Consider the following 60,948-nt stretch of genomic DNA (forward strand, 5'->3'; position numbering starts at 1 on the left):
TCCAGGTTAGCCATGGGACCAGCTGAGGCCACAGAGATGTTAGCCGACACAGACAAGAACCACTTGGACAGCTCTTGGATGCCAGGAATGGCCTCTCTTGCCGTGTTTGGAAGCCTGGGGCCACTATGTAAACACTTCCCAGCCAGACTACCAGAAGACAAAAGCCCCATGGAGGAAAACTGAGGTGTCTTGCAGGCCTGGTGGCTAACTGCACAGGAATAAGCAAATCCAGTTGAGACCAGTCGATTCTGGTCTACTTCAGAAATGCCACCCAACTGAGGCCAGCCCAAACTGCCAAATCCTAAAATCAAGAGCTCATTAGAGATGCCAGTCTATTCCACCCTATTCTTCCTTACAGGGCCGATGTCTTTCATGAGTAGAGCTGTGATGTGGCTCCATTCAACAAATACTTATTAGAGCCCTCCCTACTTGTCCTAGGCATTGGAGAGCAGATGGAGAAATGTGCTGGGAATGGCTCTGAGTTAGGAAGTTTACTTTCTGGCCTAAGCAGCTTCTCTTTTCAGCCATAAAGTGCAATCACTTGTGGAAGCAAGAAAGGTAAGGACGGAGAAAAGAAATAGTAATGTGCCGGGCGGTGGTGGCGCATGCCTTTAATCCCAGCACTCGGAAAGCAGAGGCAGGAGGATCTCTGTGAGTTCGAGGCCAGTCTGGTCTACTCCAGGGAAGGCGAAAAGCTACACAGAGAAACTCTGTCTCGAAAAACCAAAAAAGAAAAAAAGAAAAAAAAAAGTAATGTATAGTTCCCTGCCCTGCTGCCTTTCAAATGAAGATGCAGAGAATTGAAAAGGGTTAATTTTGGGTGGCGGGGAATAAAGTTCAGACTTAAGGTCTGTGACTTAAGATCTCACACAGGTAAGGGAATGAGCCTCATGATATCTAAGGGAATAGTCTTCCAGTGTGAGAAAACCTCAAAGCAAAGCTCTCAGAGGTTGGCTGGAGCCCGTGGCGAATACAAGACTTTCTTCAGTCATAGAGGCGAAAGGGAAGCCGATTGTATGAGGACCTAGAGCCCCACGTGGAGTTTTATAGGTTCGGGTGGAGTTCTAATTTTCTGACTCTGTTGCTGTACAATCTTTCAAGAAGGTAATTTTAAGTCCACGGACCCCAAGTCAGCAGTGGTCCGGAGCTGCTCGCGCTGATTCTTTCTGTGCCTCGCAAATGTCCCTGGCGGCAGCAGCGTTGGTGGAGCCTTTTGGCGGGGAGGCGGGTGCTGCCATTTTTGAGCATAGGCTGCCCTCTGCTGTTAATTTTTGGATTAGCACCCACAGTCTCACTGTCCCAGTCAGTACGTGATCAGTTATCACATCAGTGTCTGGGGAAGGCCCAGGAACACAAAACACTGGGAGAAAGCATGTTCCAAACGGTCACAGATTCATTGCCATCTGAATGTTACCCTTTTAAATGTGTAAAGACTTTTTGTGGCTCTGGGGTTGAACCCAGGGCCTTCTGCATACTAAGCAAGTGCTCTACCTCTGAGCTGTATCCCCAGTCCTAAGGCTTTGTATTTTTAAGATCTCGCAACGATGTTGAGAAGTTATGGAGAATTTTTTTTTTCTTAACACCCCCCCTCCTACCCTGTGATAATCTTCATTGTCATCGTGTCTATGTTTAGTGTCAGATAACAGACACACCTCTGGGCACGTCTGGTTTAGCTGGAGAAAAGGCCCACTCTGGATGTGGTGGGCAGGGGTCACAGGCTGAGGAGGGGGGATCAGGAGGAAGCAGAGTACCACCGTTTGTCTCTCTGCCTCCTGACGACAGATGCAATGAAACCAACCTCACATTCCCACCTCCCTGCCCCCCTACTCACACTCCCTCCTCCCTGCCCCCCACTCACATTCCCACCTCCCTGCCCCCCCACCTCACACTCCCACCTCCCTGCCCCCCACTCACACTCCCACCTCCCTGCCCCCCCACTCACATTCCCACCTCCCTGCCCCCCCACCTCACACTCCCACCTCCCTGTGTAGCAGGAATCTTAAAAGTTCTTATTAATAAAATCAAACCCGAGGCGAGTTATTGGGGTCCATGCTGGTAGATCAGAGAGACAGAACAAGCCACAGCTATGTCATCTCACCTCGCCGGATCCTCAGCTGGTCTTGTCTCCTCAGACTGGAGGCCTCTGAGTCCTCATCCGGAATGGCTCTCAGCTGAATTGCTGCTAGAAGCCTGAATGCTTAACCAGCCAAATGCTTAACCAGCCGAATGCTTAACCAGCCAAATGCCTTCTAGTTTCTGGTTCTCACGCCTTATATATCTTTCTACTTTCTACCACCACTCCCTGGGATTAAAGGCTGGCTTTCTGGGATTAAAGGCGTGTCACCATGCTTGGCTATTTCCAATGTGGCCTTGAACTCACAGAGATCCAGAGGGATTTCTATCTCTGGAATGCTAGGATTAAAGGTGTGAGTGTCACCATTTTCTAGCCTTTGTATCTAGTGGCTGTCTGTTCTCTGACCCCAGATAAATTTATTAGAATACACAATACTTTGGAGAATACAATACCACCACATCCCTGCCCCCCACTCACACTCCCACCTCCCTGCCCCCCCACTCACACTCCCGCCTCCCTGCCTCCCACTCACACTCCCACCTCCCTGCCCCCCCACTCACATTCCCACCTCCCTGCCCCCCACCTCACACTCCCACCTCCCTGCCTCCCCACTCACACTCCCACCTCCCTGCCCCCCACTCACACTCCACCTCCCTGCCCCCCCACTCACACTCCGCCTCCCTGCCCCCCACTCACACTCCCACCTCCCTGCCCACTCACATTCCCACCTCCCTGTGTCCCACTCACATTCCCACCTCCCTGCCCCCCACCATGACGTCCTGAACCCCCAAGCTGTGAGCTAAAACTAACCCTCTGAGAGTAGCTTTGTCAGACATTTATTATAGCAACTAAAACAGTAAGTAACCTGTGTTCCCTGTCCCCACACACTCACAGCTTCGGGCATTACCCATAGCTCCCCCAACCACCCAGCAGTGCAGTTGTGATACCTGATAAGCTCACACTGATGAGCTCACACGGATGAGCTCACACGGATGAGCTCACACTGACTCGCTGTTAGCACTCAAAGTCTACAATTTCCATACGGGTTCATTTCTTGCTGCTGTACATTCTATAAGCTTAGACAAATGTGGAGTGTTGGAGTCACCTAGTCAGTATCATACAGAGTAGCTCCCCTCCCAAAGAAACCCTCTGCTTTCCACCTATTTATTCCTGCATGCCTGTACCTCCCAATCTTTGCCAAACATCCCCCCTTTTTTTCAGAACTCCCCATAGTGCTGAGGAAATAGCTCAGTCAGAAGTGCTTGCTACAGAAGCCTGATTTCAGATCACTAGCACCCATGGGAAAAAAAAAAAAAAAAAAAGACAACATGGTGTGTGCCTGCAATCCCAGTGCAGGGGAGGTGGAGACAGGAGGATTCCTGGAGCTTGCTGGCCAGGTGGACTTATCGATCGATTGGTGAGTTCCAAGTTCAATGAAACACCTCTCTCAAATAATAAGCTAGGCCTGGTGGTACATTCCCGTAATCCTGGCACTCGGGAGATGGAGACAGGAGGATCAAGGCCAGCTCCAGCTACATAAGGAATCTGAGGCCAGCTTTGGCTAGTAATGGCCTTGCTTCAAAAAACAACAAAAAGAAGGTGGAAAGTGACTAGACACCTGTACTGGTTATTTTTCTGTTGCTGTGAGAACAACACTGTCCAAAGGCAGCTTACTGAGGAACGTTCATCTTGGCTTACAGAGGGTTTGAGTCCTCTGGATTTGCTGACTGAAATCTGTGTCTCTCTGCACAGGTCATCTATTATCCTTGCAGTTGATGGACACTGGAGTAGCAGCGTGGGCAGTGGGCTGCAGGCACATCTGCAGGGACAGGAAGCTGAGAGCTCACATCTGGAACCACAGCTTGAAACAAAAACAAACTGGAAGGGACAAGACATCATCTCTTAAATCCCGCCCCCAGAGGCACACTTCCTTCACCAGGGCCACACCTCCTAAACATCTCTAACAACAGGAGGATCAAGTATTCTACTTATTCAAATCACTACAACACCACCAATCTCTGACCTGCACAAGCATGCTCACACCTGAGCGCTTGTACACACACACACACACACACACACACACACACACACACACACACACCTCCATAGTTGTGCCTGGAATCTGAGAAGAAATTATATATACTGTGTGTTGTTCCAGCTAAATGACATTCCAGAAAGGGCAAAGCATAGCATGCTGCTTTAAAGTCTCAGCTATTGGGCACAGTGTGATGGTACATTCCTGTAATCTTAGCATTTGGAAGGCTGAGGCAAGCAGATTACAAGTTTGAGGACAGCCTCAGCTACAGAAAGACTGGATCTCAAATAAGAAAAAAAAAGAAAGAAAGAAAACTCAAATATCCACCCATTTGCTCATTTGGCTTCTCCACAAGTACATGGAGGCAGGGCTGTGTTGGTATCACAGGCCCATTTTGCAGAGAAAAAAACTGAGCCTGAGGAATGCTACAAATCATGCACTTTGCCTCCTTGACCAGTGCATAGAAAGAAAAAGTAGGGGGTCAGACTCTTTAACCTCTTCTCAAATGCAATAAAACACAAGGAGAATGGATGGCTTGCTCCACAATTTAAAACGCCAAGTCCAGAATTAAAGGCCATAACTTAGCACGAGTCCATCAGAGGATCCTCATCGTTCCTCCTGCTGCCCTGAGTCTCCATGCAGCCCAGTCTTTGGTTCGGAATTCAAAAGTTTCACAGCCTTTGGCCATGGAGTGGAGAAGTGCAGGAAAGATTCTAGTCGGTGGGCAGATGTCACCCTGGGTAATATTCTTAACTTTGATTCACACTTCCCTCCTGGGTGTCTCCTGCTCTTCTTCCATCCTCTGCATTTTTCAGACACCAGAAATGTTCTACATCCATGGCTTAGGGTGGAGTTGTCAGAGCAGAAATGCAGGGGAAAGAACACTGACACCTCTCTGTAGCGGGAAACATATTCCTGAAACTCAAAGAGAATCACTTGAGAGAAAGCTCCTGAGCCAGCACAGGCTAGGCATGGGACAGTAACAAGGCAGACCTTGATGGACTTGAGCATCTGCCTTGGGCAGACCATAAAATCCATATAACCACTTGATGGTGACCCACACCGGTGAGGCACTGTGCCCTCCTACCTTTGGAGACAGTAGAGTCCCTGTGGACTCTGATGGACAGCACAGTAAGCATTAACTCTCACCCTTAAGGATCCACCTGCTATGATGCCCACCTGCCCCACTGGCCCCCGGCAGTCATGTGGGAGAGCCACATGAAAAACAGAACTCCCAGGTCAGTTTGGTAAACCAAAAGTAGATGGAACACGCACAGTGCTTATTACTAGTTGTGAAAAGTATGAGTAATTCAACAAGTAGGTTGGGAATGGGGTTCTAATAGTGCCTTTCACACAATGTGGAAGTGGCTTAAGACAAATGCCTTCACCTCCTTTAAGACAAATGAAACCTCTATGGGTTTTGCCAAGATCCATAAACCGAACCACAGCCTCTCTTAAAACTTTACACTGTAACAAGCCACCAAAGGGACAGGTGGACCCCTCTTTATTTGCAGCCCCATCCCCACTCTGAAGAAGGTGCGACTGAAGCACTTTTTACTTGACATTGCCCAGGCTGGCCTTGAACTTGTGGCAGGTTTTCTGCCTCCACCTCCCAAGTGCAGGAGACTACAGGCCAATGTCACTAAGCCCAGCAGTAAACTGCCTTTCTCCTTAATAAACTGGTTTCTAATAAATCTGAAAGCAATATTAAATGTTCACAATCCATAACTAAAAGCCAGAAATCTGAGACAGAGAAAGAAGACATCATTGGGGAGACAGGGGAGGGGAGGTGGCTGGAGCCCAGCACACTGGAGGCAAAGGAGGCGCCTTGAAGAAGACTTTGGAAGGTGGAGCCATGGTGGAGTAGTATAAAATCCCATTGCTTTCTATGTCAACCCACTTCCCATCGCTGAGACAAAATAACCGAGGAAATCAACCTGAAGGTTTAGTTTGGCTTATGGTTTTAATCCACAGCCACTTAGCCTGTGACTTTTGGGCTTCAGGAAGATGGAACATCTAGCGGGAACTCGTAGCCGAAGAAGCCTGTTGGCCTTGTGGGGGCTGAGAAGCAGAGGAGCGAAAGAAAAGACCAAACATTTGCTCACGGTGGCCCACTTCCCGCCATGAAGCCCTGCCTCTTATAGGGGGCCAGAGTGAGGACAAGCCATTAACCAAAGCTTTCAGTGGAGTCCACAGGCAAGTCAATATAAATGTTACAGAAAACTCTGTGGAGATACCTCAAAAATGAAAGTAGAAGTCCCCCACTACATCCTCACCCAAGGAAATGAAAAGGCCAGGACAAAGAGCCCCCACAGGCCTGTATTTATTACAGTAGCACTGCTCACAGTAGCCAGGATAGGGACCTAAGTGTCTGTCAACTCATGGATGATAAACACGATAACCGACTGCAGGAACATAGTGGGGGAGAGACTAACTTTACTTGAAAGTTTGAGAGGCATTTCACAAGATGAAATGGTCATTTGGAAAGTAGAGAAGAAAAGACAAACTCTTCCCCTTGTGGCTAACAGAAACCATCCCCAAATAGTCATGGATGCCGTGAGCCATAGCACAGAGGAGGGCCCAGTGAGTTCTAGAGAAACTTGTTGGCTGAAGTAAGAAAATATAAGCAATGAGCAAAAGAAGTGTGTGTGCGTGCATGTGTGTGTGCGCACATGCATGTGTACATGTGCATGTGTGTGCATATTGTGTGTATAGCAAAAATACAGCACAAGCCTGTTATTGTGAGATGAGGTTAACCAAAGGAAGAAAATACTTGAGCTATAGCTTATTGGTAAAGTGCTTATCTGGCATGAATGAGGCTCTGAGTTCGATTTCTGTCTGGCATGGGGGAAAAAAAAGAGGAGGAAGAACTATACTAAGAAAAGAGGTACTTCTGATCATGATGTCAAGGGTATAACCTCCATGAAGACCTGACGATCACACATGTGTACATACCAAACAGCATGTCCTCAAAATGCTGACAAGGTAAAAAGAAACCTTGGACTGCATTCCAGGGCAGAAAATGGCTGTTTCATTTTCTCAACCATGAAAGATCATGTTGGTAAACATAAGGAAGCAAAGTGTATAAATAACAAACTAACGGAGCTAAGGTTATGAACATGAGGCCAGTCCTAAAGCATGTGTGGAGCACCTGCCCTGTACCTGGTGTTCTTCGAGATGCTGAATGGCTGTTCAGATCACTGTCTGCCACAGTGAGTAAAACATACATCTCTGTGCTTGCACAACTCAGAGCACAAAAAGGCAGAGACGTTCATGGTTGCAGGCTGACATGATGCCGGCCAGCTTTCCAATGTAAAGCTTCTGTGTTTCCTCCTAGGAGATGCTCTGAGATCATGTAAATGTTCTGTTTGTTATATATTTACTTACTGACTTTAACATTCACTTAAGATTCTTGCCTGAAACAATCGTTACTATGGTGACTACCAAGTGTTGATTTTCTAATTCCTTGGTGGTTTCTGGATTTACTAATTGAGATTCTACTGTTAGCAAAATGTTTCCTTTCTCCCATTTGTTTATTTTATCCATGTATTTACTTACATCTATATGAATTATGTAATTATGGATTACTTTAGTCTCTAGATTATTAACCAATACTATCATTTATTTTAGTACTATATTGTCCCAGATTTGACTGTGGGTGTTAAAATAACTCCTGACTCATTCTGACCCATCCCCATCATTTGAGTAGTTTCCTTTCTTCCAAGGACAGGACAATTCAGACTCATACTACCTTTCCCCACGTCAGCCATTTCCCCCAGGAGACTTTGGCTCCTTTCATTAGGAGATGACACCAAGAAATACAGTGTATGCTCATTGTTATGGGAATGCTTCTTGACTTTCATGTTGCTATAGCAAAGTACCCAACAGAAAGAACTAGAGTAGGAAACTAGAGTTATCTTGCTCAGTTTCTCAGGCTGTCCATCACAGCAGGGGGACGTAGTGGACAAGTTCACATGATGGGAAGTCAGAGAACAGAGGAAGGGAAAATCCTCACTCTGTTGGCTTTCTCCTTTCACTCCACTCAGGCTCTTGTGTCATGAAGTGTTGCCATCCAAATTCAGGACATACCCCACCCCCACCTCGACTGATCCTTTCTGGAAATACTCCCACAGACTCATTAGCATAGCCAGTGTTCTTCTTACACCAGCTTATGAAATGTTTCATGAATGCTCTTCCAGGATTATTTGCATTTTTAGTGTTGGGGGTACAAGCCAGTGCTAGCGCATGCCAATCAAGTGTCCTCTTACTGAGGAATAGCCACACACCTCCAGGGATTCCCAAGAGAAAAGGTACTCTTACTTTAAAGTATTTTTCTGTATTTTCTATTTTCTTATGATTTGGGTATACTCTATTATCTACATCTTAATAATGTCATTTCTGTAGAGACCCACGGAAGTTTCCTAGTGAGAACTTACTGAAGGTCTGAGAATCTGAGCTTGCTTTACCCAGCAGGGCTGCATAAGGGGATGATTTGACCACAGGCATGGTTATCAGGTGTTTGGAAGGGTCTGCACTTGGCTGTATGGTGTGCTTTGATCTAGCAAGGGGGAGGTCTTTTGCCCCACCCCTTGGCATTGTTATAAAAAGCCCTTTTAAAGAGGCAGAAGGGGGCCGTTGGGTTTTGATCCAGGTCCTCCCAAAGCTCTCCTATGTTTCTGTCTTTCTCCTCTACACTATCTTTATATCTAATATTTTCTTATCTCTCTCTCCTCCTCATAGGAACCCTGGAAAAGGCGGGAGCTATCCTCCCACACATTTCCCAAATATTTGATGATGCTTATTAGAAAAAAAAAAAGCCTGGGGGTGGGAGAAATAGCTCAGTGGTTAAGAGCATTGACTGCTCTTCCTGGGGACCCGGGTTCGATTCCCAGCACCCACGTGGAAGCTAACAACTATCTGTAACTCCAAAATCTGACACCCTCACACAGGCATACATACAGGTAATACATCAATGAATAAAATGAAAATAAATAAGTTATAGAAAAAAAACAAAAAGCTAACAGAAAGAAAACCTAAGGCTGGGGAAGTAAGGAAGTGGGTAAAGTGTTTGCCTTGAAAGCACAAAGATCTGAGTTCAACCCCCAGAATCAATATAGGAAAAAAAAAAAGGATAGTCATAATACACATGCACACACAGCACACAGACCAAAAAAAAAAAACCTAAAATACCTAAAAAATAAAAATTGAAAATTCAGTCATCCATAGGGAAAAAAGCACAGCACAAGACATTTTTGTGAGTGTGTTTGCCTGCTTGTCTGTATGTACACCACTTGCATGCAGTGCAAGAGAACTCCAGGAACTGCAGTTGTGAACAGTTGTAAGATGCCTCGTATGAGTGCTGAGAACCAAACCTGGGTCCTCTGCAAGAGCAGCCACTGTTCTCAACCACTGAACCATTGCTCCTGGCCCTCATGAGACTTCTTAGCAGCACTGCACACCAGAAGATGGAGAAACAGTGTTGACGCAGACCTAAAGGGAGCTGTATGAGATCTGGACTTATAGCTCTCATTGTCCTACGAAGAAAACCATGAAGGAAGAGCACCAAGAAAATCAGTCTCTAAAAGGTATAGTTAGTGAGAAGACAGAAGAAAATGTCATAAGTAAGCTGTATTTTCAGATCTTCCATAAGATGTACACATAAAGCTTGAGCTATGGGAAATAAATACCTTATAGACACAGTCACTGTGATGTCATATCATCTCGATGCGTGGACCCCACACCAGATGGAGCTAAAGTTTGAATTTATGATTAAGGTAAGAGATTTCCAGAATAAGTCAAAAGGGGTGGGGGGCAAAAACATGGTATGTCTAGTGAATTGTTTGTCCAGTGCTATAGAGTGCTAGTCTAGGTAGCTGAGTAGTAGAGGGCTCACCTGATGTTACACAGTGCTAGTCTAGGTAGCTCAGTGGTAGAGGGCTCACCTGATGTTACACAGTGCTAGTCTAGGTGGCCCAGTGGTAGAGTGCTTGCCTGATGTTATAGAGTGCTAGTCTAGGTAGCTGAGTAGTAGAGGGCTCACCTGATGTTACACAGTGCTAGTCTAGGTAGCTCAGTGGCAAAGTGCTTGCTTGATGTTATAGAGTGTTATCCCCAAGTACCACTCACCCTCATCAGAGTGTCTGTGAATGCTTGCAAGAGACCCTCAGGTTTGGGTCTGTTAACTGTTGATGTCCCTTATAGAAAGAGGAGTGGGGGTGGGGGGTCACCAGACCATCACCTGAGATGTTCCTCTTTGCCCTAATTTACATGCCCTTGTGGTCCTAAGAGGTGCGAGAGTATATAGAGAGGGAAGGTTAGCTGAAGGGGTACTCTCTGCAACTATGTGAGGTCATCACCCATGCTGGGGTGAGACACTGTAGTGCTGTAGCCGCTTTGGGGTCACCCATGCTCCTGTAAGTAACTCCTCCCCCCTGCTCTGTAAGTAAGACCAATAAACTTATTAATTCCTCAAGCTAATCTCTAATGGACTTGTGCTTTGTTCTGCCATGGGTACCCTGTCTAGAGTGGTGTTGTCTCTCTGGGAAATGCTCTCACAAGGCCCAGCATGTACAATGCCCTGAGTTCAAGTCCCAGCACTGCAGAAAACCAAAAGCAAAGCCAACAACAAAAACAGATGGAACAACTGAGATGAAGTTAAGATGGACAGAAGATAAAAACGAAGGGTATTAGCTGTACACCTCCTAGCAGCTCCAGAAAAAGAGGAACAGAAGTCACACATGGGACAAACAATGCAGGAAACCATGGGGGAAGGGTTCACCCAATATAAACAAATATAAGCTCATAAATATCAAACTGTGATAAAGTAGACTTACAAGGACCCGGAAACAGATATCTTGTTCTATCATTTTTAATGACAAAAAAAAAGAGGAAAAGAAAAGGCATGAAATATGATGGAGGTCACTGAAGATATGAGGAAGGGAGACCCAGGGACACCTATGCAATGTGTCCAGGGGGCAGTTAGTGTATATCTAAGCAGGAAGTCAAGGGTTTGGGTCAAGCATCTTTAAATACAAAAGTATCCCCACTCAACGAAGACTAGTTAGAAATCATGGCACCTTTATGTTTTTTGTGGCACTATTCACAATATCTAAGATAGGGAATCGTCTGGATAACTAGAAAAGGGAAATGCATACTACAAACTGAATACTATCCACCCACAGAGACGAGTGGAGTCGTGAGATTTACAGTAAAGTGGATGGAACCAGAGGACACTGCGTCACATGAAATAAGCCAGACACAGAAATACAAATGCCAGGTGTCTTCTGTCACACATGGGGGAAAAAATACCAACCTGAATGCAGAATGCTGATTACTAAAAGTTAGAAAAGGGAGGAAAGTTAAAAAGGGAGATTAGACAAAACACTGCTGGAACGAATGAGTCCTGGTATTCCACAGCACAGTGGGCGACCAGCTCAGAAAAACCTAGGCTATGTCTTCTTATAGCAGAGAGAGCTGGCAATTACCAGCACATTCTGTGGGTATGAAAATATTGCTCCACATTCCACTAATGTGTATAATCAATGCACATTAATTAAAAAACTAAAGAAAACATACATAGGGCTAACCTTCAGTAAATTAATTATGGAGACACGCTTCTGGTGCTAAGAAGAAAAGAGGGGTAATATGAAATTCCAGAACCAAACAGAAAAAAAAATTCTACCATAAATCCAGGCTCCAAGCAAGCACACATAACCAGCCACAGCATGAATGGTTTTGACCAACTGATGGATTCTGGGGGAAGAAATCCTCTTCAAATTGATTCCCTGAAACATTTACCATCAGGCATGAGGGTTATCAACATAGATTAAATTTAATTTTCTACAGACATAATTATATTACTTAACTATGCAATGAAAGACATTTGTATTAACATAATATTTTATGTAGTGTGTGTTCATATTCAATTTCTATTTTAAGCCTATTAACAAAATGTAAATGTTATAAACCTTGCAGTGTGTGTAAGTCAGGAGCCAAAATAAAACAGGAACATGAAGAAAAATTGTAGGAATACTAATTTCCAAATTTCCACATTTGAAAATATTATACTGCTGGGCGGTGGTAGCACATGCCTTTAAATCCCAGCACTCAGGAGGCAGAGCCAGGCAGATCTCTGTGAGTTTGAGGCCAGCCTAGTCTACAGAGTAAGATCCAGGGCAGGCACCAAAACTACACAGAGAAACCCTGTCTCAAAAAAAAAAAAAAGAAAGAAGGAAGGAAGGAAGGAAGGAAGAAAAGAAAAGAAAATATTGTACCAAAAGATTTTGGCACACAGATGACAGCACAAGAAATCCCTATTTAAAGTCCTAGTTAATGTGTGAGAGTCATGAGAAGAACTACAAATGGCAGACTGGCCAGCTAAGTCTGGGAAGGGATTTCAAGTAAGACCATTCTGTAACTTCCAAATCCAACATCTGCAAAGATGGGGTGTATATGAGAAGTGACTACCAAGGTTTAGAAATACTGCTTACTTAAGCTGTGGAAGTAACAGCCAGAACCATCCACAAGAGAAATGGTTAAAACGTAGTTGTTCTGGAGAATGAAGCAGGAAAAGGAGGACCCAGCCTTTCTATATGACTTAGCTTTTTCATATTTGTGTTCTAATTTAGTAATGATTTTTTAATGTGTTAAAATATTAGAGCAACCACTGAAGAATAGAATAGGATCTATAATTTCCAAAACCCAATATAGAAAAAAATGAACCAAAGAAATGCAATCAACGCAACAACATGCAGGAGGAGGAGGAGGAAAGGGCAGACTGAACAAGGGAGTGTGGAAAGTAAGGGAAAGCAAATGCTATGATGGCCAAAAAAAAAAAAAAAAAAAAATAGACAAAACTCTTAGAAGTCAAACTGCCTGGGAAGTCAGCCTAATATACTGAAGACAAGAAATAGATTAAGAAACAGATTTACAAAGGATTTGGTAAAAGGTTTAGATATATTGTGTGTGTTCGTGGTAACAGGAATAAAATTGAGTTGTGAATTTAGGGAGGACTTTGAAATAAAAAGACATCGGAAGAAAGAGGGCTGAATATTCTAGGATGTTAGGGTACAAGGAGCCAAAGCCATACTAGACATCTGGCTGGTTACCATAGGGAGTCCAGCTGTGATCATTCCATTAGAAGATCCTGCAGGCTTAACTGACCCCATAAAATTCTCATTAATGTTCTAAGCCCTGGCACATCAGAATGTGCCTGTGTTTGAAGATAAGGTCTCTGAAGAGGTAAATTAAAATGGGGTCATCGGGGTTGACCCCCACCAGTATGACTGATCTCCTAAGAATGCAAAATTTGGACAGAGGTGTTTATGGAAAGAAAACATGTTAGAGAGCTCTCTGTTGTGAGGAAATGCCTGAGATATCCACCTTAGAGTTTATGGAATGTTTATGGACAGTTTCATGGTCACTTGGCATCTTTGCTGCAGAACTTTGGGGCAGAAATCATGAATGAGAGTCTCTGCATCAAAGCTACCCATCTCCATATGGTGAGAAAAGCAGAGAGGGAGGGGAGCCAGGATACCAGCATCTCCTTCAAGAGCACACCACTAATGACCTAACTTCTGCTCACCAGGCAACACTTTGCTGAGGCTTCACCCTCTCCTAATACCACTGCAGTTTGCCAACCAAAGTTTCATCCTGTGGACCTTTGGGAATACTAAAAGCCTAACCTACGAATAGGCCATGCAAGGAGCTTACAGCCACCTGCATGTCAACAAGAGCAGCCTTGGTGGAAGCCAGGCCTAAAAACACCCTGGTCTTGGGCTTCTGACCTCCCATCTTGGACTTAAGCCTCCTGCTGTATAAGCCAGCTATCTCTTACAATAGCCCTGGAAGACTAGTACAGAAGGTCTTGATTAAGAAAGTGCATGGTCTCACCAGACCTACTCTAGCAGTGTGTGGTCTCACCAGACCTTCCCTGGCAGTGTGTGGTCTCACCAGACCTACCCTAGCAGTGTGTGATCTCACCAGACCTACCCTGGCAATGTGTGGTCTCAGCAGATCTTCCCTGGCAGTGTGTGGTCTCACCAGATCTACCCTGGCAATGTGTGGTCTCAGCAGATCTTCCCTGGCAGTGTGTGGTCTCACCAAATCTACCCTGGCAGTGTGTGGTCTCACCAGATCTACCCTGGCAGTGTGTGGTCTCACCAGATCTACCCTGGCAGTATAGGATCTCACCACATCTCCCCCAGAAGTGTGTGCCCTCACCAGATCTTCCTCGGCATGGCTGGAGTCATGGGAGCTTTAAACAATGGACAGTGAGAGCAGGCCATGGGTTGGGGAATAAATTCAAGTCACTGGGCTGAAACAGAAGCTTGGGAAATTCTTGACCACTGTGGCCCTGTTTTACCTTTCACTGGCACCACCATAACCTGGTGGACGTGGTGATTCAATGGCTGTTGCTCTGTTGTCTAACTGTGGCCCGCCCGGGATCAGTGCAAGGGCAGAGCGGCACACACAAGCAGGGCAGCTTCTCCCACTGCCTCGGGAACTGTCTTCCTGCTGTCAGACAGTCCGCTGCCTTGTTTGCTTTCCTCCTCCCCTGCTGCTCCTGGAAAAGATGGCTCCTGTTTAAGGAAATCGGGATATATAGAAAGAGTCAACAAAGGATACTGATAATCTCCAGCTGAATGACAGACTCCAAGGATGGGCAAATAGATCAAGAGAACAGAACAGGGATAGAATTCAATCCCGGCACACTTTGTGATTCATTTGTTTTCAACAAAGGTGTCAAGTCTGTGCAGTGCAGAAAGAGAAGACATTTTAACAAATGATGCTGGAACTATTCAATATCCTATAGAAAAAAATCTTAAAAGAATCTCTACCTCACCAAACATGGCTGCATATGCCACAGACCCAGTACGTGGAAAGCTGAGGCAGGAAGTTCATGACTTCAAGGTCAGCCTGAGCTACACAACAAGGCTGAAAAAAAAAAAGAAAGAAAGAACCTTTACCTCTATCTTAGCACATACCCAGAAAACAACTTAAAATGAGTCATAGACCAAAAAACAAAAGGCACCAAGCCATGTTTTTTAATTTTTTTTTCAGAATTTCATACATAAGTGCTATGTTTACATCATTTTTACCCCCTCCTCTCCCCACTCCAACTCTTCCCCTGCCCCTCACTCCTTCTCAAATTCATGACCTCTTCTTCCTTATTATTGTTACATAAATATGCACATGTGTATGTGTATAAATATAGCCTTCTAGGTCTACTTAGTGTTGTTAGTATGTATACATATTTAGGGATGACCACTTGGTGCTATTTGTATGTCTACATGTGTAGGGCTGACCACTCGGTGCTGTTTGTATGTCTACATGTGTAGGGATGACCGCTTGGAGCTGGATAACCTGTCAAAAGACTCATCTGGAGAAGACTGATTCTCTCAAGCACTCTCATAAGTTATAATTGCCTGTAGTTATGGATAGTACCTTGTGATGTTTTCCCCATCGATATTGTCCTGTGACCGAAGTGTCTTTCCACGTTGTTTTTGAAACAGGGTCTCTCTTGAAACTGCACTTAGTTGATGTATTTATCTAAGTTATTCTAATATCAATAAAAACTCAGGAGTCAGCTATTTGGGGAGGGTCTGATAGATCCAAAGAGTGGCAGAGAAACAATCAGCTGACCCTAACTCTCCACGCTTCCCAAATCAAAAAGACCACCAATCTGTCTAAGTCCCTAACTATCTCTTCCTGGGTCCCCCTATCTGGGTCCTCCAAAATCTCTATGGCTAATTCCAGTCAGCTAATCAATGACTCCACCCTTGATTTCAAGGTGGACTTTATTAGCATTCTCGGAGTGTCGGTGCAAACAAATATCCCACAACACTTAGCTTCGGCTAGAGTGGCTGTCTAGGGAGCCCCCAGAATCGGCCTGCCTCCACCCCACCACAGCTGGTATGACACATATGTGCTGTCATGGCTAGCTTTCACATAGGTACCTGAGACCAGAACTCAGACATTGAGCCATCTCCCCAACCTCCTTGTTTGTATACCTTGTTTGTATACCATAAATGCACACCTAAAACAAAAACTATTCCCAGAAAATGTAAGAAATAAAAAAAGCTGGAAAAACAGGCAGTTTCATTCATTATTGTTTAAAAGTGAAAATGAGCACAGACCTTTTTTTTTTCCTGAAAAATCAATGTAGTCAGAATTTATTCTTTTACATGCAATGATGTCTGGTCCAGAGATAGAAATCTTAGGACTAACCTAAAGAAAAAACTCACCCATGTCCATAGAGATGGACACACAAAACCATTCATTGCAGACTTGCTTGGAAGACTAAACACTTGGAAACTTTCTAAACACTAGCTGGCCGCGTTGTTCATGAAACAGAAGCAGTTATTTAGACCACAAGGCAGACGTGTGCTTACTGGTGTGAAGAAGAGCTACTGTTAGGCCAAATGCAGAGGGAGATCACAGAACACTATAAATTATCCTACTCATATTATTAGACACTTAAGATGTGAATGCAGGCAAAGGTATTTCTGGAGGAACTCACATGGAAGCCTAGCAGTGTTTACCTCTGAGCCAAAGAGCTGGAGGTTCTTGTCATTGCTTTTTACTTGATGTCTGTGCCGCTTGAACTGTTGATCACTGGGGTGAATTTACTTGTTACCTCTGTAATTAAGAGAAAGTCAAACTGTGTGTTTGCCATGCCCACACTCTGTGAAAAGCCTTATGTGCATCATTTCATTATGTCCCACGAGATAGGCACCCAAAAACTGGGAACTGAAGCTTAGAAAATAAGTTATGTTAAAAATAAAATCTGATAATTCGACCTCCCCCAAAATCTCTGGGATCAGAACCTCTGAGGGTGTTTTCCAACTATATGTATTTGTGAAATATCTCATGTGTATGTAATATGTAGCCATGGCTGAGAATCAGTGGTACTTCCTATGAGGCCACATTGATAGTAAATGCTGGCAGATCGGGGCTGGGATTCAGGTCCATGCTGCCACTTCATGAACAGAAGAAAAGAGGAAATGGACTAATATATGAATTTATATGTGGCTCCTCAGTTGCAATAACAAACTATTTGGTCATTTATGAAGTACAGGAGTTTACTTAATGTGGCTCTGGGGACTTGCAAGCTGTGGGGCACAACACTGACAGCTGTTCAGCATCTGGCCACGGCCTTGAGCTACATCACAGCATGGAGGAAGGATTACATGGTGAGACCGTATTAGTTACTTTTCTATTGCTGTGCTAAGACACCATGACCAAGACATACAGAAGAAGGAGTTCATTTGGGCTTGCTGCTCCAGAGGGTTAGTGTATACGATGGTGAGCAGAGGCGGCAAGCGGCAGGCATGGTGGCTGGAGCAGCAGCTGGGAACACACATCTTAAACAGCAAGCACAAAGCAAAGAAGTGAGCTAGAAATGGCAGTGTAATGGGGGTAACGGCAGTTGTTGAGGGGATTGCTAAGTTCATTTTCTGACATAAATAAGAAATTGACAGACCAGGTAAGACTGAAGACAAAGTCTCAGAGAAAAGTAACATCTTCATATACTCAGGATGTGAGGAGCCTAAGACTGGAAGTCTGTTAAAAAGGAGCTGGCTTGGGTATGTTATAGGTCCCCTAGCTCCTCTTTCCCTACTGATCCCGTCTAGACACCCACCCCTGTGCCTTCCTGCCATTCCACGAACAGGAGGCTACCCTCTCGGCGAGCCTGCCTTAGCTTTCCCTCCCTATGTCCTTCTAAGCAGATGTCAGCACAAGTCTTTAAACCCTCAAAGCCTGACTCCACATACATCCTTCTTCCAACAAGGCCACCTCTGTGCTTCCAAACAGAGCTGTCAATCGTGAACCAGGAGTTCAAACACCTGAGACTGTGAGGGACATTTCATCCAAACCACCACAGAGGCAGAGTGAGACAACTCTAGTCTTTCTTTTGTATAAAACCACCTGACGCCATCAGCAGGGCCCAATCTCATGAGATAATAACCTCCCAAAGGCCCCTCCTCCAAACACATTAACACATAGATTTAGAATTTAAGTTTCGAACACACAAACATTTGAGGTATACACTCTAACCATACTAATATAGACTTAAATATAGGCGTGGATGTAAGTGTAAACATGTACATACCTACTATGTACTGATAAGTTTTTCAAATATTGAGGAAAAACACATCAAGTATAAAATAAGCCATGCATGTTGCTTCTTCCTGCTTGGGTAGTGCCCCATCTTTGTGTCCCTGCTTTCTGCAGAGACTGCTCTGAGGATGCTATTGCAGATACTTAACATATGGATTAATCAGACAGCAAAAGCATTCAGCCAATCAGCATAGATCCTGAAATTCGCATAGGAGCAAAGCTGAGGCTGTGACATTTGGGTCCTGGGTCCTGAAAAGGAAAGGTTGCCAGTCAGGATGGCCATAGTGTGACCCTCAGGATGCTATAACATCCTGTTTTGCAGCTGGAAATTATTCAGAAGTTTAAGGACTGGTGCACTGCTCCCACTGTTTACCTGTGTCCAGATGAAAGTTTGGATACTTTTAAAAGTTGCTCTAACAAAGTCAAGCCACAATCTCACATTTCCACCATAGACTGCTTCTTGGGTGTTGTGAGGAAAAGGAGACCCACAAGTCATCTGCGATCCACACCAAGCAGCCCCCACCAACTGCTGTGTGCTCAGCAGCCCCCACTCACATCCGTCTCCATGAGGGTTTGTCACTTTGCTGGTTCTTTGGCGTATTCCCAACCTAAGTGGCAGCTCCAGTTGTTTCCCAGCAAATCTCCAAGATGATAATTGCCACCTGTGGGTTCCTGAGAACTGTGGAGTGTTTTGAGGAGTGTGTGCATGTGTGTGTGTGTGTGTGTGTGTGTGTGTGTGTGAGGTGTGTGTGTGTGTGTGAGAGAGAGAGAGAGAGAGAGAGAGAGAGAGAGAGAGAGAGAGAGAGAGAACTGTGGAAGATTTAAATTATAGGCAGTGTTTGCTCACAAAACCACATTAGCAAAATGGCAAGGAAAACAAAACTATAAAATCCCATAAACTGCAAGTTCACAGACTATAAACAGCTCAAGTCCACCTGACAGTTCACTAACTAATTCTGTCACTGAACAGCATCTCCAGGAGACCTTGAACCACACAGGTGCTGGTATTTCTTGGAAATCAAACTGCAGCTATTTCTGTACTTGTTAGAAAAGTATGTTCATCTTTTGCTTTCAATTGAAACTTCATGCCTCTTCCTAGCTCTTTCTTTGCCTACCTGTGAGGGTCATAGACTAACCTATGATCTATGATCCCCTGATCTATAAAGCACGATGTTTCTAAGTCACTGAAGACAATCTGAAAGGTTTGCTTAGTGTATTCGTCAGAGCTGGTTGGGTGGCAAGTGGCAGAACTTCTCCAAAGTGACTTAAGCCAAACAAGGGGACTTTCTGACTCCAAAACAAAACAAAAAGATGAGTGTTCTAGTTTCAGATACAGATGGGTCAAGAGGTTCCAATGACTCTGCTGTCCTCTACGTGGCCTCATTCTCAGGCAAGCCAGGAGGCCATCCAAGAGCTTCAACAGTGAGTTCACTGTTTCAGCAACCACACTGAACTGGTGTGAATCACACTTTGGGAAACACCCCTAGCCCATTCTCATGGAGACCTACCCAAACTCCAGGCATGTGCATGAAATCCTCCACATACACAGTTGGATCTCTAACCCCCAAGCTAAACAAGGCAGACTGGCTTTTCCATAACTTTACATGAGCCAGAAGCTTGGGGATTCCAACATTGGGATCTTAATCCCAGATTGGATCATCAATCTCCCATATGAACCAATGTGCCAAGTGACTGAAGAAAAAGAGGTCTCCTGGTTAGCCCTACCCATGGTTATGTCAATCCTGGGCCAGTGGTGAAAAGTGGGGAGTCCCACAGCCTCAAACTCAAGAGTATCTTGCCAAGATAATCATTTGCCATTTTCTGTTTCTGAAAATCAGGTGTGGTAATACACCCTGTAATCTTAGCACTGGAAAGCTGAGGCAAGAGTTTCTGGTCCAGCCTGGGCTACACAATAAGATCCAGGCCATCCTGCACTACACAGTGAGATATTGTCTCAGTAAGCAAGAGGGAGTTGAAAGGGATGAATATTGTATAGTATAGCTATTTTCTTTGACTTGAAACATTCCCTCCCAGTGGATGGAAAGAAACTCATAAAACTCAGACATCTCAGAAAATTATTAGACTCTGGAAACGGAGAAAATTATAAGACTCATAGGATACACCACCCCCAAGGTTACATAAGCAGCAAGTGTCTGCTGGGGAGGGGACTCTACAGTGGAGCTGCCTACAAGTTGGGAGGGAGGTCCAGAGATGCAGCTTTCATGAGTCCTCACCCATGCTTCTATGGGCTTTTCGGTGATACAGCTATCTAAGTGCCATCTATGTAGGTGACCCAATAAACTCAGTTTTCCATACCAGAATCATTTCTTTGATCTACCATTGGTGTCTTAACTGGAGTGAGTAGACATTTGTTCACATCTCCCCCAGGGAAAAGGGGGGATGTGCATTCGGAGAGAGGATGAATTAGAACACAGATAATATGTGTGAAAATGCAAAACGAAACTCACTTGTATCATCAATTACACACCCATTAGCATGGCTTGCAGGGTTTCCCATGTGGCCTGTCTATTGCCTGTCACATAATGTACTCTGGTTCCACGCTCTTCTTCTTCCTTATTCTCCAGCCATTATGTTCTTTGATTTTTGTGCAAGAGTTCCCAATGTTTCCCATGTCAAGGATTTTATGTACATTTGTTTTATTTCCAAGAATATTCTTCCACAAAGTATGCATCCATAGGTTTCTTATCATCCTTCTGACTCTAGATCAAGTATCAAACTTCAGAAAAGCCTTTGCCTGATCAGAGTATCAATCATCATCCCTGTCCATCCCTGTGTGTCTCATTGCCCTGTTTATTTTATTCTTAGCATTTATGACAATTTGAAATTTTCCTGCTCGTGTTTTGGCTTTCCTATTGCTCCCTCCTCCCTCAGTTTCCTCCAAAAATGTCAACTCCTCAAGGGCAAGCATCCACTCTCTCTCACCACTGTGTCTTATGTATTCCATATTTTGCCTGATGCATAATTAGCTTCTATGTGGATAATGAATTGGTGGTTAAGAAAATTAATAGGGTCTAGAAATTTTCTTACTCAAAACCCTCTATATTTTAAGCACTCTCAGTGTGCTATCTCCATAGCAACTCTCACCGAGCGACTCTATGGGAAATATCATAAACAAGGGCTTACTTTCCATGTTTCATTAGGGTCCAGACAAGCTAGAATAAAATTCAGATTCCACAAAATTATGTGTACAATTTCATCTTCCATCTCTTCCTTTAACTATACTAAGTTCTCACAGTATTCAGCTTCTTGAATTTAAACACCACTCATATCCAGTTATCTCTTTTGTACGCCTTTCCTTCCATTCTTTTGCTAAGCATCATTCAATATTCCTTCTAATAAACCATGTATGTGGTTGAGGAGATGGTTCTGTCAGCAAAGTGCTTGTTGTGAAAGAATGAGGACCTAATTCCAGCCCCAGAATCCACATAAAAGGCTGAGCATTTGATATGGGTTGCCTACCACAACCCACCAGTGACCAGTGCTAAGGAATTGAGTCAAAATTCCAGATTCAGTAGAACCAGGGAACCCTAAACAATACTGCTCAAGAGCACTAGGTTTCTCTGAAGCTTTTCTTCCAAGATATTTCAGGGTTCAAAGCAGAGACAAAGTAGATAAATAAACATTTCTCATCATTCTCAACAGATATGTTCAGGATACAAAAGGTCTCCAGGCCAAATGGGGGTCATTTGCATAATGCCCTTGAGTGAGCTAAGACATATTGCTGAGAGGTGAGGGTAGGGAATGCCACTATTGCCTGTCACATAATGTACTCTGGTTCCACGCTCTTCTTCTTCCTTATTCTCCAGCCATTATGTTCTTTGATTTTTGTGCAAGAGTTCCCAGTGGCATTCCTTGGGCAGACAGATGCATTCCTCTGTAAACAAACTTCTATGGGAACAGGGGTCACAGAGCAAAATGGTGTTGGAAAGTCTATTATATGCAGAATACAGATGCCCTCCAGAACTTGACAGTAAGACTGTATTGCTGAAGATAAAATATACTTGAGTTATAAGACATGGAGAAATCAAGCTGGTACCAATCTAGAGGCCACATCCCTGCTCATACTTGCAGCTTTCATAGTACTAGAGGTTTGTGTGCATACTTTCCCTGCAAGCTACAATAACTGGCCGGACAAGATATGGCCACCAGTGCAAGAGTAGCATGAATGTTATGGAAGTAACTGAATTGTTTCTGATTCCATTTAAAACCTGATCCATAAGATGGAACTCATGCCTCGCACTGTTAACTAGACCAAATCCCTGTGACTGGCTAGGTAATGGACACTGGGGGGGGGGGGACCTAATATTATTATTCTGCTAAATGGACATAGTAATAAACTTCCCCCTAAGTTCTGTTGTTTTTTTTTTCATATCCACAAATTAGTGCATCTCTCAACCCTCATCAGAGAAGCTTCTTTTTGCTATAGATGGTAACTAATACAAAGATCTACAATGAGCCAATGTGTAGACAATAAGAGACTGTGTAGTACTCAACTCTAAATGTGACATCTATATCACACACACCCCTCCAAGGCTCAGATATTGTCATGGAAGAGGGGGCAGAAAAAATCTTTGAATGGAAATAAATAAATAAATAAAAAGGGAAGAACATGGCTAGTCCCAGGTTTTGGCACCAAAATGAAAAAAAAAAAAAAAGAAAGAAAGAAATAAAAAGGAATGGACATGACTGCTCCTAGATATGATGGAAGAAAAGGTTTATTATAGATAAAAGGGAGAGCACAGCCAGAGGCAGTGACATCTGGCAGAGTCCAGAGTGGACATGACCCTGATCTGTCTGCAGAGAGTGGGGAGGAGAAGGGAGAGAGGAAGAGAGGAACCAGGCACATGAGTCAGGAGATCCAAAAGAGACTACATGAAAAAGACCAGGTAACCAAAATGGTTGGATGATATAGGGAAGGGTTTCAGGGGGAAGGGCAGCCCTACCCTGGGATGGAGAAGTTTAGGATGGGGGTGGGATGTGCAAGCCCTGTAACAGGAAGGGACTGAAGGATGCAGGGAGAACCTGGAGGCCAGCGTCTGCTTTGATATGTTAAATAGGCACCTCAGCCATTGGTCCCAGGGTTTGAAACATAACAATCTTAAGAGTCAGAAATAATGAATGTCTGCAGCAAAATATTTGCTGAACATGGCAGGGCCATCGCACACATGAGCCCACCGCAACTCTGTCTGCATGGACAAGACCCCCACAAGATCAAGGTAGACCAAGTCCTAATGTGAAGAGGGGAGGGGCTCATGAAGTTTCTCCCTAGCTCAGGAGCTACTGGCACCTGAAGGTTCCTGGGGGAGGAAGAGTCAGTTCTCTTCAGGGATACAGCTCCTGAGAAGCTGTCCATTCTCCAGTAGATGACCCTAAACATTTGCATACAAGGCGGCACTCAGTGGGATCTTTTTATTAAGAGAGAGCAGGGGCTGGAGAGTTGCCTCAGCAGTAAAGAACACTGTTTCTCTGTCAGAGGACCTAGGTTCAGTTCCCTGCACCCACGTGGCAGCTCACAACACTCCATAATCCCAGTTCCAGGGAATCTGACCTCCTCAGGTACCAAGCATACTGTGGTGCACCTTCATACATTCAGACAAAACACTAATATACATAAAATTAAAATCAAATAAATCTAAAAATTGAAAGTGAGAACACATGAATTTGGGAAAGAAAAGAGGGGTGGGGCAGAATTGGAAGGGAGAAGTGAGGTGGATTTGATCAAAACACATTACATATATGTATGAAATTCTATGGCAGACTTTGTTGACTCCTCAAGGGAGGCCTCTCTGAGGAGTGGATGGGGGTTGGGGTAAGTGGGGGAGAGCAGGAGGAAGAAGGGGAACTATGGTTGGTATGTAAAATGAAAAAAAAATTAAATAAAAATAAAAAAAGAGATTAAAAACCTGGGCATGATGACACATGCTTGTAATCCCAGCAACAGGAAGGCAGAAACAGAAAGATGCCTGGGGGCTGCTGTCCAGGCACACTAGCCTCATCAGTGAGCTCTGGGCCCCCCAAAACCAAGATGAACATCTCTTCAGGAATAACATCCAGGGCTGACCTCCAGGCTCCACACACACAAACACATATGCACACATGCACACACAGGGGAGGCACACCTGAGATATCTACACACAGGCTGTTGCTCTGTAATATGGCTTTCATACATACCTCAACCACATTCACTCTAACAAATGTTAATTCTAACTTTCTCCATTTTAGTATTAATTCTGTTAGTATGTTGAGTAAAAGACATAAGTCATGATCTATCTGCCCTAATAGTGCCTAGCATGATGCCTCATAAAAAACCATATGCATTAAGTTTTGTTAAATTTATATTTATGTGCATGAGTGCTTTGCCTGTGTACCACATGCATGCCTGGTGTCCAAGAAGGTCAGAAGAGGGTGATAGATCTCCTGGAGCTGGAATTAAAGAGGGCTATAAGACACTGGGTGGGTGCTGGGAATGAACTTGAAAGAGAAACTATCACTCTTAACCACATTAAAAAAAATTTGAGAACTACATGAACATATGAAGAAGTAGCTGAGGGCTGAGAGTATAACACAGTGGTAGAAAAGTTGACTGGCACACAAATTTCAATCCCCTGGCTGTCTCTGCCTGTCTCTGTTTGTGTGGAGGGGGGAAATGGTTGAACATTCCTGACTATTGTATCACTCAACAGTCTAAGAACTAGGATATTTTACATTGTTCTGACAATTACTATTATTAGCCAGTAAGAAGGCAATTTTTAATTTGTGATATGAACAATTAATTACCTTTGTTTAAAAATAATCTTGACATTACATTTCTGAAACAGACACACAAATACACATGTTGTGTTTGTCTAAATCTGGCTATTTTTCTTATGAGGGCATTAAAGAAATGACAGCTAACCAGTATTACTGGGATGCTTTCCAGCTTGGAATGTGTGGTTAGTTTTTACTTGGCGCACGTATAGACAGCACTTCTTACAGCTATTCAATGCATATTTAATGACCACTTTTACGGTAATCCTACATTAAATCATATTAACCAAACTAAGTTACAGTTTTTCAGACTGCCAGCCAAAGGGCTGCTGGGTCAGCACCATGGACAGGGAGTCGTGCCGGAATGACAGCCGTGGTGAGATTGTCTACCAAGGAAGCAAATGGGTTAACTGCTCTTTGGGGGATCACAGAGAGTCTCTGATCTATTACTGGAATGAGGTCCTAGGAAAACAACCATCCTCCACTGTCTCTAACTTGCATTTATCAACCTGCGTGTGGATTCACTTCTCTGTTGACAAGTGTGCTCTACTGCTCTCAAGACACAAACACCCGCGCTGAAGTAAAAACAATACTTAGTTAGCAAAATAAGGGGACACTGGCTGTCCTTTAAAAGCCTCCATTCAAAAGAACTGTTGATGCACCTGGAGTGGGCTTATGATGTGACTGAAGTTGTTTCAAATCAGAGCCCCTGACTTTCAACAATGCAATCTTATGCTAGCACAGAATACACAGAATGCTCAGAATTTGCTTCAAAATACTCCTGGGTCAGAAACTGGGTAGAGGTATAAACAGATTAGCCATGAGTTGCTAACAGTTACAGTTGGAAAGCAAGAACATGAGCTAATTCTACTTTTGTAGACCTTTGAAATTTCCCGCTGAGACATGGGTATGTACTTCTGAAAGACCACAAAGACACAATGGATGTGTTCCCCAGCCATTCAAAACTTGGATTTTCCCACTGCTAGCCAACTTCTTTTAATCGACCTGGCCTGGCAAGTCCTGACCCATTTTCCAATCTAGCAGCAAAAGGTTAGATCTAACGGCTACTCAAGGAGGGAAAATACAACCCCCTATTCAGTCCCTACATTCCCTAACGTCCCCCACACAGTTTATAAGACAGGGCCTCATGTAGCCCAGGCTGGCCTCAAACTTGCTTTGTTGTGAAGAACAACCATGAAGTCTTGATCCTGCTGTCTCCACCACCTCCCTCGTTCTGGGATTCCAAGCATGGACCACCACACCCAGCTCCCTTTTGTCTTATATTCTACTCACTTCAAGTTACAACCTCCCTCAGTGCAGCAAACCTTCAAGTTTGTGGTTTTGAGATGCTCAGATACGCGCCTGGCTTGATTCCAACAAATGGGCCATGAAAATAAAAGACCCTATTCTTGCCGAATCTTGAACCTGGGTTTCCACGTGACGCCCTGTCACCTTTAACACTTACATCACCCTACTGAGGTCTCAGAGCCCTAAATTCTAAAATGGAGGCAACTACATCCTCTTTGTGGGATTTTTGTTTAATCTGTCCTTTGGATCTCATCCCTAGTAACACTTCTTCCAAGAAATTTACCCAGACCTCTTTCCTAGACCGAATCTCGAATGTGTTTCTTTTCTTGGAAGGATTCACCACAGTTACACAGAACATTTTGTGGCTTGTTGATGCTTTCCACGCCCAGCAGATCGAAAACTCAAAAATGGTAAGAGAATTCTGTTTTTATTCATCCCCTTTACCATATCTGGTAGGAAACCAGTACTCAATATATATTATATAATGCCGTTAAGACAAGCTGTGTGTTGGCCCCAATCTATGCCCTGGCAGATACTAGGTGCACCCACGGATTAACCCTGACCTCCTTCAACTTATGCCTTGCTCTATGCCTCTGAGATTCGAGAATTAGTCAAATTATGAAGAAAAAAAAAACTTTGAGAATTAAGTCATTGACCTATTTTCTAACAAGCCACCAACTCTGAGAATGAGATTTGTTTTGTCCACTAATGAATGCCAAGAGCCTAAAACACTGTCACAAAGTAGGCACTCCATGAATACAGGATAGGTATTCACGAACCGGCAGGTTCTGGGAAGTTTTGCAGCAGTAGAGAAATCTAGGCCTACTCCTTCTAAGTCCCAGGTTGCCCTTTTTGATCACGCTTGGCCACTCAGATCTTCCCAGAGCCTTGCACAATTAAGGGACTCCCCAAAAGGAAAATGAAACTTCTCCTGACCATACATTTGAAGAGGGCCCGACACATGTCCTTCCGAAGGAGCGCTGGCTCCCACTAAGGATCCCAGAGAACAAGCACTCTAAGCGTGGCCAAACCCTGCCTGTAATCCTTCCGCCAAACAAAGGAGTCCCTCCCCCCTCTCCCCCCACCCCGACACACAGACTCGCATCCCCTTTTGCTAATGAAATGTCTCCTCCCGGCGTCTCCAGGGCCTGGGGCAGGACGCTCACTGCCGTTTTTTATGCCGTGCGTGAATCACGGTCTCGGGAGAAATGAGGTCCGACCTCAACGCGTCCCTCTAACCCGAGACCATGCCACGGACCCTCATTCCTCAAGTCTCTCTCGGCGGCAAGTCACGGCGCCCCCGCCCTCTCGCGAGATTCCTCCACGCAGCCTTCGCCCTTGCCTGCGAGGAAGCCTCGTGCGGGGGTCCCCCCCCACTCCCGTCGCGAGCGGCGCATGCGTGGCCCCGCGGCTCCCAGCGCCCCCCGCGCTCTCCGCTGGGCGAGCGGACGAGGCTGCGCGCCAGCTCTTCGCCCCGTGAGGCCTCGCCTCATCCCGCTACTGCTGCTTCTCCCCAACCCCCAATCCTGGCCTCGTGCGGAGGAGTCTGGAGTGGCGCGGGAGCTGCTGGGAGCCCGGAAGAGCCCGGCCCTGGCCTCCGACCCTCCCGCACTCCTGCCCCGGCTGGACACCTGCAGCGGCCTAGACCCGGGCCAAGCCCCCTGGGCCGGCCGCGCCTCCCGGAGCCTCGCGGACACACCCCCTCCCGGTCGGCGCCTCCGCCCATCCCGACCTCCATACCGAGTTCCCTCCTAGCCCAGAGCCTGATTCTCTTTCCGACCTTGCCCCCTATCTTGATTGGAGAAGAGGGCGGGTTTGCAGACTTTTGGGGTGGGTGCACATTCACCTTTTCAAGATCCTAGTAAAAATTTGATCAGCCTGGAGTTCCTTGTTCCGGCTGACGTGCTGTCTTTTATCTCCCTCCCGTCCCATATTTTCCAAGGACATTTAAGTAGGCGGCATTCTAGGATGCTTCTCCGGGCCCTTTCTTGGAGCTAGACCTGTTGGTCCTGCTTGGATCATGGCTACAGTCCTGGACCCTCAGGTGGACGTGGAAGTTGAGGAGTGCCTCATAATGAAAGTGGAAAAGGACTCCGGGTGGGCATCAGAGCCCATTCTGGAAAGATCGGGCAGCACTGAATGTGAGTCCTTTCGTAAATGCTTCCGGCAGCTCTGTTATGAGGATGTGACGGGACCCCATGAAGCTTTCAGTAAACTCTGGGAACTCTGCTGCCGGTGGTTGAAGCCAGAAACGCGTTCCAAGGAGCAGATCCTCGAGCAGCTGGTCATTGAACAGTTTCTCACCATTCTTCCGGAGAAGATTCAGGCCTGGGCACAGAAGCAGTGTCCAGAAAGTGGAGAGGAGGCGGTGGCCCTCGTAGTGCATTTGGAGAAAGAGACCAGAAGACTGAGAAAGCAGGTGAGAGAGGATTTTGAATGAAGGGGATGGGAAAGGCAGGTGGGCGGGGCTACATTGCTGGCAGAGGAGCTCATTATAGAAATAAATGGGACCGAAAAAGATCTATAAGCTGAATCTCCCTAAAAGCAGATTTTATTTCATATTAAATAGAGGGGAGAATTTTGGTTGAACTATTTATTATCTTGCAAATTAAGCTAAAATTATGGCCTGTTTGTTCTAATCCTTGGTATAATGTTTCTACTAAAACTGTATAGACAGTATTAAATAGTTAATACCTCACGGGATTTTTCTTTGGTGGGAGAGGGAGATGTCATTGAATACCCTAGAATCCTCTCTAATCCTTTACTATTCCAGTCATTGTCTTATGAAGTACTCTTAGTGCCATGGTCCTTGGCACTCATCCAGTTTGACTGTCAGATCGTCATTTTTCGGTGTCCTTGCATGCTGGCATAGTTATCTTCAACACCCTTTTGTTAACCTGCAGTGAAATGAAACGAAATGAAATCCTGCAATATTGACCAGGTTTATAGTTTCATCTTGCACAGCCTGTGTTCAGGAGTTGGTTTTGTAAGTTCTCAGTTAACTAGTGTTCTGATTAGTTCTCTGTGCACCTGATAGATAACAAGGTCTTTGTAGTAATGACTCCCCCGCCAAAACAATACAAATGAAAAGTGCTCTCCTGTTCCCTATTTCCCCAACTATGAGCCCATTTCAGTCCACAGAGACTTCATTCCTTCTCACTTCTTTTGTCCTTTAACGTCCTTGGGGGTGGGAGGGCATTTCACCCTGATTTGCAATTCTTTTCCTCCATATTTTGCAGGTCAGTAGTCCCCTACACTCAGAGAAGCAAACCCCGCCTGGAACTGTGTGGGAAGTAGCTGACTTTGAGCCAGAGCAACTGGAGAGCCAGCACAGGCTTGTTCCTCATGAGGACACTGGAAGCCTCCACTCAGGATACCAGGACCAGCTGAACGGAAAGAGAGAGAGTAGGCCATTACCTAAGAATGGTAAGAAGGATTCAAAGTACAGCCAGATTAGAGACCGTATAGATTTACAGTGCATCCCTAACACTGTGGCTTGCTCGGTATAGGTTCCTTTGATAGCCATTTGGAAAATAAATCAAATACTTGTAAAGAAAATTTTCATCTGTTTGAAGAGTCAGGAGTATGTGTTTACCAAAATAAAATAGGATCATGAAGATGGAAATTAGGGAAACTTAGATTGTCCAGAGCAGCTTTGAATCTTGGTCAGTTATTTTAAAATCTCCATTCAACATTCAGTCTGTGTCTTTAGTCATGCCGCTTGTGTGTGTGTGTGTGTGTGTACGCGCGTGTGTGCGCGCGCACGCAAAAGCCGTTGAGAAATGGAAACAAGATATTTTCATTCCAAAACTTGACTCACAAGATAAGGCATCCCAGAATGGTGTATGAAGGGATAAATGGTGAGATTTCCTCAGCAGGAGACCAACATCTAGCTGGTGTCCACACAAGGGCAGCATCTAGCTGCCCTTCCTATGAATACAGCAAGTCAGATAGAAGGGAGAGAGCTGTGTCTCTCCCAGTCCACTTACTCTTCCATCTCTCGAAGTGTGGCTTCATCCCAGGCCAGTAGAGAGGGAGGTGTGGAGGATCCGGTCTAAAGACTTGATGGATTTCTTGTCTGCCCCATACTTGGGCTGGAGGAGGCAAGCAGACCTGAGCTTATAACCCAGCTCTCACATTTTTTATTTTTGTAGCCTTAGGTTATTTCTCAAACTTCTCATCTTCTCATCTGTAAAAGAAAATAGCAAGGTTGTTAGTGTAGACTTAATGCGGCCATGAAAAATAGCAAGTGCATGCATAACAGTGTTCAACAAATGCTAATTTATTTTCTCCCATAATGGCGAAATTTTTTTTTTTTTTTTTTGGTTTTTCTAGACAGGGTTTTTCTGTGTAGCTTTGCGCCTTTCCTGGATCTCACTCTATAGACCAGGCTGGCCTCGAACTCACAGAGATCCGCCTGGCTCTGCCTCCCGAGTGCTGGGATTAAAGGCGTGTGCCACCAACGCCCGGCGGCGAAATTATTTTTAAACTTCAACTCTGACTCAAAAAAGCTTTCATTGAGAGGAAAGATTCACAGTGGCTATCTGCTGCATCCAGCCCTTAAATTAAAGGATGTTTTGCAAATATTAGTGGATGCTGAATTAACCAGTATGTTCCTTAGCATCAAAGCTCTCTTCATCATGTGTGTTAGATAGCACCAATAACTTGAAGTGAGAAACTTAGTGTGGCAACAAATACCTGCTTATAATGTGTCTGGACATTGCCATCTATGATGATAATTTCAAAAGTTAAAAAAAATCTGTTGAAGACTGAGGAGTGGAGAACAGAAATTTGAGGGCTAGATAGAAAGATAATTAACTCTGAGGGAATGTGATTTCAGCCATATGCTTTTCAGAGAACTACGATGTTTCCAAGAAAATTATTTGACACTTCCTGCCAAGCTTGATGACCTAAATTTAATTCCTAGGACCCACATGGTGGAAAGAGAGAATCAGGTCCTGGAAGCTGTCCTCCAACCTCTGCACAGAAACTCTCTCTCTCTCTCTCTCTCACACACACACACACACACACACACACACACACGCACACGCACACGCACACACACACACATACACACAAATACAAATACACATAATTTTTCAAATGATGTTCACTTGTATAAGGCACAGTGTTGTAGTTGAAGCTTCTGAAATCTGTTTCAAGTAAATTACACTTGAAGGTTTCCCTGTGAGCTTGAAGGAGGAGGCAGACCATTGAGATTGCTGTATAAAAGGTCTCTTTTCTCCTGCCCTGAGACATTATTGTTTAACTGCTTGTTGTGCCCATTGGTGTGCTGTTTGCTGTGTCAGCAGGACTCAACTGAGAACTAGGTTCTCAGTTCTTAAACTTATACTGGGGATGACAAACTGGTAACTTGTGTATCAAATGGGATTTGTATATTTTACTTACATAAAATTTTGTTTGCGTTTTTTGTTTCAGTTTTTGTTTTTGCTCTTTGTTCTTAATATTTGAGAGCTCACAAAAGTCCCAGGTTCCTGGTGTCTTATTTAGGGTTTCTGTTGCTGGGATGAATACCATGGCCAGAAGCAACTCAGGGAAGAAAGGGTTTATTTCTCTTCCACTTCCACCTCAAAGGAAGTCAGAACAGGAACTCAAACAGGACAGGAACCTGGAGGCAGGAGCTGATGCAGAGGCCATGAAGGAGTGCTGCATATTGGTTTGCTCATCATGGCTTGGTCAGCCTGCTTTCTTATACCATCTATGCCCCACCTGCTCAGGGATAACACTAACCACAATAGGCTGGACCCTCCAGATCAGTCATCAGTCAAGAAAATACCCCACAGGCTTGCCCATGGCTGGGGGAACCTGTATTGAGAAATTACTCTAGCTTATGTCAAGTTTATATAAAAACTAGCCAGCACATCTGGCTTCTCTTGGAAATGTCAGAAATGATGATTCTTCAAGTGATACAATCTCACCCTGAAGCATCATCTAGAGCCAAGCATAGGCTGCTCCTCTCAGTAGAACACGTTCTCTCTAGTTCCCCAGTCCCAGCTCTCTCCTCGTGCACTTTACCTGCTTATTCCCGAAGCATTTGAGTTGTGAGCATTAGATAAAGTGGATTTGGGCATTGCTCTGAACTCATTGAAGAAAATCATCTATTCCTATCTGTAGATTTTAATATGCTCTCATTTCCTAAAAGGAGAAACAGCATGAATTAAAGGACCAAAGTTCAGAATACTACATACCTTAATTGTTTCTTCTCTTTTTCTAGCTCACTCTTCTCTCTGGGTTCCTGTCCCTAGTGATGAGTGGAACGCTGTAGATCAGGAGATAACAACCCAGGTAATTTACTCCCAGGTTACTTGTAATTGTTCTCCCTGGCCTTCCTCCTAAGGAATTCACTCACAGTTATTTCCCATGTTTTACTGCATTGTTTATGCTTCTTCCGAAGAGATTTTTCCCTTTATTTCTTTTCCAGAAGAGGTTAGACTCAGTCTTCTCAGTAATGGAACTCCTTGCTGGATCAGCTCTCTTATGTCATCTCATCCTAATTCTTTACCGTATCTTCCACTTAACTGGACACATGATACACACGTGTTTCCTTAACTCAGTTCTTCTTCAGGGCCCTTCTCTGTTTCAGCCATGGCTGTTCATCCTTTGAAGACCTTTACAGTTGTCTTGGTAGTCACTGGTGTTAGTGTTGTTACAGGAACCAGTGAAAGATGTCCACACAGTGAGAAGCTTTTCCTACAAAAAGAGTGTGCATCAGATTCCTACTCACACAGATCTCTACCAAGAAATCAGGAAGGAAAGTGCAGGGAGCACAGTTTCCCTGGGTAAGCATTCTTTCCTTTACAAATAATAAACTGGCAGATTTCTTATATTTTAATTCCTACTGGTGATAAATAGTTATAAATGTTAGTGCTTAAAGAAGTGGTTCTCAACCTGTGGGTCATGATCCCTTTGGCAAACTTCTTACATTATGGTTCATAACAGTAGCAAAATTACAGTTATGAAAAAATAATTTTATGATTGGGGGTCACCACAACATGAGAAACTGTATTAAAGGGTCCCAGCATTAAGAAGACTGAGAACCACTGGCTTAAAGGATCTCTAATGTAGTTATTTATCTGTTCCCTTTCCTTATTCACGTACTCTTTCCAGAAAAAATAAAAACATTATAATAGTAATTAGAATATTGAACAGGAGTTATATATGAATACCATATTTATAGTGCAGGAAATACAGACTTACATCTACCAACCTAAAGGTCCGTAAAGTCACCAACCAGGTCTTTCTACAATTTGTTTTCATTTAACAACAATGACCTCAACACCTACCATAGAACTGCCTAACGGGTGGATGAGTGCCTGTTAAATGTTTGTTAGATGGATAGAAATCTTAAATATTGAATAAAAAGTCATTTAAATGCAGTAAGCTTGGTAGCATACTGTGAATTAAGTAGACAAGTACATAGGCACACATGAGCACTACAGTGTCACTCTGCAGGCGAGTTTTCAGAGGACTGACTCCATCTGCTCTAACAGGAGAGATGAGTAGTAGTCATTCATGTGTGAGTTTCAGTTCAGAAGTCAGAGACCAGTGAGTGATATGATAGCCAGGACTAGGGAGGGAGCCTCATCAGTGAAGGGCTTGCAAGTATGAAGACATGAATTTGGCCCTTAAAGTCCACACTTTTAAAAGCCAGGGGTGGTGGCATGTGCTTGCAAACCCATGATGGGAAGGCAGAGACAGGCAGATCCAGGTGTGTAGCCTAGCCAGTCATGTAGCCTACCCAGCAGTGGTATACTTGATCCCCCCAAATACAAAAAAGGTGAACAAGCTGGAGAGATTGCTCAGTTGGTAAAGTGCTCTGATAGTGGTACATTGTTATAATCCTGGTCCTGGGAGTAAGGTAGAGACAAGTGGGTCCCTAGGGCTCATTGGTAAACCAGCCTAGCCTACTGGATGAGTTACAGGTCAGTGAGAGAACTTCTCTAAAAATATAAAATAAAATAAAAAGCCAGGTGATATGGCACAGTCACTAAAACCCAACACTCAAAAGCAGAAGCAGCCAGATTTCTGAGTTAAGTTCCAGGCCAGCCAGGGCTGCACATGAGACGCTGTCTCAAAAAAGAAAAGGAAAGGACAGTGCTTAAGGAATGACACCTGAGATAGGCCTCTGACCTCTACACATATATGCATACAAGTGCACCTGTACACACATATACAAGGTTGAACTGTGCCTGAGGAACAACACCTGGGGTTATACTCAGACATACACACATATATACACACAAGTTGTTGGTGCAAATGTGCACTGATACCAGTTTATAACCAATGGAAATAAAGTATACATTGTAGACACTATAATCCTGTACTGTCTGGTGAATAACTGCTAGCCATACATTAAATTTTTAATTTGGGGCTAGAGAAATGGCTTACTGGTTAAAGGCACTGACTGCTCTTCCAAATGATAAAAATAAAAAACATGACCAGTATAAAATACAACACTGCCAGATGATGATAGCACAGGCCTTTAACTCCAGTACTCAGGAGGCAGAGACAAGCAGATCTCTGTGAGTTTGAGGTCAGCACAGTCTACAGAGTGAGTTCCAGGACAGTCAGGGTTACACAGAGAAACCCTGCCTCAAAAAACCATTTATATATCACAGCACTAACAAGGTGTTCTTCAAAAATTATCAGTCATCCTATCCAACTGCCTTGAGTCACTCATGAAATATGCCATTAGTGAGGAGGGATTATACTTGAAGAATTCAAATTCAACCTATCTCCTTTATATACAATTTCATATGGGAAGCTCTAGGCCCAGAGATACCTGCCCCAATCTTTTATTGTACATTGTAGATTAATGAGTTACAGACTAAATATGGCCTGTAGATATTTTGGTCTTCATGACATTTAATTTAAAGTTAGTGTGGAAATATGAATTTCCAATTTTACATAGAAATGAGACTTTAGAAACTGTCGACCCATATTCCTGTGTGGCAGTACTTGGCCAGAACTAAATCAAAGGCTCAACTGTCATGGGTCCTGCTCCGACGACCTCACTCACTGCTTCACCTGCCTAGAACTTCTGAGTACTTGAGTCTGCATGCCTCCTCTCCTACTTCTCTGGTGTAAGAAGTAAAGAGCAAGTCTCCATCCCCAGCACTCCTCAGGAAAGGTGTGATTTGCTTCTCTAGGAAAATCCTGCAAATATCTTGTGTGTGCTATGTGGAGAAGAAAACCAAAGTACACTGCATACATATTGGATACTGTGCAGAAAACTGTGCATTAATCTTTGAATAGATGGTGTTATTCTTCAGGATATAGTGGAATGAAGAAATTTGCCCTCCCACCTGGCAGTAGTGGTGCACACCTTTAATCCGAATGCTGTTCTGTTCCTCCATACATTGAGGGTAATTTTTAAGATTCCACTTAAAGCTGAGATAGTATGATATTTGTCTTTCACTATCTATCTGGCTTATTTCACTTGATATAATGCACTCTGAGCCTGGGATATCTAAAAAATTTTAGATGAGAAAGAAGGATTTCATTCTTTCTATAGTTTTCTTGTGTATGCTCCACTTTATAGATTTTTCATGTATCCTTTATTTTCATTTTTATTTTATTTTATGTGCATGAGTATTTTGCCTACATGTATGCCTGTGTATTACCTGTGTGCCTCGTGCTCAGGGAGCCAGAAGAGGGCATCAGATACCCTGGAATTGTAATGATAGGCAGTTGTGAGCCACCATATAGGACTCAGGTCCTCTGGAAAAACAGCCAATGTTCATAACCACTGAGCCATTTTCAAATATTCTTTATTGATACATTGATAAATATTTTGGGTTTTTCTATACCTTAGGTATTATAAACTACGTTCCAGTGAATGTCAGAGTGCTGGTGCCTCAGCTGTAATTTGGTTTCCTTTACAAATATATCCAGAAGTGAGAGAGCTGGGGACACATGATAGTTGTCCCAGCTCATCATTTTTCAAGTTACTTTTTCAAGTCACATCTGTACTGTTTCTCACAGTGGCTGGATGAGTTTACATTCCCACCAGCAGTGCATAGGGCTCATTTTCTATTCATCCTTACTGGCACTTATTTTTTTTTTTTTTTTTTAAGATTTATTTATTTATTTTGTATACCTCATGTATGACCAGAAGAGGGCACCAGATCTCATTACAGATGGTTGTGAGCCACCATGTGGTTGCTGGGAATTGAACTCAGGACCTCTGGAGGAGCAGTCAGTGCTTTTAACCTCTGAGCCATCTCTCCAGCCCCCGGCACTTATTTTTTGTCTTCTTGATGTTAACCATTCTAATAGATGTGAAGTAATTACTCATTATGATTTTGATTTGCTTTTCCCTGTTAATTAATGATGTTGAGTAACTTTTTGTGAACCTGTTGGCCATTTGCACATCAGATTCTTTGCCCATTTTTATCATATGTTTTTCTGTGAATTGTAAGATTCCTTGTACATTTTAGATTTTTAACCTCTTACAGTATATATGGTTGTAAGTATTTTCCCCTGTGCTACAGGCTATTTCTTTACTTTGTGGATTGTTTTCCTTGCTGTGCTGGAGCTTTTATTGTCTCTAATTTCATTGTTATAGCAAAAAGAAAAAAAGAATTCCCAAGACGGGTCAATTACCTTTTTACCGTATACTTTCTTCTAGGACTCATATATATATGCTTGTGGGGTAGAGGGAACAGGTTGTTTATGTGCATATAAAGACCACTGGTCAATGTCTGGTGTCTTCCTCAATTATCTTCCACGATATTTTTTGAGGCATAGTCTCTCACTTGCCTGCTGTCATGTTCCCTACCATGATGGTCGTGGACGCTAACCCTCTGGGTTGGTATCTATGGTGCTGGAGCAGTAGCTGAGAGCTTATATCCTGGAATCCTTCTGCTGGGATTACAAGCATATGTCACAAAGCCTCCCTTTTTCATGAATGTTGAGGATCAAACTGAGGTCCTTATGCTTATATAGCAAACACTTTACCAAAGAAACATCCTCCCCAGCCCCACATGTGGTATTTAATATATTTCAAGTTAATTTTTGCGAGTAGTATAAGGTAGTAGTCTGGTTTTACTCTTGTACATGTAGATACTCAGTTTTTCTAGCATCATTCATTGAACATACTCTCCTTGTGCATTGAGACAAGAAAGGATGTTGAGGCACATATCTAAGTAAAGGAAGCAAATACTAAGCTAGCTGTTGTGGCTCAGACTACATCCTAGCACTTGGGAGACTGAGGCAGAAGGATTGTTACAGATTTAAAGCCATCAGTGAGTTCTAGTCTAGCCTGGTCTACAGTGTGATATAGCATCATCTAAAAGAAAGAGTCAAGACTAATGAAATATTTTTTACCTGTGAGGGAATTCCTGAAAGAATTACCTAGATGGAAATAGTATATACATGAGAGTAAGATATCATTTCTAGATTTCTGTGCCTAAGAAGTCATGTAAATAACTACAGTGTACCTGGTCCTGGCTGAGGAAGGCTGTGGTGTAAACAAGTAGTACAGGAGAGTATGTTTCAACAGGAGACTGGGGTGTGAAGTAATGACATCTGTGCCTACTGTGAAATATGTTTCTCTTTCTGTAGGAGCCTCTGTGTCTACTAACAAGATAGCCCAGTTGGAACAAAGAAAAGAACCGTGGACTGTAGGTCTGCATTCCTCAAGTAAGAGGAATAGTGTCCTGCAAAGCAACTATATCAAAGAGAAATCAGTGCGTGCTGTTCAGATCCCAGCAAGGAATTCAGGGAAGGTGTGGCGAGAGCAGCAACAGTGGGGTTTAGAAGATGAAAAAATTGCAGGTGTGCACTGGAGCTATGAGGAAACCAAGACTTTCCTTGCAATTCTCAAGGAATCTCGCTTTTATGAAACACTCCAGGCTTGTCCCCGAAATAGCCAGGTGTATGGTGCTGTGGCTGAGTGGTTGCGAGAATGTGGCTTCCTCCGAACACCAGAGCAGTGCCGGACCAAGTTCAAAAGTCTTCAGAAAAGTTATCGAAAAGTGAGAAATGGCCACATGCTGGAACCCTGTGCCTTCTTTGAAGACATGGATGCCTTGTTAAACCCTGCAGCCCATTCTTCATCTACTGATAAGCCAAAGGCCATGCTCTCTCTCCCCAGACTAAAGAGAATTGGTATTGGTGCTAAAGAACAGGTCAGTTTAGTGGAGGAGGAGGAAGAAGGTGCTGAAGACTCCGATGGTGATGAAGTGGGCATTGAGTTTATACGCAAGTCTGAAATCCGTGCTGCCCCTGTCTTGTTCCAAAACCTAAGTGGTAAGAATTGTGCTGGTTTTTTTCTTGGTGTAAAGATAGACGTGTAGCCCTGTGGAGAAAGTAGTAGATTAGACTGATCCTGGGGAGGGTTATCATACTCCATGATGCTTTCACTGTGTCGTTACCCCACAACTAAATTGGGTCTTTGTTGCTGTTCCCAGTGCAGCTTGAGTAACAGCTCTGAGGAGCGTGCAGGCTCTTATTCAAGTTAGAGCTAAGCACAGTTTTTAAACATTTGGTGGTCAGGGTAGAAAGATGACTCAGTGGATAAGAGCACAGGCTGCTCTTGCAGAGGATCCACATTCAGTTCCCAGCATCCACATGGCAGCTCGTAACCATCTGTTACTCTAGTTCCAGTCCAACACCCTTTTCTGGCCTCTGGGCACCAGGCACACAGATGCAGACTTTAATATATACACATATAATTAATCATATTTATTATATTTTTTCCTACAGAAGGAAGGTAAGTCGAGCTAAAGAGGTGTGTCTAATATTATTTGAGGATTAGTATAATGAGTTGTATTAGATTGTAGTAAATGAAGGATGCCTTATTAGTCCATACAGTATAGCCAACAACAAACCAGTGTAAAGGAGTAGAGAAAATGAAATATAAACTTATCTTTGCCCAATTTAAAAGACAAGAAAGAAGAGTAAACAGAACACAGCCATGAGTCACATGAAAGCAATAGTAAGAGCCAGTTCTGGTGGCACACAGCTGAAATCCCAGAACTTGGGAAGCAGAAGCATCAAGAGTTTGAGGCCAACCTGAACCATATAGCAAAACCCCTTCTCTAAATAAATAAATACAAAAACAAGATGTCTTGGTTATTTTTCTGTTACTTGGAAGAGGCACCATGACCAAGACAATTTACAGAAGAGTTTGCTGGGGCTCACAGTTCCAGAGGGTTAGAGTCTATGACCATCATGGCAGGGCGTATGACAGCAGTCAAGCAGGCATGGTGCTGGTGCAGTAGCTGAGAGCTTCCATCCTTATCAGCAAGTAGAAGGCAGGGAGAGAACACTAAATGGGAAAGGTGTGGGCTTCTGGAATCTCAAAACCTTCCCCAATGGCATGCCTTCTCCAATGAGGCCATACCTCTTAACCCTTCCCAAACAGTTCCACTAACCAGAGACCAAGCATTCAAATATATGCGCCTATGGGGGTCATTCTCATTCAGACCACCATATCCCATGCCCTGGCCCCCAGAGGCTTGTTGCCATATAATAAAATGCATTTAGTCCAACTTTAAAAGTCCAGAGTCTCTTCTGAGAGTCAAGACAGTCTCTTAATTGTAACCACCTGTGAATTGTTTTAAAAAGGCATATTACATACTTCCAACACAGAATATCACAGAATAAATATTACCATCCTTAAAAGAGGAATAGGGACATAGTGAGGAAATACTGGCCCAAAGCAGGACCAAAACCCAGCAGAGCAAACTCTCAGTCTTGTAGTTCTGTGTCCAATGCCAAAAGCCTTTGACGGCTTTTCCCTTCCAGCCTTGCTAACTGTAACACACTTCTGTCTTATGAGATGGTTTCACTCCCTGTATGCAGCTCTCCCTGGCAGACATCCCATGACTTTGGTACCCCTGACATCCTGTGGTCTCCAACACAATCCAGACTTCACTTTCACAGCTTCACACAGTGACTCTTCTGAACCTCCATACAAGGACTCCCCTGCCACATGCCTGTCCCTAATGGCTTTCCTTAACTGAAGAGGAAGAGTCCACAACCCCTTTACTACTCTGTTCTTCATGACTCTAAAGCCAGAATCATGTGGCTGCAGTTGCCAAGTACTGCTGCAAACTTGGGATGGACTCCAACCCTCTCCTTAAATTACATTTGCATAAGTTTTAAGTTGTTGCTTTCATCTGTTGACTAAGCTTTCCTTTGTTATAGAAGCAGGAAATTCCTTGACATTTCCTTCTTACAAATTGGAAACTTAACTGCGTGGAGTGTTGTCCTGAGGAAAATACTCTTTGTTCCATTTTGTATCCAGCCTGTCTCTAAAGGACTCATCTCTTTAAACACAAGACTTGGCTCCAGCATGAGATTTTCTATTACTTTTTTCTCCTCAAATTGTATAGTTTGTATTTCATTTTGCTCTGCTTGCTCCTTTTCATCATAGACCCACATAAGAGTGATCACAGGCTCGGCAGTGGTGGCACATGCCTTTAATCTCAACACTCGAGAGACAAAGGCAGGTGAATCTCTGTGAGTTCAAGGTCAGCCTGGTCTACAAAGTGAGTTCCAGGACAGGCTCCAAAAGCTACAGAGAGAAACCCTGTCTTGAAAAAAAAAAAAGAGTGATCACTAATAACCACATGATACATTAAGTATTAGGTTGTCCTGAAATCTCCTCTGCCAATGAATAGTTCAAACCTCTTCAGTTAGCTTTACACAGATTCTTGGGACAAGAGCAAAAAGCAACCACATTCTTTGCCAAAATACCATAAGAATGGTTTCTAGCTAATACTTGTTCCCCTCTGAAGCCTCATGAACCAAGCCTCATGAAGCTCTCAACACACCACTGTCTTCCATGTTCCTACTAGGATGGCCCATTAAACCCCACTTATAGCATTCAACCACTTCCCTGGTCCAAAGTCTTCCACATTTCTTCAAAAAAACAAGCATGGTCAGACCTATCACATCAGTACCCTGTTCCTGGTACTAATCTGGCTTAGTTCCACCAACTAGGATCTAGGCATTCACTATAGGAGCCTTTTGGGTTTATTCTCATTCTGGTAGAAATAAATCTAAATATATCCCTAATGACAAATTAACTGAACCACAATTAACACATTAAAAAAAGACTACACTCATCATAGGAGATGCACCCCACATAGAAGACAGGCGTTAAAAGGAGAATAGGCCTGGTGCTGCGAACCTGTAATCCCAGCACCTAGGACCTGACAGGAGGGTTGTAAGTTTGTAGCCAGGTTGAGCTACACAGCAAGATCTTGGGGGTGGGGAAGAAAAATGAAAAGATACACCATGCAAATCTACTGTTGCATATTTGGGGACCAATATACACAGAATTAAAGAGCCAGTTAGTAACTATTTGACAGTAGCTACATCATGTAACAATACTGGACTTCAATTTTCTCCTATGGAATATATGCCTAAGAACTCACAGGGTTATTACTGGTGTTCAGCAAGACATAACAGGTGAAGGTACTCTTAAAAGGCTAGAATGCATCAGTTATTACTGATGTCTTTCCTAGTCCATTGTAATAAAAATGATAAACCCATCCATAGAATGGAAAAATAAATCAGGCTAGGAAAGCTAGAAGTGTGTTCATGAGGACATGTGCCTAAAATAAGCAGATCTACTGACAAATGGGAGGATTGTCATGCATATAAAGGTATTTACCAGTCTGAAAATCCAAAAACATGAGGGTAAGGCTCTTGGGGATGGTCTCAAGTGTAGAAGTCCAATGATGGGACTGAAAGTATCCAGTAAATATTGAGGCTAGCTAATACTTTTTCCAAAACAAAAAGCATATTTAACAGAGTACTAAGAAAAGTTATATTCTGTTGTCTGTGCCATACAGACTATACTGTCTCTCTCAAATTAGAAGATTGGATGAGTTATCAGACTCAAAACTGCTTGGGCATAGCTCTGATTCTCAAGGAAAACTAGTCAAAGAAGTAATAGATTTCAGGCTGTTTTGGAGGTTGTAATCCATTGTTATGAACTACTTGGAAAAGACACTTGTAGGTGGCTAAGTCCTTCAGTTAGTCTCCATAGCAATGGCAGTGTGGGAGACTACACTTACTCTTCCAAGTGAACTCTGGTTCTTTTGGAATTTTGCCTATTCAATTGAAAATTGATATCTGTGCAACTTGAGTCTTTGTATCCAGAAACATGGCATCTCACTTTTTCTAGTTATTTTAATATCTTTCAGTAAAGAATTACAGATTTTTTAACATAGAGTTTACTGCTTTTTACAAAGCTTGTTTCTGGATATTCCATACTTCCTGTTGTTATCATGAATAGGACTTTAATTATAGTTTTCTTTGCCCTTGAGAAGTTCATACATGTATACAATGAAATATGATCATATCCATCTCTGTTTTCTTCCAACTCCCCCCAAGTCCCCATCCCAACTTCATGTATTTCTTATCTATCTATCCTTTATATATATATATATATATATATATGTTTACTAACACACTAAATCCAATTAGTGTTGCCCATATGTGCATAAGTGTAGGGCCATCCCCTGAAGCATGGGTAACCTACCAATGGGAACACTCTCAGAATAGTTCTCCTTCCTCCAGAAGTTGTCAAGTGAGACACACACCTATGCTAGAATTCCAACTGGCTGTGTAGGTCTTCTGCAGCCATACCTGCTGTGAGTTCATGAATACACTAATCTATCATGTCCAGAAGATGGTGTTTCACAGTATTTCTCCCTGAAGAGGACTTTTATACCATCACATTTTAAAGTGTGTGTAATAGAGAAGCTCCAGACCCCTTATATCTTTAAACTTTATCTTTGAATGGCAGGTGTGCATTGGGGCTATGAAGAAACAAAGACTTTTCTTGATATCCTTCGTGAAACTCGGTTTTATGAAGCACTTCAAGCCTGTCATCGGAAGAGCAAATTGTATGGAGTCGTAGCTGAACAACTTCGAGAGTGTGGCTTTCTTCGGACACCAGAACAATGCCGAACCAAGTTCAAAAGCCTTCAGAAGAGTTACCGAAAAGTGAAGAATGGCCATGTACTTGAGTCCTGTGCATTTTACAAGGAGATGGATGCCCTAGTTAACTGCCGTACATCTGCCCTTTCCACCAACACCTCAGAAGAAATTCCATCACTCTCAAGGCAAGAAAGAGGACATATTGAGGTTGAACCCCAAGAGCCTACAATCTGGGAACCTGAGGAGACCTCACAGGAGGCAGTGTTAGAAGATTCTGGTAGTGAGAGAATGAGTGAGGAGGAAATTATAGAAGAGCCAGAATTCCAAGGACCTGCAGGCCTACCACAAAGCCCAACTGGTAAGAGCCATCGGGGCTTTTGGTCAAAGTAAGGAAAAAATGTGACTTCTTGAAAAATCAGTACACCTGGCACGTGGCTCATGCATATTTACTCACTCAGAAGATACTTGAATGCTATTTGTTGTTAGAGGAACAGGGAAATAGAACTGAGTAAAATGAGTTCTGTTCTTGTGGTACTTCCCTTTCAAGGAGGAGCTAAGCTGCTCACATTCTTTTGCCTCAGACTTTGGGACTTTAGCTTGGTTTCTGTCTTGGTGGTCAGACAGTGTTTTGTTTCTATAAATACTATAGAGAAGACTGTGAGATTCTACCTTAAACTTGAAGGAGGAGGAAGGTCAGTAAGCTCAAATCAGAAGCCTCTCACTGTTGTGTGTAGTGTGTATGAGGAAAAGGATAGGCAGGGACAAGATGAGAGGCTTTGTCCTGGTCCTGAGCTCAGCAGCCTGCTTCTCTTGCCATTGGCTGTCCTCACTGGCATCTAACTGCAAACTCAAGCATTAAATGTAACTAAAACCCCACAGTGTCCTTTAAAGATCATTTTAATGGCTCCTCACTTAGCATTTACATCCAGGCAGATGACATGGCTTGCTAAGTAGACTGTCGTTTCTGCCTGCCCCTGCTTTCATTCCATAACTAGCCATTATTCTGTCTTTCTGTTTCTTGCCTAGACTATAAAAGTCTCAAAACCAAATTTTCATAGCCATACTTTTTTAGGAGGGTCGGGGAGGTATCCTGAGAGAGAGAAAGGTCCCAACTGTAGCCCAGGGTAGTCTGGAACTCATGATCCTCCTGCTTGTACTTCTTGAATTCTGGAAATGCAGGCATGTGCCATCCTGCCCAGCTTTTCATTCATGGTTTTTTTTTTTTTGGGGGGGGGGGTAATGTATTTATTTTTATTTTATATACATTGGTGTTTTGCCTGCATGTATGTCTGTTTGAGGGTGTCAGATCTTGGAGTTACAGACAGTTGTTAGCTGCTATGTGGGTGCTGGAAATTGAACACTGGTCCTCTGGAAGATCACCCATGTTTTGATTGAGCCATCTTTAATCTGAGCTCATCCTATCATTCAAGGCATATGTGCTATTATTTTCTTTCTCTATGCTTAATTGAAATGAAACTATTTGCTGTGTTCTACATGTTCTCTCATATCTAAACCATGGTTTATGATCCCTCCCCAACCACCCATACCTTGAACATATTCAGCTCTACACATCTGTGTATCCAAATTCTTTCCATTCCAACACTTTGTATTATGGTACGAATCACTTTTATATCCTAAAACCAACCTCCCAGTCAGCAGTAGGCTCCTTCTGTAGCCACGGGATATGTCAGAATGTGAGGCATTTCACACTGATTTCTTGAAGCCAGTCTTTCTGGTTTGCCTGAATTAGCTGTAGAGGCCCATTAAGAGGAGTTAATGTCCAGATACCACAGAGCAAGGACTTCATACATATGCTGCCTAGAGATATTTGTATGGGAAATCATAAAGAGTAAGTCCAGCCAGGCATGGTGGCATACACTTTTAATCCCAACACTTGGGAGGCAGAGGCAGGCATATCTCTTGAGTTTGAGACCAACCTGAGCAAGTTCCTGAACAGCCAGGGCTATACAGAAAAACCCTGTCTCTGAAAAAAAAAAAAGAAGAAGAAGAAGAGAGTAAGTCCAATATAACTTCTTTCTTTAAATGTTATTTATTCATTTTTTTTCTATGTGGAGGTGTTTTGCCTTCACAAATGTCTGTGTACATGCCTGGTGCCCACGAAGGCCAGAAGATGGTGTCAGATCCCTGGATCTAGAGTTACAGATGTTTGTGAGCTGTAAAACCCTAGTCCTCTGGAAAAGCAACCCAAGTCCTTAACTGCTGAGTCATGTCTCCAGTCCCAACTTCCTTTTTAATAACTATAAAAAGAATCCCTGTGAATATTATTTTTAGATGACCTCCAGAATGTAATCAAATTGTCAGTTACTATCTGAGTCAGCTAATAGGCTATGACTTCCTCTAAATCCCAGAACAAAGTTGAATGCAATTATAAAACCTCAAAAGGAGTACTAATTGAAAATAACTTTACTATGACTTTTTATATAAGTTAATAAACTGACTGTTGACTGCCCTTCTCTTCCCCACCATTCCATAGCTAGCGCACTAACCAGCAGTTTCGCTTGAATGTGTGGAAGGGAAGTCATGTTGACACCTACAAGTAGGATCAAGATGTATAGCACATGCTTAATCACAAGGGTTTGGGAATCAACCTAGATTTAGCCCAAGATATGCAGCCTGTGAAATATTTATGTATGGCAATAATACATCTTTTAGAATTTCTATCCAAGTAATCTGAGTAGAGAGCAGGGAGTGTATGGGAATAGAGATGAAACTGGATTAGCCACAAATAGATCATTGTTAAAGGTAAATAAATAGTTCATGGGAGTTCTTTATACATATTACACAGTTCGTTCTTCTGTGTGTGTGAAGTTCCCGTAATTAAAAGTTAATAACAAAAACATAGTTAACAAGTGACCAGGATGTTGCTAGGACCAAACTATGTCATTCCAAAACTTCTGGCTTTTTACTATGTCATGCTTCCCATAAAACTCTGCAGAGAAGTGGAATCCAAGGTATGCTTTATAGTGAATGGGAGTGTAATGAAAATCTAGCTTTGAAAGCAGTAAAAAGGAATATTTATATTATTGTTGTCCATGAGGTAACCAGAAAAACAAGCTACAAGATCATATGGAAAAAATAGTATTGTAGACTAGACCTGACTAGCTATTGAAGAATTTAGAAGTATCTTAAGGAATTTGGAGTTGTCCATTAGAGACTATTCAATATTTTAATTTTTGTAATATTTTAATATAGGTGTGAAATATTTTAATATAGACGTGAAAGAAGAAAAGTAGAATGAATTAAAACTTCAAGGAGATAAACCAAGTTGTTGCTAAGTTAATGAGGATATAGATGGAGAATGGTAGCTTGGACAGCAATTCAGTTCAAGACTGAGGACCAACATGGTAGCAAATGTCATTGGCCTTTTTATAGAACTGAAAGAGGTTAAAGCATGGTGAGTCAGTCAAGTCACCGTGTGTGGCAATAAACATTAGAGGATCATAACCATTGTAAGCATGGTTAATTATTTTCATACTGGAGTTTGTGAAATTTTACTATCTTTTCCTTTTCCAGATTTTGAAATTGGAAGTAGTATTAAAGAGGACCCAACACAGGTAATATTTAAGGACAAAGAGCCCCATGGAGCATTAATAGAAAAGTCTAAAAGATTTGTTTCTCAGAATACCAACTCCAGTAAATATTATAAAAGGGAGTGCATCTCAGGAAGACAATGGGAAAATCTTCAAGGAATTAGACAGGGAAAATTGATGTCTCAGCCTAGAGATCTAGGGAAGGCTACAGTGCATCAGAGGCCTTTCATGGGGAGGAGACCATACAGACTTCTCAAATATGGAGAAAACTTTGGAAGGAGTGCCCGTCTTATGTGCAGGATGACCCACCCGAAGGAGAATCCTTATAAGTGTGGTGTCTGTGGGAAGTGCTTTGGTAGAAGCAGAAGCCTAATCAGACACCAAAGAATCCACACGGGGGAAAAACCTTTCAAATGTCTTGACTGTGGGAAAAGCTTTAATGACTCCTCAAATTTTGGAGCCCACCAGAGAATCCACACTGGAGAGAAGCCGTACAGATGTGGCGAGTGTGGGAAATGCTTTGGTCAGAGCTCAAGTCTTATCATCCATCAGAGAACCCACACTGGTGAGAAGCCCTATCAGTGTGGAGAGTGTGGGAAAAGCTTCACCAACAGTTCTCATTTCAGTGCCCACCGCAGGGTCCATACTGGAGAAAATCCCTACAAATGCGGGGACTGTGAGAAGAGCTTCAGTAACTGCACACGATTTCGAGAGCACCGGCGAATCCACACTGCAGAGAAGCCCTATACATGTGCCCAGTGCGGCAAGCATTTCAGCAAGAGCTCTTTCCTCACCAGACACCGGGAAGTCCACCTGAGAGAAAAGCTCCTGCCATACTCGCCCTCTGGGTACTCCCCAGAGAGCCTCCTGAGGGGGAAGAGTGATGAGTTCAGGAAGTCCTTTTGACTATGAGCTGCTTTTGCCACGTGCCCCGTTAGCCATCTTACCCCACTCTTGGAAGCAGTCTTTTCTTAGCTATCAATTGCAGTTCCCAAGACAGGCCTGAGAATATAAAACAGGTAGTTTTTTGTCATCTGTTCTCATGTTCTAACATGCTCAGTCTGCCACTCTCCTGTGCGTATTGACTTTCAGTAAAGTGAGATGATCAGGTGTTTGTTTTTGTTTTTTTTTTGTTTTGTTTTTTTGAGTTTTTTTTTTTTTTGAGTTCAGAATAAAATTCTCATTGGAATGTTGAGGTTAGTGCTATTATCTGGCAACTTGCAGTACTCTTGCACATGGGTGAGAGTTCTTTTCAGTATATGAATGGTGAAAAGTTTATAGTGTTATCACCCATATGAGATCTTGGCAGCAACTTGACAATGGATTTTTATATCTGGGTAGAACTTTTAGGAGTTTGATCTGAACTATATCAGTACCATCTTTGTTTTGAGGGTATAAAACGAGAGCGAAAGTTTTATAGCTTTTTTCAGAAGTCTGCATCAAAAAGTTGATCCTTGTTCCCTGTGTTGCTACTGAAGTCATGTTGCTAATACCTTGTCCTCCACCAAGAGAAGCACTTACTCACCCTTCATCCCCCTGTCTGTTCCTGAAGACTTAACTCCAGTAGCTGCTGCTTCTCCTTTTCCTGTTCATCACGTCTATACTTACCTCTTAATTGTTCTAGGTGCTCTAGTCTGACTTTTCTAGACTACCTTGACCCACTCAGATGGGAGAAGATGCATGTTAGTGTTGTCTCATTAAGAGAAAATCAGATTCCAAAGTCTAGTTCTACCCCATCACTTCTCTGACTCTTAACCTGTAACAAGACCTACTGATAGGGTGGCATATTTCAAACTGCCTAGCTCTACATTTCAATGTACTATAATAGTATTTCTAAAAGTTTAAGGTTGTAAGGAAGAAGGACATGAGATCTGAAATATTTCATGGACACTTTAGGCCTGCTTTAAATCAAAGAGCTACCTCAGTCAAGACTACGTTTCCAGGGTTGACTGTTACACATACTAGCCTCTGCTTCCAAAGCTTCTGGCTCCTGGCCATAGGATCATAGACCTGGCTATAGAACCCTAAATAATCACACAACTCTATAGTGTACTCAGTGAAAGTAGAACTATTTATAAACTTCCACTCTAGAGTACCACCTTATGTTACCCATTTCCCTGTTCATCTGGAGGGAAATGTCTTTGATAATCCCTTGGTATTAACCAGGTAAATATTGTCAGAAAGTTTCTGGTAGGGAAATAGTTAGCTATTATAGAATTACAAATGAAATTCAGGAATTTGATCTTCCCAAACCAGTTACTTGAAGATGAGGCCTGTGGTATTCATACCTTTAATACAAAGGTAATCCAGTGTAGCTTTGCTTTGGGGAGGAGGAAGTCCCAAGTAGAGTGGAAGGAGAACCGTAGTCAGGGCTCTTACTAGGTTGTTCTCCTGTCTGATGCTCTCGTTTGAAAACATCTAGAGATGATATTTTTATGTGAGTATATTTGAATCTTTTGAGACTCATTCAGCAAAGTATCAAAGAGGGTAGACAATAGAAAGAAAAGCGCTTTATCGTGCCAGCATAGGATGTAGCCTGTTGGAAGGCAAGTGACTCAGGTAAATGCTGATAACTGTTTGTGATGTGTGTTTGTTGGAAATATAATTGTTGACACCTCCGTAGCTTATTTCCTGTGTATTATCTGAATTAGAGACTTGTAATGAATGGTACATGCAGCTTCATGTTGGTACTGTGCCTAGACCAGTAAGATTGTGTGGTGCCAGTGGGCTTGTGCTTATAATTATGTAGATGTTCTGGAATTCCAGCTCTAGAAAAGATGCACATTAGTATAAATTGCCAGTTAGTGACATGTACACAGGATTGATACTTAATGGAAGCATGATTCAGAAAGTAGATGACTTGTTTACCAATACTTATGTACTGTTATGTAGACGACCATGTTGTCACCACAGAGAGGGATACAAAAATAATGGGGGCATGGTGGCTGTACTCCAGCAAGCAAGTGTTACAGCAAAAGATAATCTAGTTAAGTCCATAGTGATGTGGAAGGTCAGTCACCCCATCTGGAGGAATCAACCACAGTCACATCCTGAAGACTTTCTATAAATTGCAAATAGAAAACCAGTTTGAGCACCACTTTTTGACACATTTTCCCAGCAACAGGAAAGATCCAGGGCCTATTCTGTCTCCACCACGACAAAGTGATTGTTTCCTTGTGTCCAAGATACAGTGAGGTAGGTTTGGGTTCCTCTACCTATAGTCCTAATCATAAACAATCTGTTCAGATGCGTGTTGATTTAGTGAACCTCTTCTCAATTCTTAAGAAACAGATCTTCCTACCATCTTAGACCAAGGTGCTTACGTGTTTCCCTTTTGTCAGCTGTGTGAAAGTTAGGATGAATGATCACACTCTGAGTAATACATCCTTATCACATCTCTGTAATGATCCATAGATCTCAATACCAAGGACTTCAAGGAGGAAAACAGGTTTTTTTTAATATTTGAAACACTGTGATTTTTATAACTTGCTGCTTCTCCCTCATTCTCTGGATGCTGGAAAGCTCAACAGACAGTTCACCTCAGCCAGCTACCTACACCTACTTATTTTACTCCATCTAATTTCTTTGGAAATTGTCTCAAGTTCTATTTTTGAACAATGGTATATGTATAAACAGATTCTTTATTTTCTGGCATTCTATCAAAGACATTTTAGAAACTGTGTTTGTATTTTCTGCCTAGGCTTTCATTCATTTCCACAAATACCTTGCTAATTCTTACTGATGATTTTGTTACATATTCAACCTATTTCGTTCATCTGGAAACAAACATATGTTTTTGTAAAGAAGAAAACGCACACATTAAATACATCAGGGCATCCTGCTACCAAGGAATGTGTATTAGACCAGAAGCCAAAAGAAAAGTTTAGTATTGTTACCACTTCCTGAATTTGATTGAATAAATCACAACTTCTGTCTTTCAGAGTAGTTAACTTACTGCCAAAACTGCAGGAGTTCTCATGTTCCTGAAGCTATGGAGCATGGTAGAAATGAAAAAATAGAAAGGCCAGACTCCCACCTTGGCTACCCACTGTATGCCACCTCTGGGCCACACTGAGTTCATCTCATGCTTTAAGAGGATGGCAGCAGTGCCAACCCAGCTGGCTTAATAAGGAGAAAGGAGAAGCCACTGTGTTCAGTAACAGGAAAGCCTTCCCTCTCCCCATCACCCTGACAGCCAAAGGTGGGTAGATAGAGTGAAGAAAATATTTTGAGTTCTGGTGCTCAGTGACAGACAAGATTCATGGGTTAGGAAAACCCCAGTGGAAGGAGCAGCTGAGTGATTTGTGTGGTCCAAAGCCTCCGCCTCCACCTGAATGCATTCTAGGGCCAAGTGTAAATGGACATGTGTCTTCATTTTGTGTTAATGTTCACTTAGATGTCTTCTTGAAAGGTTGTATGTGAAATGTCTACAATAAATGGCTACCTTTGATTTGCTATAATTTGAAAGATGTCTTTATTTGAGAAGTCCAAGGCCAATCCTTATAACTAGTAAGAAGACTTTGAATTCATGCCATTTCACAGCTGCCCCCCATAGCTAGCAGAAAGGGACGTGATGTGAATCCACAGCAGTTCTTGTACGCAGTCCGACTGACATTACCATTAGCCCAAACAATGGTTTGCTTTATTTCCAAGGTAAAATTGATGTTGGACAGACAGACATACTACATGTGCTTCTGACAAGACTTGCATGCCAGCCTAACTGGAAGAAATCCTAGCTGTTTCCCTAAAGTTGTAGGAAATGAAGACTATTCTCTTAGTGTCTCCTGCTGGGCCTGAGGAGTAGATTAACATAAGCAGGTGGCAGGGAAGAGCAAACAGCTTCATCTGTGTGGGGGAGGGTCTTCCAGATAAAGGCCCAAAGAGTAACAAAGCCTGAGTGCTTGTCTACCAACCAGAAGAAACAGAAATGATTGTGCAACATCACTAGGCTAGGAGAACCGAAGGGAGACGTGGATCTAACAAGGTCTGTGTAGAATTCTCTTCAGCCCCAATTCCCCATCTATCATTATGAGAACATTTCTTCTTGGTGAGGGGAACATCTTTCACATAGGTACCTCCTGCTTCTAGAAGAATTGTCAAAACAACCCCTTTTGAACTAGCTATTTTCCAAGTGCTTTTATCCCAAAATATGTAAAAAAAGGATGCCTTCTTTGGAGGTGGCAAATTCTGTCATCCTTTACAGTATTGCAGATTAGTGGGGGATTTGGGGGGGATACAAGGTCTGTCTAGCCCAGGTTTGCCTCAAAATCAGCCCAGTGTTGGAACTACAGGTGTACGCTACCAAGTCTCTTGGTGTTGCTCTTGGCCACTGCTTTGACAGAAAGGAAAAGTTCTGTGGTTTCCATGTAGCTTTTCTCACCGTAACAATCATGATCATTGGCCTTCAAATCATGGTCACAGTATCTCTTCACACAACAGAAACCCTAACTAAGACAGTAAGTGTTGTCCTCAAAAATAGGGCCTTACCATCAGTTTGCAGAAAGCAACCAATAGCCTTGGCAATAGTTGGAGATGTTAATGGGAACCCATGGGTCCTCTTTGGTCAATGATTCCACTAAATGTAACCCATTCCTGGAACTTGTTGTTTCACTTGATGGTGAAAGATGTCTAGTTGGGGCTTTGTCTCCCATGTTATTTGTTGACCCCATTTAGACTTTCGTGTGTGTGTGTGTGTGTTGTGTGTGTGTGTGTGTATATGTGTACACATACATATGTATAATGTATGAAACTTCTATAATAGTAGGTTCCCATATGCCCCTCAAATGTCCCTTAGTGTTAGTTGTCCCTCCCCATACCCTATTCTTTACCCCCCTCTTCCATCCCCTTCCCTTTTAACCCACTCCAGTCTCATCCCGGTTTCTCCATAACTATATATTCTATTTACCCTCCTTGGGAGATCCTCCTCTTCCCCCAGTCCTGTACTTGATACTTAACCTCTGTTGTTATATGGATTGTAGCATGCATATTAAAGGCTTAAAAACTAACATCTATAAATAAGAGAAAACATGCAATATTTGTTTTGAGGGGTCTGGTTTACCTTATTTGGGTTGAATTTTTTTTTTAGTTCCATTCATTTACCTGCAAACTTCATAGTTTCATTTTTTAACACTGAGTAATATTCCATTATGTAAATGTGCCAAATTCTCATTATTCATTCATGGACATCTAGGCTGTTTCCAATCTCCAACTATTATGAATAGAGCAGCAATGAACATGTAGTAGGGTTCTTTGGGTATATGCCCAAGAGTGGTCTAGCTGAATCTTGAGACAGATATACTCCCAGCTTTCTGAGGCCCCACCACTCTGATTTCTATATTGGCTGTATGAGTTAGCACTCCCATCAGCATGTATGAGTATTCCCCCTGCACCATATTCTTGCCAGCATGAGCTACATTTGTTTTATGTGAGCTATCATTTGTTTCATTGATCTTGGCCTTTCTGACTGGTGTAGAATGAAATCTCAAAGTAGTTTTGATCTGCATTTCCCTGATGACTAAAGATATTGGCTCTCCCTCCTTCCCTCCCCCCTCTCTTTTTCTTCTTGAAACAGGGTTTCTCTGTGTCACCTTGGCTGTCCTGGAACTCACTCTGTAGACCAGGCTGGCCTCGAACTCACAGAAGTCCACCTGCCTCTGCCTCCTGAGTGCTGGAATTAAAGGCATGCACCACCACTCCTGGCTTATTGAACATTTCTTAAAGTGTTTCTCAGCCATTTGCGTTTCATCTTTTGAGAACTCTTTGATTAGTCCTGTTCTCCATTTTTATTTGTTTCCTTGATGTCCAATTTTTGTAGTTCTTTATATACTTTAGATATTAACCCTGTATTAGATGTGTAATTGGCAAAGCTCTTTCCCATTCTGTAGCCTGCCACTCTGTCTAAATCACGGTGTCCTTTGCCATACAGAAGCTCTTCAGTTTTATGGGGTCCCATTTATTGAATGTTGTTCTTAGTGCCTGTGCTATCAGAATCCTGTTCAGAAAATCTTTTCCTGTACCAATGCGTTCAAACCTATCCCCCACTCTCACTCCTGTCAGAATCAGAGTATCTGGTTTTTTCCATCTGGTGTCTGATCCATCTGGAGTTGAGTTTTGTGCAGAGTGACACGGGTTCTTCTACATGCGGCCATCCAGTTTGGCCACTGCTTGTTGAAGGTGCTGTCTTCAACGCGTTTATCACAGAGCCTTGTGCATACAGGCTCTGAGTGGGTATATATATATATATATATATATATATATATATATATATATATATATATATATATATATATATGTCATATATCGGCTCTGGAAACCAGCCTCTACTAAGTTTAGCCAGACTCTGTGCAGGTAAAGCTCCAGCAGACTTTTATTTCCTCCCCACCCATGTCCATGTCCTAAATGAAAGAGACGTCAACAAGACAACTGGAAGGAAACACTAAGCCATTTATTACAGATCCAGATTGGCAGCTGGGGGAGCCAGGATGTCACTGGGCTCCAGAAATCCCCTCTGTAACCGTGGTATCAGGAGGGAAAGGGTGAGAGAGCAGGAGGTTCAGTACAGAGTGCTCACCTAGTATGCAGGAGACCTTAGGTTCCAACCCAACATATAAAAAAGAAAGGAAGGAGGGAGGGAGGAAGAGAAAGGGAGAGAAGTAGAGAGAGAAGGAGGGAGAGAAGGAGGAAGAGAGGGAGAGAAGGGAGGAAGGAAGGGAGGGAGGGAGGGAGGGAGGGAGGGAGGGAGGAAGGAAGGAAGGAAGGAAGGAAGGAAGGAAGGAAGGAAGGAAGGAAGGAAGGAAGGAAGGAGGAAGGAAGGAAGGAGGGGGGCTGGGGAAATGAGCAATGCACTTTAGCAACCATATTCTCCACATGCTCATCTCCCCTGTGACCTGCCTTCTCAAGAAAAGCTCTTTGTCTGTGTGGTCTCCACCTGTCTTTAGGCATTGCTGGCCACGCACTCCCCAGGCACAGTCCGTGAACGGGTCCTGGGAGCACGCTCAGGACACCACGCTCAGGACATAGCAGCATCCTGTCTGCCTGAGAAGCCAGGCCAAGGTCAGCTGCTGCCACAGTAGCTCTTCAGAGCTCAGCCCTGCAGGAAATGGCCGAACTGTCCTGTCCTCGGCTCACGACAGGCAGCTGAGGCCACCAGGCAGTGGGGACGCCACCAGCGGTTCTTCACCTTGCCTTTAGAATTAGGCGGGTTTTCTCATCTCCAATGAGGAGCCTAAAAAGAAATTGTCCTGTGAGGTTCCAGTCCCCTGGAAGAGAGACCCAGCTTCCCATCACGAATCTCCAGGCCCAGAACTCTGTAGACAGGTGGCTTCCTGAGCTCAGCCCCCTCAGGCAAAAGGATTCTTATGGTGGCCATTCAGAAATCAGCAGCTCAGTGATTAGTGGTGTTTTACACCATGCCCTGGGCATGGCCTGAGGCCCCTGAACTGCAGTAGGCAATGGTACAAGAAGGCTACATAGCCAGCCCAGGTCCAACCCTCTCAGACACAGTTGAAGGGACCTGGAAGGAGTTGGTGCCTCGGGGGGAAAGAATATGATCTAAATATACTGTACAAAAACTTTTTAGTGAAAAAAATTTTAAAGTGCCTTTAAACGTGAAGCCCACCCATGGGAAAGGAAAGTCTAGGAGGTATCCCAAGTCCCCAGAAACGTGTTTGAGCACTACTTGGAGCCAGGGCCACTCATGAACATCTCAATCCTAAGAGCCAGTTAGTCCCCCTTGTAAAGTAGATTTCTGTCACTTGGAGCCAATGGCCATAGACAGAGCCAGCTTAGTTCCTTCTAAAGATTCCCCTTTTCCTCCAAGTCCCAGTGAGTGCCAGTCTACTAGGTGTAGACTCCCTGGCACCCTCCTACCTAATGAGCAGTCCTACGAGGAGGCCAGCCAGAAGAGGGCCCACCCAGTAGATCCAGTGGAAGTCCCAGTAGCCGGCCATCACCGCAGGTCCAAAGGCACGAGCAGGGTTCATGCAGGCTCCAGAGATCCCACCCCTGCAGACACACAGGTACACGGTTCACCAGCATCTCCAAAGGTCTTACCTCAAATCCACATCCTTAATCAGACCTAGAGCTCACTGCACCCAGACATCCTCTCTGAGTCTAGATCTTAGTACTACGCAGACAAAGGATGGTTGCTACATGGCCATCATATAGGCCGCTCCCCACACACTCTTCTAGAACAGTAGCCAGTAAAAACAGCTGCTTCGTCATGACAGGAGGAAAAAAAATAGAACAGGTTCCCTTCCAAAGTCTATAAAGCAAAGTCCAAGGAACGTCACCCACTTTGGAGTCCAGTTGACCTACATTCAAAGTCCAGCCCAGGCAGTTCTACTCTGAAACCTTTGTGTAACCTCTCCTCATGTACACCGAGATGAAAGTGCCCAACCTATGGGCTGTAGCCAGGAACAAATGGCAAAATGTGCATGTCATGATGATGACTATAATGGAGCTAGCCCATTGAGGTCCTCATGCCACAGATCTGGGCCCTCCTCCTCCAGTGGGGTCTATTTCCTAGGCACACCAAAGGGGGCATTACCCCAGGCTTACCCAAGGGAGCTTGTTTCCAAGGCACCCCTCTAGCTCTGGGTTCTGTCTGCAGACCCCATACCTTTGGGCTGGGTCCTGCAGCCTTCAATGGGTTCTGTACCCAGAAGCCAGGCCAAGTGGTGGAGCGCACATGTAAGTAAAGCAACTGCCACTAGGGGGCAGAGAAGCACCACTACTACTAATCTGCTGCATTCCCAGCACACCCAATGGAGTGGAGAGACCTGCACCCGAGAAAGGTTTGGTTCCGTATCCAAGAGGAAGGAAGGCACAGAACTTCTGGAAGTGACCTCTTACACACCTCGTCAGATTGTGGGTGACCGTCCCAGGCCTGTCACTTTACCTATACTCTCAATGACCCTAAGTCATTGCTTGCCTTTCTGAACCTCAGTTTGAGTACCTACCTGTACAGCGGGAGAAATGATTCCTGACCCAACTTTGTCTCCTTAATGCCTTCCCCAAAACTAACAAGAGGCCCAAGATAAAAAACTGTGAGTAGAAGTAATTTTTTGTAAGACTGAGGCAACACCCTGAGGGAATGTTTTGTTTCTACTACAGAAATTAGGACGTTTTATAAAAAATCCAGAGCTCTGACTTAGCCCTGAATGAAGTAGAAGGGTCACCACATTTTCACACAGCAAAAATCACCTAGCACTGCCTGATGCTGCATACCCCACCACTGCCCATTGCCTGCCCAAAACCAGTCCACCATCTCCATTTGCCACACTTTCCTGGCCCCTGTCAGCAACTGAGGCTGCAGCTCTCAGCCCTGATGTGGGCCCACATCTGGTCATAGCCATCACACTACTGAGGGACACTTACCCTGCCAATATATCCACAACGACAGAGAGGCCAATGCAGAATGGCGCCAGAGGACCCTTGGTCTTCTCATTGACCGCGCCCATACACACGGCCAATGCCAACAGCATCGTCAGAATGATCTCGGCCCCCAGGGCTACCGACACCTGCCCCTGCTCCTGGACTGTTGCAAAGGCTGCCCCAGATGCATTCCAGAACCTCTCCTCCGGACTCACCGCCTATGGAGAAAACCCACTCAGCTGAGGACAGAGAGAAGCTGGGAGCTGGGCCCAGGGGCTTACCATGTAGGCCTGTGCTCCAGCCCATCTGCACTCGGACATATCTGTATCCATATCCCAGTTCCTCCCGTTTATACATGTGACTTCGGGAGCTACAAGACCTCTCTGAACCTTGTTTTGCTCACCTGAAATTTGAGAACAACGGGTGTTGTGTCCTGAAGCATATGCTGCTTACTTAACCCTCTTTGAGGAAAAGAGTACAAAACTAGCTTGCCTCACAAGCTCAAGACACGGTGAGACCTGCATGCCTTGAGGAAGGCTGAGTGAGGGGTTGAAACTGAGTCAGCCTCGGGGGAGCAGGCACTGGTGAGTGTCAGAAGAGGAGGAGAAGGGAAGAATGGAAAGGAGGAGTGAGTGTGGAGGGGGGGAGCAAGGAGAAGCCCATGGAATTATGTGTAGAGCTATAAAATCTTTGGCCCAGCCTGGGGATGAACTTCTATGGTAGGGCACTTCTCTGGCATGCTGAAGGCCTTATGCTCCATCACCAGCACTGGCGGATGGAGAACCTGCAGCTAAGAAGAACTTGCTTTTTTTAAAAAAATATATTTTTTATTTATTTTTACGTGTATAAGTTTTTGTGTTCATGTATGTCTGTGTACCACATGCATGCCTAGTAACCACAATGGCCAGAAGAGGGTGTGGGACCCCTGGAATTGGAGTTACAGTTAGTTGTGAGTTGCCATGTGGGTGTTGGGAATCAAACCCAGGTCCTCTGGAGGAGCAGCCATTGCTCTTAACTGTTGGGCCATCTCCTCAGCCCCAGAATTAGCTTTTTTGATTGATGGAAAGGTTTCAAGTATAAATTATCAACTGGAAGGAAAGAGAGGGGGGAGGGGAAGGGAATCCCATCAGAGACAAGCCACAAGCCCAGTCCCAGCAGGGATCACCAACCTTAGCCAAGGCAGCCCCAATCAGTCCCCCGACCAGCTGGGAGATCCAATAGGGAAGAAGTAGCATGGCGTTGAGGCCTCCAATCAGTGTGACTGCCAGCGACACAGCAGGGTTGAAGTGCCCCCCGCTACAACCAAGAGAAGAAGGAAGCCTTGAGGCCACGGTCCAAAGCTCACCACTGGGTGAGAATATGTACTCTAGCCTGTCCCCCAAGCTGGGCCTGCAGGCTGGAGTCGGCCCAGGCCCTGCTGCAAGCAGAAATGCAACAAATCCTCATTTTTTCTGAAGAGCCTTGTGGTGGGATGAGAGGCACAGACCGAGCTTGGGATGGGTGGAGCAGTCCCTGAAACCAGGCCCTAGGTGGCCTTGGGGACAAACACATAGGGGGAACATCCATGAATTCGCCCTGACTCCTCAGTTTGTTCCGACCTCCAGAAATGTGGCCAGGTGCCACATTTGCACAGCACACAACAGATTGCCAAACCAAGATGTTGGTGCAAGTTCAGCATGCATCTGGCTTCGCTGAACCCTACCTGTTCTCATCTTCTCCATCCCACAATTGCACACAGGCTCGGTGGCCCGCTCTGGTCACCCAGCCAGGAAGCCACCAGGCCTACCTAGATAGAAGGTCATGTGCTTTTCATCCCACTCACAGTCTCCCTCGGACATTTAAAGAGAGAGTAAAGTGCTCGTTCTTGCTTTCTAGAGAACAGTATGTTGCTGTCCTCACTCAGATCTGATTTTGAGTGAGATTCAATAGAGAACAGCCCTATCCCAGTTCACCCAGTTAGATGCCCCAAGCAGGATATCCACCATTACAGTAGGCTTTTCTAGGAAATGGCCCACCTCCTCCCAACCCATTCCACTGAGCCCATATCCAGATAAAAGCCAAGCAAGAGAAGGGTCATCTTTCTGGCCCCACATAAACCCCCCTTGTGGGGATGGAGCCCCGGCAGCCTTCTGTGCAGCAGAGCGGATAAACAAAGCCCCAGCCAGATCCTCTGTGCTGCTTTGCTTTTCCTAATCAATTTCCAAAGCATAACAGCGAGAGCAGAGAGGGCCCAGCACCCCACACTCTCCTCTCCTGAGCCACTACAGTCAGACAGCTTGAACTTGACTCCTGGCTCCGCCCCCTCGAGCACATACCTCTTACTGGTGATGTGGACTTTCTCTTGGGGAAGGACAGGGTGGGAAACCAGGGGAAATAACATGACCTATTCCATCAGTTTGTCATGAGAATAGAAAGACATCAAAAGAGTCTCCATATTGAGCAGAGCCACACTTAGCAATAGATATGTGTGAGCTTGGAAAATAACTCAAGTATGGTAACTATTATTTCCATTTAAAAGGCCTGGAGAGTGACCTGCCCACAGAATCCACAGGCTGCAGAGCTAGATGAGCCCACCCCCATATTTGTAAGATCCCAAATGGGTGCCCAAGAGCTCCCCAGGTTGGCACTAGGCTAAATGCTGGGAGCTGGTCTCACCTGATGTCTCCCAAGATTGCGATGATGAGCCCCAAGGCCAGCCCATGAGCCAAGGCAGGCTGCAGGAGCCCAGTGTTTGGACTATTCTCAATGACCGATAGACACCCGATGAAGATGAAGAGGGCAGAGCCCAAAAGTTCCACCACACACGGCTGTATGTATCGCTCATAACAGGACTGTCGGCATCTGCCAGCCATGCTGGTCTCCTTCACTTTGCCCCCGCCGAGGTCCACCTCACACATCGGTGCCTGCCGTAGGGAAAAAGAGAGGAAACACGGGTGGCAGCGGCCCCCAAACAGAAGCCCCCATCCCCAGCCTGGAACACATCCTTGGTGCCCTTGCCCAGGCAACCAACTCACCTCCCCAGACATCAGTGCAAGAAGGTCCAAGCGAGAGCTACCAGGAGCTACAGCAGCTGCTCTGGAATGTGCCCACTTATCTCCGGGACAGAGACTGGTCCGCTACAGACTGCCCTTTTAAAGGACTGGGGACATTCACCAAAGGTGTCCAGAAAGCAATAAAGCCTGGATGGGAGGTGGCCCAGAAGAGTAAACATTTTTTTTCTAATCTCAACAGAGCAAGGGCCACGTGGGATCAATGATTGCTGGGCTTGGTGCCAGCAACAGGAAAGGTGTGGCCTGCTTGCATCACGTGCAGAGCATACTCCAGGCTCCCTCCATAGTGCCTCATCTCTCCAGGGTCCAAAGGTGGCCAGCATGTGTGCACAGGCCTGAGGAGGGCCCCACCAGGAGGGAACCGACACTCAGTGGCAGCCAACTCCTCTACCATTATTCCACCAGCCTCAAGGGCCTTCTTCCCACCTAGGACCTTTTCCACGCTCATCCTGATAACCTGGCCCAGCAAGTGCGTGTGGAGATGATGGTTGCTGGGTGCCTGAGGCAGTAAAGACAATGTGGTACTATTATATATGGTAAAGCTGCTGGACTTTAGAAACTTGGTGATGGGTGGGACCTACACCCTCACACACTCGAAACCGGACACCACCAATGAGATGCACACACATCCCAACTCAGACTGCCTGCATTGGAAGCCCAGCTCAGCATGAACGAGCCGGGAGCTAGCCACGGAACTGAGTGCAACCGAATCTCTTCACCCTCACTGTTTTACCCGCAGACGAC

At 44.0% G+C, this 60,948-nt stretch overlaps 2 protein-coding genes across 2 annotated transcripts; one reads left to right on the forward strand and one right to left on the reverse strand.

Annotated features, from left to right (window-relative positions):
* The first annotated feature begins 27,732 nt into the window (after nucleotides 1-27,732).
* On the forward strand, nucleotides 27,733-51,240 carry Zkscan2 (zinc finger with KRAB and SCAN domains 2). Its single transcript, XM_028867894.2, has 7 exons — nucleotides 27,733-28,725; nucleotides 29,546-29,732; nucleotides 32,542-32,612; nucleotides 32,980-33,106; nucleotides 37,893-38,579; nucleotides 43,096-43,587; nucleotides 46,764-51,240. The coding sequence occupies exons 1-7, from the start codon at nucleotides 28,327-28,329 to the stop codon at nucleotides 47,684-47,686; spliced, it is 2,886 nt and encodes a 961-aa protein (XP_028723727.1). The 5' UTR covers nucleotides 27,733-28,326; the 3' UTR covers nucleotides 47,687-51,240.
* A 3,306-nt stretch (nucleotides 51,241-54,546) lies between these two features.
* On the reverse strand, nucleotides 54,547-60,379 carry Aqp8 (aquaporin 8). Its single transcript, XM_028867892.2, has 6 exons — nucleotides 60,169-60,379; nucleotides 59,810-60,057; nucleotides 58,324-58,450; nucleotides 57,158-57,372; nucleotides 55,649-55,783; nucleotides 54,547-55,004 (listed from the first exon to the last, which is right to left on the reverse strand). Exons 1-6 carry the CDS (start codon nucleotides 60,178-60,180, stop codon nucleotides 54,956-54,958), a joined length of 786 nt encoding a protein of 261 aa, XP_028723725.1. The 5' UTR covers nucleotides 60,181-60,379; the 3' UTR covers nucleotides 54,547-54,955.
* Nucleotides 60,380-60,948: the final 569 nt, after the last annotated feature.

Source organism: Peromyscus leucopus, chromosome 1, assembly GCF_004664715.2.
Source record: "Peromyscus leucopus breed LL Stock chromosome 1, UCI_PerLeu_2.1, whole genome shotgun sequence".
Taxonomy (NCBI): domain Eukaryota; kingdom Metazoa; phylum Chordata; class Mammalia; order Rodentia; family Cricetidae; genus Peromyscus; species Peromyscus leucopus.

Coding starts and splice junctions, on each gene's coding strand:
- Zkscan2 (XM_028867894.2), top strand. CDS start 28,327: ATGGCTACAGTCCTGGACCCTCAGGTGGACGTGGAAGTTGAGGAGTGC. Junction 28,726..29,545: donor CCAGAAGACTGAGAAAGCAG/GTGAGAGAGGAT, acceptor CATATTTTGCAG/GTCAGTAGTCCCCTACACTC. Junction 32,613..32,979: donor ATCAGGAGATAACAACCCAG/GTAATTTACTCC, acceptor GTGTTGTTACAG/GAACCAGTGAAAGATGTCCA.
- Aqp8 (XM_028867892.2), bottom strand. Junction 58,451..59,809: donor GCAATCTTGGGAGACATCAG/GTGAGACCAGCT, acceptor TCTTGGTTGTAG/CGGGGGGCACTTCAACCCTG. Junction 55,784..57,157: donor GTTGTGGATATATTGGCAGG/GTAAGTGTCCCT, acceptor GTGTGTCTGCAG/GGGTGGGATCTCTGGAGCCT.